The sequence below is a fragment of the Schistocerca serialis genome, chromosome 7 (assembly GCF_023864345.2).
Source record: "Schistocerca serialis cubense isolate TAMUIC-IGC-003099 chromosome 7, iqSchSeri2.2, whole genome shotgun sequence".
Taxonomy (NCBI): Eukaryota; Metazoa; Arthropoda; class Insecta; order Orthoptera; family Acrididae; genus Schistocerca; species Schistocerca serialis.
The window spans coordinates 543845031-543917119 of NC_064644.1; the positions used below are offsets into that span (position 1 = coordinate 543845031).

Here is a 72089-nt window from a genome sequence, read left to right on the forward strand (position 1 = left end):
GATACAAGAAAAGTTTTTATGTAAGAAAAATTTTTGCTAGTGATGCTGAGAAACGGTGTTCAAGGTGCCACATGATGACATTGTTGCTGAAATGTCTTCTCTTTACATTAATGCACAACTGACATGTACACAGTAATAATTGTCTACCACGCTTAAAACTACCAGATGTTTCACGAATAATGGTAGTAGCTTCAGCCAAATGGGCAACCAGCTCTTCTGGAGTGTCCATCGGTGTATCGCAAACTGAACGCTTCACCTTCCCCCACAAAAAGAAACCTGTAGGAGTGAACGCTGGAGAAGGTGTTGGCCAGGGCGCTGCCACCAAACCCCCCGTCCCCAGTGTCAGACCAGCAATTGGAGGAAACATTGTTAAGTTGAAACAAGTGAGCCTTCGGTCACTATTTTAGTCTTATTAACGAGGTTTCAACACTTCAAAGAGTGCCTTCATCAGAATTTAAATGTTTAAAGTGGCCTATAACATAATTACAAATTTATAGGAAAATAATTTTTTTAATATAAAAACGTAAGTACTAACTAACAATACAAGACAGAGCCACTACTTACAAGTCACGTATAAAATAAATAACGAGCCAGAAGGGCTTTAGTCACAAGTCTTTTCTTTAAAAATAAATATTGCACGAAGGTGAGCCACTATGGGCTCATATCTGTGAAGCCATATGTAGCAACGGACTGAGACGCCCGCGTTAACAACTGCGGGCAGGTGACCATGACACCAAGAGTGCCATCTGGTAGCCGGAAATATAAGTAGGCTACTTAACATTTAAAATATAGACAGCTGAATGCAAAAATTAACAGTATTTAGTACTTGAACTCACAGGTAAAGTTTTATATGACAACAGCAGACATGGTAACATTTTGCTTAGGTAAAAGCATATAAATAAAGTTTGAAAAGTGATTAACAGTACAAAAAGAAGCAGTACTTACACGTCACGTATAAAATAAATATAAAGCGAAACAGCTTTAGTCACTATTTAAAGTAAAATATGTGGAAGGCGAGCCACTAGGGGCTGCTCGCATATCTTTGCCTGCGAGTTCAAGTACTAAATACTGTTCATTTCAACATTCAGCTGTCTATATTTTAGATGTTGCGTAGCTTACTTATATTTACTGCTACCAGATGGCACTCTTGGTGTCATGTTCACCTTCCCGCAGTTGTTAACGCGGGCGCCTCAGTCCGTTGCTACCTGTGGCTTTACAGATATGAGCAGCCTATAGTGGTTCGCATTCATGTACTCTTTTCAAAAAAATGTTGTAACTAAAACCCTTCTGGTTTGTTATTTATTTTATATGTGAGATGTAAGTAGTGGCTCTGTCTTGTATTGTTAGTCAGTACTTACATTTTTATACAAAAAATTTTCTTTTCTTATCAATTTGAAATTATGTTATAGGTCACTTTAAACATTTAAATTCTGGTGAACGCACTCTTAGAAGTGTTGAAACCTGCTTAATAACACTAAAATTGTGACCGAGGGCTCATTTGTTTCACCTTTAGTTTATAAATGGTCACTGAATCAAGCAGCCATGTTTTAAAACTTTGACACGTCTGTAAGCTCTGACATCAACGCCAAATAAAATAATAATAAAAATAAAAATAATCATTGCCTGACTGCTAGTGGCACATTCCAGTAGTACCTTACGGAGACGGTGCGATAGTTTTTTCCACCAAGCGTGTTACGCAGAAGATAGGTCTAATCAGATGATCGTGAAATATGCTAGCCCATATTCGCTCTAAGAAAAAATAGCGACGCACCACGAAGGAAGTATGCGAATGAGTCAGTAATCCATACATGTTATGTACATGTACAAACAAATAAACGATTACAATTTCGAAAAACCTGCACGATTTATTCCAGAGAAAGAGCTTTACAAATTGAGCAAGTCAATAACCTTAGCTTATCTAAGTTATTTAGATTTGTCGTTTTCATGTAAGTGTATGTTGGACATTTTGAATTTGAATCAGCCATGGGGAAGAGCTCCAGCAACAATATTATAATAGGAATCTGATCTTGTTTCCCATTATGCTCCATATATTCCGCCGTGGTACTTCAATATAACCACAAAGTAAAAATATTTCAATAAATGATCTCATTTCAATTGAAGTCACATCAATGAGTCTATCGTATTTTGCAGCATATTGGTTTTTGAATGTAACAGTGATGTCGTAATATCATCATCAAAAAATGGCCATATCTTTTCGGAGGGCTTCGATTGTTGAGAATACAAACTTGTTGAGACCATTCATTATTGCACTGTGTAAGATCAGATTTCTTCCAGTAATACATCTTCTTCCTCTTTGCACCACCATGTACATCCTGTCTGCCTTCCCCTGTCTACGTTTCTGTTCTTGCTCCCACCCTTCCAATATGTTCACTTTCAGTAACTAGTTCTACTTCTCTTTCATATCTCAATTGACTTTTCACAGTAATGTAATAAACTGGCTTATATTCAAGTTGTGGATGTAAAACTAGTAGTTATAAATAAGTGTAATGCGTATTCAAGTCCTATGGTACACAGTGTGATAGCGTTCTTCTATTTTTCAAACTGCAGGGACATTAACACAACTTTTCATTCACAGATACAAATCAGTATGGCAAGTTTCTGATTGTTCTCTCCAGTTCAAACTCTTGACAATGGCTTACAGTAAGTATCAAGTGCTGATGGCATAATCACAACACACTACGATGTGCGGCTAGAAAAAAAACCGGACTGATGCTGGAAAAAACATTTATTTACAATTATTTACAATTTCATGTTATCTCCTTCAATGTATTCTCCTCCTCGGTCTCTACACCGCTCCATACGAATGTTCCACTGTTCATAGCAATGCTGCAGATCATTTTCGGTAAGTCCATACATTACTTCCGTCGCTTTTTCTTTTACTGCTTCAACAGTCTCAAATCTAGTTCCTTTCAAAGCTGACTTGACTTTAGGGAAAAGAAAAAAGTCACAGGGGGCCAAATCAGGTGAGTAGGGTGGATGATCTAAGATGGGAATGTTGTGTTTTGCCAAAAACGTCTTCACTGACAACGCACTGTGAGCTGGGGCATTGTCTTGGTGAAGGATCCATTACTTTTTTCTCCACAAATCGTTCCGTTTTCTCCGTACTCGCTCACGTAGGGTAGCCAGGACGCTAATGTAGTAATGCTGATTCACTGTTTGTCCCTTTGGTACCCAATCAATGTGCACAATCCCTTTGATGCCAAAAAAAAACAATCATCATTGCCTTGAATTTCGATTTTGACATTCGTGCTTTTCTTTGTCGTGGAGAACCAGGAGTTTTCCAATGCATCGATTGGCGTTTAGTTTCGGGATCGTAAGTAAAAAACCACGATTCATCGCAAGTAATAACATTTTGTAAGAAGGTGGGATCACTTTCAATGTTTTCCAGGATGTCAGAACAAATCATTCTTCGGCGTTCCTTCTGTTCAATTGTCAGACACTTTGGAACCATTTTTGAACACACTTTGTTCATGTTGAAACTTTCATGAAGAATCTGCCTAACACTTTCCTTGTCAACTCCTGTTAACTCAGACACTGCTCTGATTGTTAAACGGCGATCTTGTCGAACAAGTTTACCGATTTTTTCAATGTTTGCATCAGTTTTTGCTGACAATGGTCTGCCAGTGCGAGTGTCATCACTGGTGTCTTCGCGGCCATCTTTAAATCGTTTAAACCACTCAAACACTTGTGTTCGCGATAAACAATCATCGCCGTACACTTGTTGTAACATTACAAACGTATCACTTGCAGATTTTCCTAGTTTGAAACAAAATTTGATGTTAACACGCTGTTCTTTCTGTACACTCAACATTTTCCGACGCACAGACAAAACGTCAACTACTTAAAACAGACGCCACGGGCAGACTGAGTGCAGGAGGCAGATGAAACTCGAGCAGTAGGCGGAGCGAGAGTCACGTGACAGGCCACGCGACTTTCAGCCTTATTGCATTCGTTTTATTGTTTCACCAGTACTAGTCCGGTTTTTTTCTAGCCACACCTCGTATAGCGGTCTAAACAAAATAGTGTAAAGCGCCCTACATCTTGGAGGTCAATATTATATGAGCATAACATTCTTTATCCGTTCTACCTGCAAAGAATATACATCATGTCGCAGATATTCTATTCTGGAGCGCGTGGCATAAATGCATCCCCCGTGCAGGAAGCAGAAACCGCTCTGCGGAAATACGTGTCCCGGGCCGCGCGAGGAAATATCTATCGGTGACATCAGTCAGGGGTCGGTGTCTGCGTACACATGAATGTATTCATGAGATACACCATCGGAATTTATTGTCTCAATCCGGAAAGTTTTATTTATCCAATTTCCAAGGAAAGGCCAATTTACGTAACAAGTTTCGCCCCCTGTATAAAACGAATTTCTCGTATCGGAAAGGGTAACCAGGCGCCTATTTGACACCAGATCTGCCTCCAGTTTGCGGTTATCGGGTTACTGTTTGTAGCCTTTATCTCTCACCATCGCGATTCCGCTGCAGGGAATACTTCGAAATGTGGTAATGGGAAGAGGTCGGAAAGCGGAATTTAGTAGTATGCAAGTAGCGACAGGAGGACAATAGTCATTTCTTTTCTGTCATTCTTGAACAACGAATTATGTGGTCGGTGTGATATAATATCCGTCACGTCTGGCACTCTTCATAACGTATTTCATAACACATTTAATTTTTGTTTCTGCTCTTCCTGGTTTCCGCACTACGGCTTCATTTGTCATATTTGAAGAAGTCCTAAATTTTGTGTCAAGTGTTCTACTAACCTGTCCCTTCTTCTTGGTTTTGGTTGATTACTTTCATGGACCATTATTTTAATACTTCCCTATTTCATACTTTATATGTAAATAAACACTATTTTTATAACATTTTCTTCAGCAAAACACCATTTGTTTTCATTTTTGACTTTCACATGTTTCAGCCCCTCAGCTAGCTTCTTTTGTGTGAAAAAGACTACACTGCTTAATGCTGTTCGAGCTTACGCAAGTTAAATTAAAATAAAAAGTAATACAGCTGCTACTTGAAAACAACTGCTGCTTCCTCAGTTGTATTAAAAAACTGCTGTATTTCTCTCTCTCTCTCTCTCTCTCTCTCTCTCTCTCTCTCTCTCTCCTGACTGGTTTGATGTTGCCCGCCACGAATTCCCCTTCTTTGCCAACCTCTTCATCTCTGAGTAGCACTTGCAACCTACAATCTCATTTTTTTCTGGATGAACTCCAATCTCTGTCTTCCTCTACAGTTTTTGCCCTCTACAGCTCCCTCTAATACCATGGAAGTCACTCCCTCATGTGTTAACAGATGTCCTATCATCCTGTCCCTTCTCCTTGTCAGTGCTTTCCACATATTCCTTTGTCTCCGATGCTGCGCAGAACCTCCTCATTCCTTAGCTTCTCAGTCCACGTTATTTTCAACATTCGACTGAAGCACCAAATCTCAAATACTTCGATTGTCTTCTGTTCCAGTTTTCGCACAGTCCATGTTTCACTTCCATACAATGTTGTGCTCCAGTCGTACATTCTCAGAAATTTCTTGCGCAAATGATGGGCTATGTCTGATACTAGTAGACTTCTCTTGGTTAGAAATGCGTTTTTGCCAGGAGTAGTATGCTTTTGATGTCGTCCTTGCTCCGTCCGTCATTGGTTATTTTGCTACCCAGGTAGCAGAATTCCCTAACTTAATCTACTCAGTGACCATCAATCCTGATGCTAAGTTTCTCGCTGTTTTCATTTCTGCTGTTTCTCACTACTTCATCTTTCTTCGATTTACTCTCAGTTCATATTTGTACTCATTAAATTGTTCATTCCATTCAGCGTATCATGTAATTCTTCTTCACTTTCACCTAGGATAGCGATATCATCAGCCAATCGTATCAGTGATATCCTTTCGCCTTGAATTTCATTTTCACTCCTAAACCTTTCTTTATTTCCATCATATCTTCCTCGGTGTACAGATTGAACAGTAGCAGGAAAAGACTACATCCCTGTTTTACACCGATTTTAATCCGAGCACTTCGTTCTTGGTCGTCCACTCTTATCATTCCTTCTTGGCCATTGTACATATTGTATATTACCCTTCTCTCCCTATAGCTTACCCCTATTTTTCTCAGAATTTCGAACATCTTGCATGATTTCACATTTTCTAACGCTTTGTGAAGGTCGACAAATCCAATGAACGTGTTTTGATTTGTCTTTATTCTTGCTTCCATTATCGACCGCAACGTCAGAATTGCCTCTCTCGTGCCTGTACCTTTTCTTAAGCCACGCTGATCGTTATCTAGCACATTCTCAATTTTCTTTTCCATTCTTCTGTATATCATTCTTGTCAGCAACTTGGATGCATGAGCCGTTAAGCTGATTGTGCGATAATTCTCGCACTTATCAGCTCTTGCAGACTTCGGAATTGTGTGGACGATATTTTTCCGAAAGTCAGATTGTACGTCCCTAGGCAAATAAATTCTACACACCATCGTAAATAGTCGTTTCGCTGCCACTTCTCCCAGTTAGTTTAGAAATTCTGATAGAGCCATCAATCCATTCTGCCTCATTTGACCTTATGTCTTCCAAAGCTCTCTTAAATTCTAATACTGGATCCGTTATCTCTTCTAAATCGATTCCTGTTTGTTCTTCTGTCACATCAGACAAATCTTCCCCCACATAGAGGCCTCCAATGTACTCTTTACGCCTATCCGCTCTCTCTTCTGCATTCAATAGTGGGATACCCATTGCATTCTTAATGTTACCACCCTTACTTTTTGTGTCACCGAAGGTTGTTTTGACTTTCCTGTATGCTGAGTCAGTCCTTCCGACAGTCATGTCTTATTCGATTTTGAAGAATCTGCGCTGCAGAAAACACAAGTCCCTAAACCAAAACGAAACAATAATACAATATCCAAAAGCACAACAGACTGGATCCCAAATGCGGATCGTCACAAATATAAACTAACAAATAATAAAAGAAAAGACCCTACTCTTCACGGGGAGAGACCACAATCAAACAATTCTACAATGTCAAGACATACCGCGTCCACCTGCCCGAGATCGTCCAGCTAGAAGGGGCATCCGGCCGTGGCTGCCGTAGCAGCTCTGTACGCTTCCAAGAGGTGCACCGAGCGCGGTGGCGCAGTGGTTAGCACACTGGACTCGCATTCGTGAGGACGACGGTTCAATCCCGCGTCCGGCCATCCTGATTTAGGTTTTCCGTGATTTCCCTAAATCGCTTCAGGCAAATGCTGGGTTGGTTCCTTTGAAAGGGCACGGCCGACTTCCTTCCCCATCCTTCCCTAATCTGATGAGACCGATGACCTCGCAGTTTGGTCTCTTCCCCCGAAATCAACCCAGTCTAAGCGGTGCGTCGGACTGCCCTTTCCCAGCAGTACGCAGCCTTATAATGACCGTTTCGTGGATGTATCTGCCGGAACTATTTGCGATCACGTGCCTGTCGTATCAAAGTACACGTAGTTCCTGGCTAGCTGCGAGCTCTGGTGAAGCTGTTCTGCAGGCTCCGCGGACGGGTAGCGGTCCCCGGCGGCCTTTAATGGAGACTGGCCTTGTGTCGTGTTGTGACCGCCGGTAAGTATGTATGTTGACAACACAGACGACGTAGGTTTTCCTGGTGATTATACGCCCTGTGGTGCAGGCATTTCGTGTTGGTGGGATGCCGATGCAGTAGGCGCTACGATGTCTGAAGTGGGCGGCCACAGCAGATTTCTTCCATTTTTCATGCAGCCATTTCGACTTAGCTCCCTACTTATTTCCTTCCTCAGCGACTTGTATTTCTGTATTCCTGTATTTCCCTGAACATTTTTGTACTTCCTTCTTCCATTGATCAGCTACCTACCGGTAGTTTAATGGTTATTTGGCTCCAATGGTATATTATTAAGAAATAAGTTGCTACATCTATATATATAGAGTCATGTTTACAATACATTACAACGTGTCAAGCAGTTTTACAATGAATACTGCTACTTGAAACGTAAAAACAGGACTTCAGTCTATAAATTTGGATGTCTAATTAGTGTATAAAGATTGGGTAACGACGTATGAGTTTCACTTTCCTTATAAGTTGTCATTATTCCCAATTTCTTCCTTTATGTTAGATTGAGGTTCTTGAATACATCTGCGCCAGATTTCGGAATTACGCTCAGAACCCTAGACACGGAGGTAAAGTCTACATGGGTAATACTCTCTGGTGTCGTACCGTAATTGTGCAGATCATAGATCAGCTGAAACTTATTTTTATAGACGAAAACAGAACCGATTAAAGAGTAAATGTACTGGGAAGTAATTTTTAAAACTCCAAGATTCTTAAAAAACCTGCAAGATGTGTGATTATCGACTTTAGACAATATTCGTAATTCTCGCTTCTGCTGTATAAATACTTTATTTGCTCTCAGTGCACTGCACCAGTATCTGGCAGAAAATGAAAATTTGGTAAATAAGCCAACACACTTGTCTTTACAGCAACACGATGACGGATACTTGTAATGACAAAACATCCTGAAACGAGTCGCGTAAACAAACTTGTAAATCGCTAGCATGTAGCCACACTTACATATGGATATGCAGTTTGAATGTAAAATGACTCATTCCACATCAAAAATGGTTCAAATGGCCCTGAGCACTATGGGACTTAACTTCTGAGGTCATGAGTCCCCTAGAACTTAAAACTACTTAAACCTAACTAACCTAAGGACATCACACACATCCATGCCCGAGGCAGGATTCGAAGCTACGACCGTAGCGGTCGCGCGGTTCCAGACTGTAGCACATAGAACCGCTAGGCCACCACGGCCGGCTCATTCCATATCATTAACCGGATACATGATCCATGGTACAGGAAAATAACTAGTTATTAAATTTTACACTGAGTATTTCATCGCTGTGATCCATTTGTCTTGTTCAGTTTTCACCTGAACTGTCTCTGGTAAAATACACTAGTATGCTTTTATAGTCAGCACACATAACACTTTTTGAATCATTTTTTAAGACCATTTGTAGATCAGTTATGTAAGTTAAAAACAAGAGTGGGTCCAATATCGATCCTTGTAGGACCCCATTCTGAGGTTAGTTACATCGCTGTGACACTGTCTATACGACCTTCTCCTTTCTGTTATTAAAATAAGACTCAGTCTATGTAAGGGAGATATTATTGAAGTCATTCTGAAGGAACAGGCGTTGCCGCGATCGTTGGACTATAAAATACAAGAATTATAATCGCGAAACTCCAGTTTCAGAATTGATTGATGACAATGAAAATGTGTGCCAGGCTGGGACTCGAATCCGGATTTGCAGCTTTACGGAAGCTGCCGCCTTAACCGACCACATCTCCTGGACAGACCCAAACTTCCAGACGTCACCGCTTTCCGCTTTTGTCCACATTCTATACTAGCACACATATTATGAATCCTGTACAGAGAGAGTCATATGTTTAAAGTCGGGGCCTTGTTTATAGGAATGAAATAATACATAGCAGTGTCTCCATTGGTTCGATCTACTTTTCGGTATCCTTCAGTCAGGCAGCCACGTTTAGGAGTGAAATAAGTCTGCAATAAGAGGTGGTTTACTTACCTCCGGTCGTATGGATCAGCGTTAAATGCTTTGGGAAATATGCCCTGAGTGGAAAAAAAGACGGATTTGGCGTAGTAGTTCACATTCTGCTAGAAACACCATCACAGCCAGTAGAATGACAACTTTTCAGTTACTAATGGATTTGGTAGTCGTCCTATCAGCTGCATTTTTAAAACTGATGCCTGAAGGTGATGCATGCAGCACAGTTTTACTCCAACTCTTAAGTCATTCTTGTTCAGACTATCTTACACCACCAAATCGTTCTAAATCTTTCTGCTAGTCCGCAGTTTCCTTGCGGATTACCTAATTTTCTTTATTATTTCTTACATTATAAGCACACACTCAGAATTTCTCCTTGCGTCCCTTTCTTTTTTCCTCAATGCACCCCGATGTTCATCCAGCATCCCTCAGTTTTTGTTTTCGTTCTTCAATGCACTCATCAGTTCATGCGTAGTTTGAAAGGGTGCTAATAATACTTTTCTAGGAACCGGACAACAAGTTTCTTGTTTTTTCTATGCGGACACAAAATCAATTCACCTTGTAACTCCCATAGATTTACGGATTTCTGAATATATCTCACCGACATGTGCTGATTTACTTGAACTAAAATTAATGACCGCTGTAACAAGCTCTTACAGCCCTACCTTCTCCTCTTCAATCAGTCAGTGAAAGACCTTATCTGTCTTACGGACTTTCAAAGTTCTCTTGTCATCATGATAGCCATTTTGTACGGAACATCTCCACTTTTCACTTCCTCATAATATTATATAATCTTGCCATATGCATAATAATACAGGGTGACAATTATTGAACTATATGAAAGAATATCATTATAACTTCCGAACGGTTTGCGCTAGGACGTTCAAACTGCACGGCTGGCCGCGGGGCATGATGGGAATTAGTATGCGCAAGCGCATGTTGTTGTCTGCCATTTACACGAGAAAATGTCACTGTACAGCGTGTCTGAGCGTGTAGCGCTTGTGATGGCCTATTATGCGAGAAATAACAGCCCAACAGCGGATCAAAGGAAGTCTGCGACAGAGTTCAAGATGAAGACAAGTGGTGCAAGTGTGCAAACAATCAAATATTTAATTCGCAAGTTTGAGAGAACGGGTAGTGTTCCCGATGATAGTGTTGGCAATGTCAGTCATCCAAAAAGGGTGAAAACTCCTGAAAATATCGAGAAGACACGCATTGTGTTTCAAACCAGCCCCAGAAAATCGATCAGACGATCTGCACAACAGGTAGGAATCAACGAGGAGACAAAGCGACAAATTTTTGTTGAAGACCTGCATCTCTTCCCATAAAAAATTGAAACTCATCAACCACTAAGCCCCATGGCCACGGAACAGCGGTTGTGTTTCGCCAACACTTGCTCACAGAATTGACGAACAGGACTTTGATGTGAATATGGTTTGGTTTAGCGACGAAGGCCACTTTCGTTTGGATGGGTTCATCAATAACACAATAGGCACATTTGGGGGACTGAGAATCCGAATTTCGCGATCGAGAAGTCTCTTCACCCTCAACGGGTGACTGTGTGATGTGCAGTGTCCAGTCACGGAATAATCGGTGCGTTATTCCTTCATGACACGGGAACTATCGACCAGTATATGAAGGTTCTAGAAGATGATTTCATCCTCATTATCGAAAATGATCCCGATTTCGACCAGATGTGGTTCATGCAAGACGGAGCTCGACCCCATCGAAGCAGGAGAGTGTTTAATGTCCTGGAGGAACACTTTGGGGACCTCATTCTGGCTCTGGGGTACCCAGAGGCCACTGGCATAGACCTCGATTGGCTGCCATGTTCTCCGGATCTGAACACATGCGACTCCTTTTTGTGGGGCTATGTTAAAGACAAGGTGTAAGGCAATAACCCCAAAACCATTGCTGAATTGAAAACAGCCATTCGATGTTCCGACGCTTCAGCTGTTCATGCGGAATTTCGTTATTCGTCTGCACCACAGAATCGCCAATGGTGGCAGGCTTATCAAATTTGTTACACGAGGGTTGGAACTTAAATAGTGGCAACTATTTATTCACAACCGATATAAAAGAATTACATGTTTGCACCTGTTACTGATCTTCAAAGTAGTCACCAACGTTGTGTAGAACCTGTTGCCAGCGATGTGGAAGATGTTAGCAGAGCCTGTTCTGTTAATGGTGCGAATGTAGCGGTCTACTGCTTGTGAAATCTCTGGAACAGTTCAGAAGCGAATGCTACGAAGCCAAAACTGAAACGCCAGTCCAACGAATAGCGTCATTATAGGTCGGCGCGAAAGTCGAAAGTGCGTCAGAGCCGCAGTATGTTGAAAGTTATGGTGATTTTCGTGTACGACTGTGATGGTGTTATCCTAACGCATTACGTTCCTCCACGGCAGACCGTCAATGCACTGTTCGTTTTTGGAGCATCACCTGCGACCAGCTTTGCGAAAGAAGCAGCCACACTTTCTGCACAACCCACCCATCATTTTGTACGACAATGCACGGGGGCATACAGCGCAAGCTGTGGCTGCTCTGTTCAGTCAATGCGACTGGGAAGTACTGTACCATCCACCACACTCCCCGGACTTAAGACCTTGTGACTTTGATTTGATTCCGAAGATGAAGGAACTACTTCGTGGCATTCGATTCAGAACTGCTCCAGAGATTCGACAAGCAGTAGACCACTCCATTCGCTCCATCAACAGAACAGGCTCTGCTAACGGTATACCACGCCTTCCACATCGCTGGCAACGGATTCCACACAACGCTGGTGACTACTTTGAAGGACAGTAACAGGTGGAAACATGTAACTCTTTTGTATCGGTTGCGAATAAATAATTGCCACTATTTAAATTCAAACCCTCGTAATATGTAGTGACGTTTACATGTTGAATAAAGTGTCTGCCCGCCGTAGTTTGCAACTAATTTACTTTTTTTCCATATAGTTCAATGATTGTCACCCTGTATATGATACTGATTCCCTGCATTTTCTGTTGACTTCATAAGGCGATCCATGCTGCCGGTTTCTTTTCATGTCCTCTGTGTTCTAGTATTTTCTTCCTTCACCAATAAGCCAGTGTCTTTTAATTAGCTGCAAATGACTTTTATGCGTCACCTGTTGCTATATTTATAGTAGTCTTCTACTGAACTATCCTCAGTAGTTTTACTTATAGCAATAGATTCTGATTCAGGGAAATCACCAGTGTCCTTTACTTTATCTCCTTTTCTTTACCCTTTTCGGCGGCTGCCTATTATTCATCATTAGTAGTTTCAGATTTGAATCAATAATACTTATGGGTGTTTGTTACTGCTGTAACTGATTTCAGTGTGTTTCCCTAAAAATATGGTTGTCCCACAGATATCTTTCGTTTCTCTGTGCCGACTTCTACCGCGATCTTTTGAAGAGGATGTTTACTACGACCGTTTAAATTGGATCACAGTACTCTACAAAGGTTCCTGTCTTTGCGGATGACATAGACATAGCTATAAAAAAATTTAGACTCTCGGGTCAGATAAATATGATCAACGATTACGCATTACTTGCTAAAGTAATTTTTGTACTGACTATTGTTCAGGTACATACTTTGATTACTAACCGTGAAGGTAAAAACAAGGGGTGTAGTCAAGATGTCAGAAACTTTAAACCCACACCCGCCATCTTAGCTGCCAGAAAACATTACTTTCACAGCGATCAGTCGTCTTTTCCTTCCACGGTTCATTAAAGAAAAACTAGATTTCGGCTAGTAACTATCCATTATCAGCGCTGCGTTTTAATACACGTCCTATTACGTCAATGTATTAAAACTCTGAAACGCTGCATTGCATTGATAGTGGCTATTTACCAGCTGAAATTTAGATTTGCTTTAATAAAGCCTGAAAGGAAAGGACGGCTGGTTGCTGTTCTCCATCATTTTGAGAGTAAATTTAGATCACGATGGACCTTGATGGTTATTACCGTGTACCTTCCATACACAGGGTGAACTTTAATAAAACCGTCTGCCTGTTATCTGAATAGTAACGCATTTGCGTATCACGCAGAGTACCCGGATCCGGTTCCCGGCCGGGTTGGAGATTTTCTCCTCTCGCGGACTGGGTGTTGTATTTTCCTCTTCGTCATCTCATCGTCACCGACACACAAGTCGCCTATTGTGGCGTCACCTGAAAGAAGACATGCAACCCGGCTGCCGAGCTTCCGCGAACGGGGCAATGCGACACGGTCATTTCATTTCATTAATAAAACAAAACTGACAAATTGCACCGACGGATTCCTGACTGGAAATGGAGGAAAAAATGTCCTACGAACACGTGTCCGGAAATGCATCGCTGACACGGCAGATGGCGCCGACGAACGACGGTTCCTCTGACCACGTGCCGCAAATTCCTTATGCGTTGCAGGCTGTGTGACTGACGCAGCGTACTGCAAACAGCAGAATGGTCCGGTATCCATGTCGGGAACAAGCCGAGATGGTGTTTGTGCTCGGCCAAGACGCAGCACGGCTGTACCAAAACAAGTACCTTCACAGACACCAAACTCATCATACAACATTTTGAGCCCTTTTTGGGCGATTGTGTGATCACGAATCCTATCAGACAGACGAACGAGCAAGGAGGATGCGGACTGTGCACACCAGATTTGGAGGATGAGGTTGTACAGGATTCTGAGACGAACCCTAGTACAACTTCCAGGCAAGTGGCCCGTCGCCGTGGTGTAACCCAAAGTACGATTATGTGTCTCCTGTCAACTGCAATCCCATCGACGCCCCTTTGAAGCCGGCCGGTGTGGCCGAGCGGTTCTAGGCGCTTCAGTCTGGAACCGCGTGACCGCTACGGTCGCAGGTTCGAATCCTGCCTCGGGCATGGATGTGTGTGATGTCCTTAGGTTGGTTGGTTGGTTGTTTGGGGAAGGAGACCAGACAGCGTGGTCATCGGTCTCATCGGATTAGGGAAGGATGGGGAAGGATGTCGGCCGTGCCCTTTCAGAGGAACCATCCCGGCATTTGCCTGGAGTGATTTAGGGAAATCACGGAAAACCTAAATCAGGATGGCCGGACGCGGGATTGAACCGTCGTCCTCCCGAATGCGAGTCCAGTGTCTAACCAGTCCTTAGGTTACTTAGGTTTAAGTAGTTCTATGTTCTAGGGGACTGATGACCACAGATGTTAAGTCCCATAACACATCTTCACAGCACCTTTTTCTTCCATTTGCAATCAGGAATCCGTCCCTACAGTTCGTCGGTTTTATTAATATTCAGCATACACACATAATATTTATTGTCATGCTCACTTACGTTCATGATTGTACATCAAAAGTCCATTCTACCCTGAATGATGGGTGAATGACGAGATGAAAGAGGTAGTTGCATGGTATCCTAGTATTATTGGTTCATCACAAAGCTCACTGTATGACTACGTCCTTCGAAAGCCTCAAAATCGGATTCGAAAGAGGCATTAAGCATGTTGTTGTTGAAAAATTGAGACAGAGATCCTGGCCACAAATATTCCGGGAAATGAAACATATACACTAGTGATAGAAGGACAGGTATTAGCAGTAATGTCTTCACTATACGTTCATTGGACATTTTGCTCTCCCAAACAAAGATACTACAATTTAGTGTCAAAACCAAGTGGGAAATACATGCTATTAATAAAATCTTTACGTAAAAAAGTGTTTAAGAAGCATGTACAGGTTACAGAGGTTAGGCTATCATTACTAAAAAACTGATTTACACACTTGGTGAAGCAAAATATGCATCATACAGGGACTACGTTGCCGAGACCTTTCTTTTATTCACAATGCGGTACTTTGCTCTAACTAATATAGGAGGCATTAGTTGAAATTCTCGTTTACACCATCAGAACTGTCTCTTGGTGACATTTATTGAAATGCAAATTCCTGGAATGTGCTTTCAAAAATGAATTTATCGTTTTTGCTATTATTGGCCACACACCGAATGACATTTAATAGGTAAGATTTCAAAGCGTGAAGATGTGTAAACTACAATGACAATGATGCACTGACAGTCTAATAAAACAAGAATTCAGTGCTGCATCAAGGTATACTGCCATGCAGTTCTGTTCCTTCGACATTTCAAGAATCTTTCACTTTGTTGACATCCATAAGTCATGACAGCATGCCTCCCTTACTTCTTTCCTCGGTGCAGACAATCTGAGCTAACAAAGAAAACATAGATAATTTTTCGCAAACATGAACATTAAACATGTTACGCTCGTATTTGAAAGTTGAGCACTTGACGAGTAAGCATCAGTATTAGTAAGCAAACAAGCATTGTTTTTGGAGTTCCCGCTTCATCAGCTATAGACGCAAATACGCCGGGGTGAAGAAGTCATGTGACAGCAATACGAACATGTACAGATGGTATCGCGTACACGAAGTACAAAAGGGCAGTGCCTTGGCGGAGCTATCTTTTGCGCCCAGGTCACTCATGTGAACTGGTTTCCAACGTGACTCTTGCCGCATGGCGGGAATTAACAGACTCTGAACGCGGAACTTTGAACGCGGTATGGTAGTTGGAACTAGATGCATGAGATATCCACAGTGTGAAGTGTGTGCCGAGAATACCAAATTTCAGGCATTATCTCTCATCACCGACAACGCAGTGGCCGACGCCCTTCACTTAACGACCGAGAACAGCAGCTTCTACGTACTTCTGAGTAACACTGCCTGAAATGACCACAAAAAACAATGTGGGACATACAACTAACGTATCCGTTTGGATTGTGCGGCGAGATCTGGCGTTATTAGGCTATGGCAGCAGAGAACCGACACGGGTGCCACTGCTAAGAGCACGTCACCTGCAGTGTCTCTCCTGCGTTCTTGATCGTATCAAAATTCCAATGGCTCTGAGCACTATGGGACTTAACATCTGAGGTCATCAGTCCCCTAGACTTTGAACTACTTAAACCTAACTAACCTAAGGACATCACGCACATCGATGCCCGAGGCAGGATTCGAACCTGCGACCGTAGCAGCAGCGCGGTTCCGGACTGAAGCGCCTAGAACCGCTCGGCCAGTGATCGTATAGGTTGGACTAGATGACTTGGTAAGAACTGATGTTAGGGTTCGAGTATGACGCAGCCCCACGACGCCACGGACCCTTTAACAAGGCACTGTGCAATCTGATGGCAGCTCCATAATAATGTGGGCTGTGTTTACTTAGTCCAACCGAACCGATAGTTGACAGGAAAACGTTATGTTCGGCTATTCGAATACCATTTGGAGCCATTCATCGACGTCATGTTCCCAAACATCAATGGAATTTTTATGGATGACAATCTGCCATGTCGCAAGGGCACAATTGTTGGCAATTGGTTTGAAGAACTTTCTGGACAGTTCGAGCGAATGGTTTGACCACCCAGTTCGCTCAACACGAATCTCATCGGACATTTATGAGGCACAATCGAGAGGTCAGTTCGCACACAAAATCCTGCTCCGACAACACTTTCGCGATTATGGAAAGGGGGCTTCCAGCGACTTGTTGAGTGCATGCTACGTCGGGATGCTGCGCTACGCCGGGCAAAAAAAGGTCCGACGCGGTGTTGGAGATATCCTGTGACTTTTATCACCTCAGTGCACAGTAAAAGAGAATTTAAATGTATTCTGTATGCAGCCACTTCAAATAATATACTTCTTGGTTTTTTAAAATGTATAAACGATAAGGAAGTCACATTTACGAGAGCAAATGTATCGCATTATTGGATCAAAAATACATCAAAGACAAGAAATACCGTTTGAAAATGCCTTCCTGACACTATGTTAATAGTGCAAGCATTCCAATATTTACTATTCAATACCACTGTTGCGTGCACACGAGAGATATTCCGAAAAGATGGCTCTGAGCACTATGGGACTTAACTTCTGAGGTCATCAGTCCCCTAGAACTCAGAACTACTTAAACCTAACTAAACTAAGGACATCACACACATCCATGCCCGAGGCAGGACTCGAACCTGCGACCGTAGCGGTCGCGCGGTTCCAGACTGAGGCGCCTAGAGCCTCTGGGCCACTCCGGCCGGTCTTTTCCGAACAGAAAGCAATCGTAAATAGTTCCCTCCGTGTTGCTAACAGCACACATCTATCGACATTGCATGTGTCACTGAGAAAATGTCTTAGCATAGTATTGTGCACTACATGCTAGACGCTGTACTGCGTTCTCTAGATTGTATGCTGCTGCTCGTTTGTTAAATCCTGATTTGATACAAATTCGTATCCTGAACATTTTCTGGATTGAGGTGTTCCCGTACAGACAATACTAATACCCGTGAATTCCTACAGAAACGATATCTGGCCGAAGCTTTAAGATTCAAAATGGTTCAAATGGCTCTGAGCAGTATGAGACTTAACAGCTATGGTCATCAGTCCCCTAGAACTTAGAACTACTTAAACCTAACTAACCTAAGGACATCACACAACACCCAGTCATCACGAGGCAGAGAAAATCTCTGACCCCACCGGGAATCGAACCCGGGAACCCGGGCGCGGGAAGCGAGAACGCTACCGCACGACCACGAGCTGCGGACAAGCTTTAAGGAAATATGACAAAAGAACGGAAGTAACTTACTTTGCTGAACGCTCTAAGAATGGGCATATGTAAAGTTAATTAATTAAATTGCGTTAGCCAAATCTGTGATAAATGTATGAATTCACATGAATAAGGTGTAACCAACCGATACTGCAGCCAAGTTGCGTGCATTGGGTGTGCGTTAGCATAATCTTATGTGAGACTGCTACGCGTTAAAGAATCTCGCTTTATGTAAGAAACGTACTGCCAAATCCGTCAACAACTACAGCGCATGACTTACCTTCAATTCGGTGAAGCACGCAGAGAAAATGACGAAGCGTGCTGCTCACCCTAATTACTGAACTACGTAACACTAGTTGCAATGATAATTCAGGAAAATTGCTATCTTTGCTCAGGGCAAAGCGCGCATTACGTGGAATAACTTAAGACGTACTGCAAAGCGCACATCTGCCGTAAATACACCAGAATTTGGAAATGATGGCAAGGTATGATGAATGTTTCAGTGTAAAAACATGTACCACGGCTCACACAATATATATGTACATAGCAAGTGGTACGAAAAGCCACAACACGTGGGATGTTTGAACTTAAAAAAATCTACAGACCTCAGAAAGAATGTAAGGGAGCTCATTAATGGGACTGTGATGAGTTTATGTACTCTGATATACTATGAAGTAATAGATACTCGATTCTGTACCGGGTTTCGAAAAACACCCACACATGATTGAGTACCTCAATACAGAAAGGACTGACTACACTTCCTAAAAATACTGCGAATATCGTCACCACGACAACTCTTATAATACGAACCCCAAAATGTGCACATTTTAATAGCACAACTTCTGCGATTGAAGAGCAAACTTTGACTCCACTGCTGTACTTAAATCTTATACAACTGTAAAGCGTCTTACCACATCTGCACATCGCAAGCTGCAGTGCCCAATTATACCCCACACGTTTCTCGCTTTGTCTAAACAAACACGTCGTTCTCTACCCGGCCACATACTGCGCGCGTTACTCAATGGCTTGCAGATACCGGATTTTCAGTTCCCACTTAACTGAACTTGTTAAAGACAGTTACTCGTATACCTTAAGAGATCGACAGTTCGGTACAGAACACCTCTTTGCGCAATGCTTGCCATTTAAAAACACGCGAAAGTAAATCGATATTGAAAGTTGCGGGTGTGACAGCCATCTTTCAAGCTGCGACGAAATTGATTAAGTCGGTGGCATTGGGAGAAAGATTTTACGCTTCGCCGAAAAACTGAGTACGAGATCTGGTACCAATGAAAACAAGATATACTTGTTTTGTAAATAAAACCGCTCTTTCCCGCTGCCACTTAATTTATTTATCCCAGACGCGTTTTACCTTTTTCTTATTCTAAGGCATCATCAGTAGGATTGTTTGCTGAGCTGCGTTTCCTCTCATTTGGTCTGGAAATCGCATACCAATTTATTACTAACACACAGGCACAACTGACCTTCTTCACACTGTTCACCATGTTTCTCTTTCTTTTTTGTGGTGTACTATTGTTATTTTGCCACTCGATATAACTATTTCGTCGGACACTGCTTTTAACAACGTAAATATTGCAACTCCATTACGTGTTTGCTGCGGAGGATGGCCACGCAAACAAACTTGTGGAAACAAGATGGATGCTTTAAATTTGTGTGCTCACCAAATATGTCAACTAGTGGTGATCGTCTTATGTCAGGACGCATGTGTGTGTCAAACCACATCTGTATTCGTTGCTGTCAGTGTTAAAAACAATTATGGGTGTGTGGTTACACAAAGGGCTCCGCCATCTTCGCTTGCGTCGTAAGCTGCTCGTGCGCTCATGGAATTTGAAGAAAATTGACGCTGAGTAAGGACACAGTTCAAGGAATAAAAATGTCCTACAACAATTCACGACGTCAAATAGTTCCCTAGCAATGCGAACAGCTTTTTTACTTTAGTGTCACAATAGTAGTGTACTAAACATTTGTAAATAATTTACGCATAACTTTACTGAGAAGAAACCAGTACGTACAGCATGGTTATAATCAAACTTTCCCTGTTTACTATATGGGTGCCCAATTTCATAGGAGTGATGTTCAAACACCGCACTGCGAGATTTGCGTTGTCATGACGTCCCGTTAGGCGTCGGTACTGGTACACCGACGTAGAGTTGAAACACAAGCATCAGTGTGAATCACAGCAGTAAACAGTCAACATAGGTCTGAATAAGGTGGGTAGGGCTTTACTCGTAACGCTGTTTTATCAAAACAGCAGCAACAATGCTACTGCTCTTCGTGAGTGTCGACACATCAAAGGAATAGGGATATGTCCCCAGGGTCGAAGAACATGCTACGGAAGTTAAAAAGGAACTGGCGAGGTGAAAATTGCCACTGGCAGAGGCCGACGTCAAATGTGCCACAGATTGTTGAGGAAGTTACTGTTGCCGTGTCTGAGAATATTGGACGCAGTGTGCGATGTTCACGCAGTGCACAAGCCGTGTCACGACAGCTGAACATTCCGTGGTCTACAGTTCGAAAAGTGCTGCGAACAATTGTGAAATCGTAGTTCTTGTGCGGTTCCAGGCAGTCGTGGATGCAGACGGTTGTCAAACTGAGCAACTTTTGCAAACTGGAATGTAAACATGGTGAGCTATTATCAAATGTTAGCATCTCGTGTAGAAATTAAAAAGTTTCTTTGCACGGTTTATTCTTTATTTCTCTTCCACTTTTCCCTACAACTGTTTCCAGAAAGTATAATTGTCCTACGGTCACCCGACGGCCTTCTCAAGTAGCGGAAGTTTAATAATAACCACCCTCCAAATCGAATCTATTGTCTCTACTCAGTTAAGTCATATGATACATCTCTGTATCGTTAGACATCAACATGTATTGAAAGTTGTGTGATAGTTACAAGACTGCAACCAATATTGAAAGGCAAATCCCTTTATTAACAATCTTGCTTTTTCTATGGCGCTAGAAATTAGGACCTTCACTGTTAAATATTTTATTTTTGAGAATAATTATTATTCTCTTAATATTTAGTCTCCATTCGATGGTCTTTATTGTTTTATTCTCCGTTTTCTTTCTTTGTCCTTTTTCCTGTTGATTTCGGCGTCCTAGGGATTCCCTTTTGTGGTGTCACCGCCAGACACCACACTTGCTAGGTGGTAGCTTTAAATCGGCCGCGGTCCACTAGTACATGTCGGACCCGCGTGTCGCCACTGTCAGGGAGTCTCACTTGTATCGCCACAATCTCCAGATGTACCAAAAGGATGGATTAAAGTTAAGTATTCCAGAAGCTACGTACTTTTCTTTATAGCATTAATTACGTATCCTGTTTCAGACCTCACGCAATCCTGCTTTAACTTAGCGCGTGCCTTTCGGCTTCCTCGCATTGTGTCTAGGCTGTCTTGTCTAGACACAACACCTTTTACGAACTTTAGTTGTGTGACCAATACCGTATGATGTTGCAGATGATCCAGCTTCCTCTGGTGCTGTTACTCTGCGACTGGCAGTTGCATAGTAAACAGGGCAGAGGATATTGGATTACATGAGTCATTAACTGGATATACTTGTGGTGGCATAAGCCTTGATCACAGAATTGCAGTGCCCGATGTGGATACCTTATATTTTGAAAAATCAGTAGGAAACAAAGCAAAACAAAAAACAATGTAAACAGCTGAGTGAAGACAAAAGAAAAAGAGAACAATATTTAGACAATGGAGAATAGAACAACAATTGGTAACGAAATCCATGGTTTTATTACAGTAGATCTAGATTTAGACTATCATATAGTCTACTTCAGCGCCAAAAAAATACAAGACAGGAGAATCAGGAACAAATGTAAGATAGTTAACAGCGTATTTTAGATGCAAACATAAATACCACAAAATTCCATACCATATAACAACAGGTGACGTTAGTCCAAAGTGTCATGTAGTAAACAATAATAGTTGATGTAGAGAATACGAGAGTCTAATATCAACTGAAGCCGTTGCTTACACGACTGAGCAGGAAGAAAATGTAACGACAGCGACGTGTGGTGCACTGTTTTGAGACGCCAGTGAATAGTTAAATAGAAGGGAAACTATGTAATTTTTTTAAATATTTCTAAAAATGTACTGAACAATAAAGTCACAGATAATCGTTAAATGATAGACATCAAATCACATTTGTGGAGCCATAATTATAGCCCGCTAAATAAGAGTTAATTACAGAGTAATCGTAATTATTTTGCCATACAAGCAAATGGGAGGAGATCCATTTAAAATTCCATAGTGTAGAGAAAAGTTCAGTATTAAAATAATATGTCAAACTAATTAAAATATAGAGGAATGACAATAGTACAAGAAATATGGTGTGCCCTCTCTGGGTATAAACTAAAATCGTACAGATCGTAAACGTACATTGGCGACATCTCTGGGCTTATAATATAAACATGTGGAATAAAACAGAATTACAATGTCTAAAGGTATGCAGCTAGTCAGCGACGCATTAAAATTAGCAAACAAGTGAAATAAAGGAATTTATCAGAGTTATGGGAAATAATATATGTTCAAAGCAACTCGGATTAAGTGATGACGTAGTTATATTAAAACATGCGCCCTCACTGGTGTAATGTGAGTCACCATACCTTGCTAAGGAATGAGATAACCATACTTAGTGTAACTTTCTTGACGTCATGTCCCCAGAAACAAATAAAAATATGAAAATAGCATAATAACTTAAGAGAACATCCGTATAAAGTGTAATGTACTCGCTCGTAACACCCCAGGGACATGATATATATTACCGATATACGCCACGCTATGGCGTAAATCGGCGGTAAAATTTCGGGCAGTGGGACACAACTTATTTTGGACTATAAATCAACAGTTTGACAATTTCAGCTAACGTTAAATGTATTGCATAGGAAAATATGGTACTCATTAATTAGGCAAAAACAGTAACGAAGTAAATAATAAAACCTTACACCTGTTAATCGGCCAAATAAGTGACCTGGATACGGACTTGTATGGGGTTGGGTCTGATTACCCCCTTCTTTTTACAACATGTTTTAACCATTAATTGAGTTTTATTGTTCAGTACATTTTTAATTTTTAACGAAAAGTTACATAGATTCACTATTATTTAACTATTCACCGGTGCCTCAATACAGGGAACTACATGTCTCTCTTGTCACATTTTCGTCCTGTTCAACCATGAATGCAAGGGGTTAAATTCCTGTATGCTCTGAATCAACCAAAACTGATACTTGAGACTAATGTCACCTACTGTTATATGGTACTTACGATACGTCGTTAACTATCTTACATTTGTTCCTGATATCATGTTTTGTAATTTTTTGCAGTGAAGATGACTATGTAATAGTTTAAATCTAGATCTGCTGTATCAAAACGACGAACTTCGTGATCGATTGCTGTTCTTTCCTCCATTGTCTATATTCAGTGATCGCTGCGCACAACGGAATCATAAGGACTCCAATGTAATTAGAACAGTATTTATTCTCCGTAATAACACAGTTTTTGCTGTGTTTTGCTCGCGGTGCATGACTGCATTAGTTAATCAAAATATCTGTGATTGCACAAACATTTACACAGTAAAAGAAAAAAAACTTTATTTGTTCAGTGCGACGTGTTACAGTTTTTCAGGAAAATGCATAACGTCACAAATAAATAGATGAAAAAAATCCACAGGCTCATTACCACAGTGATATCATTAAAGTACTCGGAGCCATTCGTCTCTTTCAGTTTCTTCTGTTTCCTTACACAGCACTGCGTGTGTTGGAAATTATACCTGCGAACAGAGGCTTCTGGGCACTCTGTTGGCATACAGTCATTTGGTCGAGCTGGTAGCTGGCTCTGCCACTAGAGACTGTTGTCACGGATGGTGTAGTCGTAGAGATCGTCCACGCTGGTGTAGGAGTGGTAATGGGGAGTGACAGGGGACACGGTGGAGGTCAGCGGATCGTCGCCGAGGTCGAGGCCGTGGTCGTGGTCGTGGTGGAGGCTGCTGATGAGCGCCAGCAGGTCGAAGTCGCAGGTGCGTCGGTAGTGGTCGCAGCCCCGGTCGGACTTGCCGTGGCGCTCCGCAGCGTGGAACTCCCGTTCCGGCAGCTCGCCCGTGTCCTCCACCGTGGACGACGGCCTGCAACAGCGGCCCTCGCACCAGTGTTTGTCCACGGTACCTGCATGGACTACCGTCTACAACTCAGGCTGTTCTAACGCTGACCCACGGGACAATCATGCCGCTGCCCTCCTCCCCCCCCCCCCCCCCCCAGTCACGTCACCCCAATCGTGTAGGCTACCCGCAATATGGTCCTACTGCACCCTTTATATGGTCCTACTGCACCCTTTCTAGACATTCGCCAATCATTTGGCCATCTCCGCACGCGAGTGAAATGGACGCTACGGCCCGGTGCTGCTGAGACATTGTAGGCCCCTAAATGCCTGCTGTCCTACTGTTCTGTCACCCTACTCCCAGCAAAAGGAAATTTTTTTGAAACCGTCATCAACAATAGACTAACCAAGGACGCGGAAAAGCCAAACTCCTACATGAGTGGCAAGCAGGTTTCCACGAAAACCATTCCTCAGTTGATCCCGTAATGTGACTATGCAGCGGAGTAACAAGAGGACTCAGTATACTCCAGTGTACCTGCGGTTCCTGGACATAGAAAGGGTTTTTGATAAAGTGTGGCACAAGGGTTCGTACTGCCAAGTACTCACAATGGGCATAGCACCGAAGATGACACCTCTAATCTCGAACACACTTGGCAACCTACCATCGGCAACGTTTGTAAAGGAAGCCGCATCATGTATTTTCAGTCCAGTGGAAGGGGTACCACAGGGATCAATCATCTAAATGGTTCAAATGGCTCTGAGCACTATGGACTCAACTTCTGAGGTCATTAGTCCCCTAGAACTTAGAACTAATTAAACCTAACTAACCTAAGGACATCACACACATCCTTGTCCGAGGCAGGATTCGAACCTGCTACCGTAGCGGTCTCGCGGTTCCAGACCGCAGCGCCTAGAACCGCACGGCCACTTCGCTCGGCATCAATCATCTCTCTACTGCTATGCACACTCTATAAGTCCGACATATCGCTACCAAACAGATGGGACGTGAGACTTGAACTCTACGCAGACGACACTGCGTACTGGTGACATGAGCAAATAACAAAACACATCAGTCAGCAGACCCATGAGTATACGGACAAACTAGAATGAATGCCTGTCAAATGGAAAATCAAATTCAATGCTTCCATAACGCAGCTAATCATCGTCAGCCACTTTAATACTACAGAAAACAAAAAACAGTAACCCGCTGATGCAGCAGTAACATTATGGGGTCAAACAATAAAAGTCAAAGACATGGGCAAATATTTGTTGCTCACACTGGACATACTCCTCTGTTGGAACCTACACATTAAAGACATCACATCCAATCCCAGAGCATCCTAAATCTACGAAAAACATTAGAAGGACGAAGTACAGGAGCTAAACTGACACAAAAATATAAACGCACAAAACCATTATCCGTCCTGTTATGGAATATGCGATCCCAGTCCGGATAGCAAACCGGAATATTCTCAAAAATTAATGGCAACAGGAAGAAAAACACTTAGAACTGCTGTCAGGATGAACCCTGGAACTACAAGTAACATGATATACCAGAACACCTTTACAAAACCATAAGCTGAAAATAGCTTCAACTCATAGCTAGGATAGGAGCGAATTGTTTCAACGACAGAACTACGAACACAAAATCTCTAGAAGAAACACACACTAAATTCACATTCCCAAATAGAAAAAACCATATCCGCCTAAAATAATCAAAACACGCATCAAGGCAACCAACACCCGAACCACAGCAACTAATACTGATACAGACACAAATGAAAACAATATAGAACAGCTACTAGGAGCACCTACATAAGAAAGAAACATAAGAAGATGACAACTGAAACAAACTTGAGAAGGATACAAAGGAACTGTAAATTAATAGACCCTCGCTGAAGTTTTAGGAAGGTTTCCCATTAGCACTAGAGGTAATGCCAGGTTCATACAATCCTCCAACACAAATCGCATAGAGCGAGAAAGAACATTAGATGAGAAGCAAATAAGAGAAGACTGGAAAATCGAAGCAGAACAGTAAAAAAAAAAAGAATAATTTTCACTGAACACATAAAAAAAGTTCCAAGCAAATAACGTAAGTTACCATAAGATCCAAAAGGATCTTACGTTCTCTATGTGTCCGCTTTCTCCCATACGGGGTTGGAATGAAAGATGAAAGAAAAATAAAAGTAAAAAAAAAGTATTTTAAACATAGCTGCACAACAGCAACGGTTCCACGTAATAAAATTATAAACAGCCGACCAGTTGCAAAAAAAAAAAAAAAAAAAAAAAAAAAAAAAAAAAAAAAGTTACAAACTATGGCCGTGCCTGCCGCCCAGCTGACATAGCACGGGTCTGGAACAGTCTCTATGTGACCCACTGAAAGACCACAAACTTCCTTCCTGACCCTCCTTCGGTCAACAATACGAGAGCTGTACTGAAAGCAATCTAGGCGCAGATCATGCATTTGATTCTGCGGGAGGTCACAGAGTGATTTCGGACGTTTTTCCGAATACTCTTCATCCTCAACGTCTCTACTGCAGGACTAGGTGTGAGACTGCTGCCCACGTCACCATTCCATAGTGTTTTGTTGCTGATCAGAATGTAGATTACGTCCGTAGCGATCGTCCACCACCCCTCTCCTATCCCCAGTTTTAACAGGACACAGACGCCTAAGATTGTCACAGTAATAGCAGTAGACACATAAGTATTTCAATGTAATAATACAAATGAACAATTTCTTTACTTTAGTGATTAACAAATCGCTGTAACTATGGCAGAAAAATCTATTAATTTTGTTTTACCTGAACATGTTTCGGCAGTTTCTGTGTTACTTCAGTGGTGTCTTTGTTTATTTTCTTTCTGATGTGATACTATCAGTTAGGTACGTTGGTAGTTTCGTGTCTATGGAAGAAACGTTACTCTTCCTACGGGTTTATGAATATAGTTTATTTAGTTATTTTCCCGAGAGCTACAGCAACGACTCTTACTTTTTTAAACGTAAATTCTATCATGTAGCTATTGGATTGATATCAACTGTGTACGAAAAACTTCGAACCAAAGTTCCATAAATTTTAGTTCGGCTGCTAGAAATGTGCACATCTTTATGTGGGTGTAACATGCTGTACACACAGTAGTCGGTGTCAAGAAGTGCCAACCTTGTTCGACATGCTGTTTGAAATCATCTGGAGTTTTTGCTTCGGTAACGTAAGCAGGATTCTTTAGATATCTCCACAGAAAGAAGCCTACTGGTATTAAACTGAACGACCATGTGGCCCTTTCCTGAGAACCACAATGCCCTAACTGTCTTTCAAGAAATATGTTGTTCAGTTCTTGCAGAACATCACGCACAGAATGGACAATTTCGAGGAGAACACCTAAATTGTCAACCGTAAAAGCTCGATACATCTCATGTGGCAGAGTACCTGCGAAGTAGTGTGGACCATTGATTTCATTTCCAATGAAACCATACCCCGCAGTAATGAACCAACCGCTTTGATGATCGACATATCGTACCCATCTAGGATTTTCTCTGGATCTAGTTATGCCAATTATGACCGATCACTGTACCATAATATGTAAACAGCGTTCGTCAGATCACATACACTTTGTAAGGTATCCAGAGTGGACTTATTCACAACCTCCCGAATAAAACCGCTCACAGAACTCCTAAGGCAGTGACAGGTGGTACGTGTGAAACTTTTGACCGAGCACCCTTCGCCAGACAGATGTAAGAGTGATGTCAATGACCTCCCGTAAGCTCACGTTAGGATCGTAATAATATACACTCCTGGAAATGGAAAAAAGAACACATTGACACCGGTGTGTCAGACCCACCATACTTGCTCCGGACACTGCGAGAGGGCTGTACAAGCAATGATCACACGCACGGCACAGCGGACACACCAGGAACCGCGGTGTTGGCCGTCGAATGGCGCTAGCTGCGCAGCATTTGTGCACCGCCGCCGTCAGTGTCAGCCAGTTTGCCGTGGCATACGGATCTCCATCGCAGTCTTTAACACTGGTAGCATGCCGCGACAACGTGGACGTGAACCGTATGTGCAGTTGACGGACTTCGAGCGAGGGCGTATAGTGGGCATGCGGGAGGCCGGGTGGACGTACCGCTGAATTGCTCAACACGTGGGGCGTGAGGTCTCCACAGTACATCGATGTTGTCCCCAGTGGTCGGCGGAAGGTGCACGTGCCCGTCGACCTGGGACCGGACCGCAGCGACGCACGGATGCACGCCAAGACCGTAGGATCCTACGCAGTGCCGTAGGGGACCGCACCGCCACTTCCCAGCAAATTAGGGACACTGTTGCTCCTGGGGTATCGGCGAGGACCATTCGCAACCGTCTCCATGAAGCTGGGCTACGGTCCTGCACACCGTTAGGCCGTCTTCCGCTCACGCCCCAACATCGTGCAGCCCGCCTCCAGTGGTGTCGCGACAGGCGTGAATGGAGGGACGAATGGAGACGTGTCGTCTTCAGCGATGAGAGTCGCTTCTGCCTTGGTGCCAATGATGGTCGTATGCGTGTTTGGCGCCGTGCAGGTGAGCGCCACAATCAGGACTGCATACGACCGAGGCACACAGGGCCAACATCCGTCATCATGGTGTGGGGAGCGATCTCCTACACTGGCCGTACACCACTGGTGATCGTCGAGGGGACACTGAATAGTGCACGGTACATCCAAACCGTCATCGAACCCATCGTTCTACCATTCCTAGACCGGCAAGGGAACTTGCTGTTCCAACAGGACAATCCACGTCCGCATGTATCCCGTGCCACCCAACGTGCTCTAGAAGGTGTAAGTCAACTACCCTGGCCAGCAAGATCTCCGGATCTGTCCCCCATTGAGCATGTTTGGGACTGGATGAAGCGTCGTCTCACGCGGTCTGCACGTCCAGCACGAACGCTGGTCCAACTGAGGCGCCAGGTGGAAATGGCATGGCAAGCCGTTCCACAGGACTACATCCAGCATCTCTACGATCGTCTCCATGGGAGAATAGCAGCCTGCATTGCTGCGAAAGGTGGATATACACTGTACTAGTGCCGACATTGTGCATGCTCTGTTGCCTGTGTCTATGTGCCTGTGGTTCTGTCAGTGTGATCATGTGATGTATCTGACCCCAGGAATGTGTCAATAAAGTTTCCCCTTCCTGGGACAATGAATTCACGGTGTTCTTATTTCAATTTCCAGGAGTGTATATTGCAGCTGAAACAAACGCTTCCTTTTGCTGATCTTCCTCTATTACCGCAGCACCTTCTCAAACTATTTGTTTGTCAAAGTCGTCGTTCATCACGTAAGAACGCAACGGCTCTTGGAGCCCTTCGGCCACGATATTTCGCGGCTCAAGCCATGGGTGCTTCATTGATGTCATTTCGGCATCCGCCGAGTATCAGCAATGTGGCAGTGTACTCACTGGATGTATAGAGCATGTTATTTCCATGTCAATATCCGTTTGTTTGTGCATCCCCACGTTGTATGCAGTGAAGGACGCATTTAACATTCTAGCCGAACAAAACTTCAAACAGCACATCGAGGAAACTTGCCGCTTGGTCAATTCAGCAAATTTCGGTACAGCATTTTGCATCCGTCCCTAAGACTTCGAACATTTATAACCGTCCACCTAATTTTAGATAGCAGAGCCGCGCGGGATTAGCCGATCGGTTTAAGGCGCTGCAGTCATGGACTGTGCGGCTGGTCCCGGCGGAGGTTCGAGTCCTCCCTCGGGCATGGGTGTGTGTGTGTTTGTCCTTAGGATAATTTAGGTTAAGTAGTGTGTAAGCTTAGGGACTGATGACCTTAGCAGTTAAGTCCCATAAGATTTCACACACATTTGAACATTTTTTTTTAGATAGCAGACAGAAGTTTTATTTAAACTGATTTGTTCACAGTTCGTTTAAATAAATCAGCTATGTGACATAAAACGCAGTTCGCTATTTAAAAAATTATAACTCGCTGCTTCAATTGTCTGAAATATACTGGTAACTAAATGAGCGATGTTCATAGCTCCGCAGGAAGAGTAACGTTTCTTACACTTAGCTGTCTGAATAAATACTCCTTCCAATTATCAGTTTGTAAAAGAAACTCATTATCTTAAACACACTGTATGTAAAAATATAAATGGTTCTGATAAACTGTCCCTTGGAGGGGGTGGTGACTCCTCTGACGTCCTCCTTGAATTCGCGCCTGAAGCGACCTGTGTTTCCATATCGCAAGGGGAGCGAAGGGGGACATAACAGTTGCTAAATTACTTCTTGCAGTACGTCAGTGAGCTTGTAAGTTTGATATCAAGATATACACATCGATTCTCGTTCGCCTGCAATACAAAAAGCTTGTTACAATTGTAAAACGCAACAAACTTGAAATAAATATTGTAATACTGTCTTCACTGACAAAAAATCTAATTTGCTGACATTCATCGCGATAGATGGTTATATACGGACCGAATGTGATGATGGAGGCTGTTGTGCGTCAATACAGTGCTTTGTTTAAGAGAGGAAGGACAAATGTTTATCTTTATGATCGAAGTGACACATCATCTGTAGTCAGCTACGTGCTGGTAGGAAAATGTTGACAAAATAATTGGTGAAAATCAATGCTTCGTGATATATTAACTGACGGACAAGTTTCCGCAAGTGTCTCGGAGTGTTTCGCAGATCATCAGTAAACAGTTAGGGTATGAGAAGTTGTATGCTCGTTGCTTTCTCAGATTTTGCTCTGAGAATCACGAAACTCATAAGCTGTCTTTTTTTCTGAACTTACGATGCGGAAGGAAAGGCCTACTGAATGTAGCATTTGCTGGGCTCAGGCAGCGACGAAATAGCGCTCAGTTATACTCTGTTACATCGCCTCGCTCAACAAGGAGAGAAGAAAGCAGTTTTGAAGGCATTAAGAAAATTGATAAGAGGAGTTCGTGTATGAGCGACGCGGTGTTCGTATTACGGTTTCTGCGATTTAGCACAATGCCATCCGCCCTACAGACCACATTGACTCCAAGTGGTTTCTAACTCCTGATGCACTTGACAAAGTACACAGCGCAACAGAATTAAAGGATCACTTTTCGAAACCCTGTAATTGACTTCCTCTGTAATGCAGGTTTCATATTTGGTTCAAATCTGCCGATAGCCTTTCTCTGTACTGGGACAGTAGCATGGCGCCCTGCGACCACACCCTCGGATGCGGCGACGCTTGGAACTGCTCAGAAGTTCATCAGAAGTATAAGGTGGGTTAATGGTGTCACATTATCACCAAATTGCACCACAGTTCTACCCAACGCCACCGTGGATGTGTCATATGATGGGACGATCGTCACATGCCCTCCTACCCACATTTCATACCTTCTTTTAATACTTACGGTCCGCAGCTCGTGGTCGTGCGGCAGCGTTCTCGCTTCCCGCGCCCGAGTTCCCGGGTTCGATTCCCGGCGGGGTCAGGGATTTTCTCTGCCTCGTGATTACTGGGTGTTGTGTGATGTCCTTAGTTAGTAGTTCTAAGTTCTAGGGGACTGATGACCATACATGTTAAGTCCCATAGTGTTCAGAGCCATTTGAACCATTTGAATTTGATACTTCCGTTACGGGGGGGGGGGGGGGGGGTATGAACGGTGACACCCAGCGTTAAAACGCAGTTTTATTGTGGGTGGACAAGAAAAAGATCTTAAACACACCGCCCCTCAAAATCGACAGATAAAAACCTCAGAGCGTGGCTTAAATGGTGTCAATAAAACCAGCCCTTTGCTTGGGGCGTTGATTTCTGCACAATTCGCGGTCGGAAACGTTGAAACCTTTGACACTACTGACACCTGTGGACTTTCAACCCCCCTTTAAAGATACTGTGGGACTGCATCCCCATTGAACGTAATCGTACCCCTTTGGATTGCAGCGCGACAGCAATTTTTGCTCTCGTGTATAGGCTGGAACCACTAGGGACCGGTGAAAATCATTCGAACTGGGGTGTCTTAAAGAGACACTTTGCTGTTCACACCACACTACGTGATTAAAAGTATACGGACTCCTGGCTGATAATGACTTACAAGTTCATGGTGCCCTCCAAGGGTAATGCTGGAAATCAATGTGGTGTTGGCCCATCCTTAGCTTTGATGATAGGGGACTCTCGCAGGCATACGTTCAATCAGGTGCTGGAAGGTTTCTTGGGGAATGGCAGCCCATTCTTCACGGAGTGCTGCACTGAGGAGAGAGATCGATGTCGGTCGATGAGGCCTGGCACGAAGTTCCAAAACATCCCAGAGGTGTTCTTTAGGATTCGGGTCAGGACTCTGTGCAGGCCAGTCCATTACAGGGATGTTATTGTCGTGTACCCACTCCGCCACAGACCGTGCATTATGAACAGGTGCTCGATCGTGCTGAAAGATGCAGTCGCCTTTCTCCAATTGTTCTTCAACAGTGGGAACCAAGAAGGCGCTTAAAACAGCAATTTAGGCCTGCGCTGTGATAGTACCACGCAAAACAACAAGGGTTGCAAGCCCCCTCCATGAAAAACACGACCACACCATAACACCACCGTCTCCGAATTTTACTGTTGGCACTACACAAGTGGCAGATGACGTTCACAGGGAATTTGCCATACCCACACCCTGCCATCCGGTATCCAAATTGTGTACCGTGATTCGTCACTCCACACAATGTTTTTCCACAGTTCAGTCGTCCATTGTTTACTCTTTGTTTACTCTCCTTACAGCAAGTGAGGCGTCGTTTCTCATTGATGGGTGTAATGTGTGGCTTATTAGCTTATGAGCAGCCGCTCGACCATGAAACCCAAGTTTTCTCACCTCGCCCCTAACTGTCATAATACTTGCAATGGATACTGATGCAGTTTGGAAATCGTTTGTGATGGTCTGGATAGGTGTCCGCCTATTACACTTTACGACCCTCTTCAACTGCCGGCGATCTCTGTCAGTCAACAGACGAGGCCGGCCTGTACGCTTTTGTGCTGTAGGCGTCCCTTCACGTTCCCACTTCACTGTCACATCGGAAACAGTGGACCTATGTGTATTTAGGAGTGTGGAAATCTCGGGCACTGATGTATGATACAAGTGACACGCAATCACCTGACCACGTTCGAAGTCCGTGAGTTCCGCGCAGCGCCCCATTCCACTCTCTCACGATGTCTAATGACTACTGAAGTCACCGACATAGAGTACCTGGCAGTAGGTGGCAGCAAAATGCACCTAATATGAAAAACGTATGTTTTTGGGGGTGTCCGGATACTTTTGATCTCACAGTGTATGTCAATGTCGCATCCCTCTTTCCCTTGGGGCGATGATTGCTGCTTCATATCACGTTCAATTTTCGTCGAATGATTAGGGCCGGTTCCTAGTAGTTCCCGCCTGTTCATGATAGCTAAAATAATGGTCCCGCTGCAGTTCAGAGGGATGGGACCACGTTCAGTGGGGCCAGAACCCCATCTTCAGAGAGGTCCGGTGGTGTTAACAGCGTCAAAGGTTGCCAAGAACGCCATTCTGTTGCTTATAGCACTAAGAACTGTCGTTTTCGATCGTGAAATCTGTATGAATGCCTCCGCGAGGAATGGGGTGGTTACATTGACACCGTATATGCCACCTTCGCAGGCCTTCTCGTGTCGATTCTGAGCGGTGGTGTGTCTGAAATCGTTTCCTAGGCAAAGTCGTAAGAGAACCGCTAGATTTGAATGTTGTGCGTCGCCGTTCACACCTCCATCGCAGAGGGTCAAAAAATGGCTCTGAGTACTATGGGACTTAACTTCTGAGGTCATCAGTCGCCTAGAATTTAGAACTACTCAAACCTAACTAACCTAAGGACATCACACACATCCATGCCCGAGGCAGGATTCGAACCTGCGACCGAAGCGGCTGCGCGGTTCCAGACTAAAGCGCCTAGAACCGCTCGGCCACCCTGGCCGGCGCAGAGGGTCAAAAAAAGGAGTGAAATGTGGGTAAAAGGAGGTGTCACGATCTCGCCATCGTGTGACACGTTCACTGTGACGCTGGGTTGTAATGTGTTGCAATTTCCTGACATCATTAACACACATCAAACTTTACATGAACTTCTGAGCTGTGGCCTTTTTTTCGCGTTTTTGGGCACCTTATTATTCCAAGCGTCTGCAAGGACGACGTAGCAAGGCACCCTGCTCTTGCTTTTACAGAGGAAGGTTCGAGGAACCTTTAAGCAAAATTTCAAACTTCTGCGTCCCAACGAGGAACAACTACGAGCTTTTGCAAAAGTAGCCCTTTAATTCTGTTGTATAGTGTAGCCTGGTTCACAGCGCTTTCACTCCAACGGAGAATTTTAAGATGGTCATTTTCTGGGGTCTCATATAGCAGAACTTTATCGTGAGGGAATTTGTCAACTCTTTAACAGATATGGTAATTGCTTAAATCTAAATATTATTACGAACGTATGTGACAAAAAGGCGTAGTTTTGGGACTCTTACAATATATTTGCTTTCACTATTCCAGTATTTTGCTTATAGCCTACTTTACATCAGACCGAGCGAGGTGGCGCAGTGGTTAGCACACTGGACTCGCATTCGGGAGGACGACGGTTCAATCCCGTCTCCCGCCATTCTCATTTAGGTTTTCCGTGATTTCCCTAAATCGTTTCAGGCAAATGCCGGGATGGTTCCTTTGAAAGGGCACGGCCGATTTCCTTCCCAATCCTTCCCTGACCCGAGCTTGCGCTCCGTCTCTAATGACCTCGTTGTCGACGGGACGTTAAACACTAACCACCACCACCACTTTACATCAGCTAACGAATATGCCACGTGCATTACACTTCACAAGCGCAGACAATGGGATGAATACGAGAGTTGCCCAGAAAGTAAAGCACCACATTTTTTTCTTCAACAGTTCCTTATTGCACATAATGAGAATTACATACTCGAAAGAATGGTGTTTTATCTACACGCCCTATTTTTTCACGTAATCTGCATCCCGTTCTATGGCCTTCCTCTGGTTCCAAACAAGGGCGTGTGTGCCCTGTCTGTAGCAATCCTTGTCCTGGTGGCGGAGCCAGTGCTTCACTGTGTGAATGACCTCCTCTTAGTCCTCAAAATGTCTTCCACGAATGGCATCCTTTAATGGCCCACATAAGTGGAAGTCCGAGGCGGCTAGGCCAGGGCTGTCGGGTGTGACAGCCGTGGATGGTCTCCCCGACCGCTGCATATCGTGGAGCTCCGCCGAAGCGCCTTTTGAAGACCGCACCCTCCGTACCCAGCGGCTAACTGTACTTCTGTGCCGCGCGGAGTGGCCGCGCGGTTAGAGGCGCCATGTCACTGACTGGGTGGTCCCTTCCGCCGCAGTTTCGAGTCCTCCCTCGGGCATGGGTGTGTGTGTGTGTGTGTGTGTTGTTCTTCTTAGTGTAAGTTAGTTTAAGTTAGTTTAAATAATGTGTAAGTCTAGGGACAGATGACCTCAGCAGTTTGGTCCCTTAGAAATTCTCACACATTTGAACATATTTTTTTTTGTACTTCTGTCGACAATGGTTGCTCCATAGACTTTGCACAAGCGTTTTTGAATATTCCCCTCAGTTTCTTTCTCTGCAGTCAGAAATTCAATGACGCCACGTTGTTTGTAACGTACCTCACCTATAGACACCATTTTGAAACTGTCCTGCAGCTACGTTGTCTGTCGGAAGTGACAAAACTTGGGGCGTTCACTCAGGAGACTTCAAATAATACGTAACGTTTCGTATTCGTAGCATTGCTTTCGGGTGAGAAAAAAATGCGGTGCATTACTTTCTGGGCAACCCTCGTATAATGAGATGTACTCAGAAGAAGGTCATTCGGTTGTGACTCGATATATTCATTCAACAAGAACCATGGCTGGGGAACGAAAGTAACAGGAGAGGTAACGATACTTACGTCAGCAGAATGTGGAGGATGTCTTCGGCGAGCCCGCCAACCCTGGTGAATGGCTTTTCCGCAGCCTCGCAAATGGCCCTCAGAAGACAGTTGCGGCCATCAATGCCCAGTCTGTAAGGAAAAAAACAATACCTTTTGTACACCATTCGCACGAAGCCTTTGCTTGTGTGACACATTATGCGGCCTGAATATAACCAAAACTCCCAAACCTCTATGAGGGTGGCTTCTAAGCTACACGATCCAGTTACATTAACGTGATAACCATCTATGTGCGATATCAACAAGTAGTGTTCATTCACAAACGTCCGGTGCGAGACTAATAGTGGAAGGTTTATAAAACTCGTCGGGTGGGGGATGCGGGAAACACTGCTGTCGTTGTCGTAATGCGGGAACGGAGCAATTTATCTCACGTCCGAAATGATATGATCTTTCGGGCCAAGGGTGGAAGCATTTCCTAAACTGTTCGCGTGCCGCCGTGGTTACAGTATAAAGTTGACGGCAAAATGGCGCTATCGAAGACCGACGCGGAGATGCCTGAGGGGGCGGACGTGCAACTGTGCAGTTGACCGCCCATATCCACCAAGGGGCTATCAACAGAGTCCGTTCAATGATCGTTCAGCGCACACTGCTTCGTATGGGCCTCTGCAGAAAGAGTCTGGTTCCTTCATCTACGCTGACTGCTGCTCATCGACGGCGAAGACCGGAATTTTTAGACCACTATCCCAGCTGGATGATCGCTGCCCAGTGACAGGTGGTCTTTTTTATGCTCCAACTGACAGAAAGGACAGTTGCTGGCGGAGCTGCAATATGCAAAAAATTCTTAGAAAGCAAATACCCCGCAACAATCTTCGGAAGCGTCCAGGCCGGAGGAGAGGGTGTTTTGTGTGGGTAATGATTTCGTGGCATTCTATAGATGTTATCGTCATTCTGGGAGGGACAATGGATCAACGCAAGTATGCATCTCTTCTTGGGGAGATGCAGTATGCAGTTTGTCTTTTTTCTCAGTGCGGCGGCATCTAACAACAGGACAATGCAATGTGCCACGCACATCTCTGTGTACGTGCATGGTTCGAAGAGCACTCCGACGAGTTTAACGTACTCTCCTGGCCACCAGATGATCCTGACTTGAACCCAATTGAGAATCTATGGGACCACCTCGACCGGGCTGTTCGCGCCTTGGATCCTCAACCGAGAAACCTAGTGCAGCAGGCCATGGCAATGAAGTCGTCATGGCTCCACATCCGTTTGGTATCTTCCAGAACCTCACTGACACTCTTGTTTCACGTCCACGCTGCAAAAAGTGGTTATTCAGGCATCTGACAGGCGGTTACATAAATGCGACTGCACCGTATAGGAACGTATTTCTGCCCAATACCTTATCCATTTCATTACTTTTTTCTTGATATGTTTTTATAGTATGAATTAAAAATAGGAAGCAACTGAGCAATTGTCTGCGAGCTGCCCACCTACTTAAAAACAGAGGAGAGGTGTTTTGCAGACATATTCACGCTAGCCGATGTTCTCACCGTTGACGTGGCACTATAACTAATGTTACAACTCATAACCAAACTGTACGATTCCAATATTACGGTGCTTTGTTTATAGCGTGTTGAGATCCATAAACAAATCACAGTACTCAACCGCAGTTCAAATAAAAAAATCTAAAAGAGACCGCCTCCACTACGCTTGTTCGCCCTCTTTTTGAATACTGCTGCGCAGTGTAGGATCCTTACCAGCTAGGAGTACATCAAAAAACTTCAAAGAAGGGCTGCACGTTTTGTATCGTCGCGAAATAGGGGAGAGAGTGTCACTGAAATGATACAGGATTTGGGATGGACACCATTAGAACAAAAGCGTTTATCGTTGCGGAGGTATCTTCTCACGAAATGTCAGTCACCAACTTTCTCCTCGGAATGCGAAAATATCTTGTTGACGACGACCTACATAGGGAGAAACAACCTCCATGATAAAATGACGAAAATAAGAGCCCGCACGGAAAGATATAGGTGTTCGTTCAAATGGTTCAAATTGCTCTGAGCACTTTGGAACTTAACATCTGAGGTCATCAGTCACCTAGGACTTAGAACTACTTAACTAACCTAAGGACATCAGACACATCCATGCCAAAGACAGGACTGGAACCTGCGACCACAGCGGTCGCGCGGTTCCAGAGTGAAGCGCCTAAAGCCGTTCGGCCACATCGGCCGGCATAGGTGTTCGTTCTTTGCACATTATATGAGATTGAAATAATAGAGAATTATGAGGGTGGATCGATGAACCTTCTGCCAGGCACTTAAATGTGATTTGCAGAGTATCCTTGTAGATGTAAAATGTTCCGTTCGACATCATTCCAGGGCGTTTTGACTTTATGGCGCGTCGCAGTTACTGCAAAGAGTCGTGATAGTTCTGCGTATTGATTGTAGTTCCACGCTGGAGGAACTCGACGAGCAGAGAGCACCTGCAATCGAAGAAAATCATCATGACCTTACACGAACTTGCGTGAACAGAGTTGGAGTTCTTTGGTGGGAGGGGGGGGGGCGGCGGGAGGAGGAGGGAGAGATGTGGGAAGTTTCCATGTTTCCACTGTTGGATTTGCCGTTTGCCCTCGGGCTGTCGGACGGATTCATCCTATTGCACGATTACGCCTGCCTCCACTCTGACAATCGGACGAAGGATATGCTTCAGCGATTTTCTCATCTTTGGCGACCTGAAGAAAGACATGCGTGGACGTAGGTTCCAGTCAGACGAAGAAGTGAAAGAGTGGGCGCGGTTGTGGATCCGTCAACGCCAGACTGCGTTTTACGAAACGGGAATCGATCGTCTTTTCTCCCAGTGAGATAAATGTCTTAACGTGTGTGATGCTTACTTCTGAATGGAACCATTCCATGGTCCAGCGTGATGGGTATTCGGTTTTCAATTGACTGTCCCCCATTCTACGAAATGCTCAGCAAGATGAGACGCTCATTAAAATCTACAGCGCGGTAAAACAGTTCCCGGTATAGTCCCATCACCTCGATACTGCGCGTCCACACACCACTGCCCTTATGGAGTATGAGATTCGGCATCTCGATTGGCAGTTCTTCCACCACCGACTCTACAGCTTCGACCTCGCACCCAGCGACAAACAATGGGTAACTGAACAACGATTTGATGGTGACGAGGAACGCAAGACCACTGTTGTCAGCTGGTTCAATAGCTGCTGGTAAACCTTTCGGAATGTGAGGTCGTGGTCCAAGAATTCTGTTCCTGACGTTTCGTCCAAGACTGCGTTGGGCATCTTCAGAGGCGTTCCCCCGCTGGGTCTTGCCGACTAACCGGTCGGACGTCCGAGAGCGACATAAATACTGTAGGAAATATAGCGGGGTCAAAATAACACGTGAACAGACAGAATCCTTGTCAGAGATAAAACTTAACCATCAATTGTCTTCTTGTGAGAGATGAAAATGTCCAGCGATTCTGCGGAGCTATTGCCCAAATGTCGCTAAGTTTCGTTGCCTCCTCTTTCCTATAAAAATTACCCTGATGCTTCTAAATTTCAAGGGCGTCTCTATTAGTAGTGGACAATAATTTGACGTTGTAGATAAAATTTCTGTTTCAGAAAACTTCACTTCGTAGTTTCCTGACTAAAGAGTATGCTCTGCTACAGCTGATTTCTCTGTTTATCCTAGCGGGCAAAGATTTTTGTGCTGTTTTAGCCGTGTATTTATGCTCCTCTTGGTACAAACCTTACTATACGTACACGGAATTTTGTATTCGCCACATATCGACAGAGGAGATCAGTCGGCTAGACTCAGCGGAGGAGCGCTTCTGAGGATTTCCAGCGCAGTCCTGGACGAAACGTCAAAAACAGAAGAGTTTCTTGGACCACGACCTCGCATCCCGAAAGGTTTACCAGCAGCTATGGCATCCGGTCGTGAAAGCCTTCATTATATGAACTGGTTCAATACTCAGGTGGAGATTATCTACATTATGCGATCAAATGTATCCGGAACTCAATTTAAAATGACTTCAAAGTTCGTGGCGCCCTCCATCGGTAATGCTGGAATTCAGTATGGTGTCGGCTAACCGTTAGCTTTGATGACAGCTTCCACTCTCGCAGGCATACGTTCAATCAGGTGCTGAAAGGTTTCTTGAGGAATGGCAGCCCATTCTTCACGGAGTACTGCACTGAAGAGAGGTGTCGATGTCGGTCGGTGAGGCTTGGCACAAAGTCAGCGTTCCAAAACATCCCAAAGGTGTCTGTAAGATTCGGGTCAGGACTCTGTGCAGGCCAATCCATTACAGGGATGTTACTGTCGTGTAACCACTCCGCCACAGGCCGTTCATTATGAACAGGTGCTCGATCGTGTTGAAAGATGCAATCGCCATCCGCGATTTGCTCTTCAACGGTGAGAAGCAAGATGGTGCTTAAAACATCAATTAAGTCCTGTGCTGTGATAGTGCCACGCAAAACAACGAGGGGTGCAAGCCCCCACCATGAAAAACACGACCACACCATAACACCAGCGCCTCAGAATTTTACTGTTGGCATTACACACGCTGGCAGATGACGTTCACCGCACATTCGCCATACCCACACCCTGCCATCGGATCGCCACATTGTGTACCGTGATTCGTAACTCCACACAACGTTTTTCCACCAATCGTCCAATTCGCTCCTTACACCAAGCGAGGCGTCGTTTGCCATTTACTGGCGTGATGTGGAGCTTACGACCATGAACTCCGCACGTGTTCTCACCTCCTGCCTAACTGTCATAGTACTTATAGTGGATCACGATGCGGTTTAGATAGATGTCTGGTATTACACATTACGCCCCTCCTCAGGTGTCGGCGGTCTCTGTCACTCAACAGACGAGGTTGGCCTGTACGCTTTTGTGCTGTACGTGAGTTCCGCGGAGCGCCGCATTCTGCTCTCTCACAATGTCTAATGACTACTGAGGCCGCTGATATGGAGTACCTGGCAACAGGTGGCAGCACAATGCACATAATAAGAAAAACGTATGTTTTGGGGGTGTCCGGATACTTTTGATCACATAGTGTATGCGGAGAGTATGAAGAAGTCAGTGGTTCGTAATGTAGGGGTGCTTAGGAGTGAAAGGCTATGGCTCGCAAAAACTTGTAGGAGACTAAAATCGCCAGTAACACCTTTTTCTAACGAATGTGCACGTAAGATGATTTTTCTAAACGGGGACAAAATGCAGGAAACGATCCCCGAGAGGTTAAGGAGCAAAACAGGTAATGTCGACATTTGGGCGGAAATGTATTCCAAGACCGGTGCACCCATTTGAAGATGGAGAAAAAAGTATTTCACAATGCAGGTTTCAACGACTGAAAGCACATACGAGAACACACCAGAGAAGTGGGAATGACCTGTCTGTACTGGTTTTTTAGCTCCACACTCAGGAGGGCAGATATGTTGTTCACGACGGCTGTACGCTTGCAAGCGGCACCAGGATTCATCCGTTTCAGTGCTGTTCGTGTCTCACTGTAGTACGGCCGTGTGTTGTATAGTGCAGTGCTGAGAGACGATGGTGCGGTGTACCAACCACGAACAGACTAACATGGTCTTTATACTCTGTCCAGTCACATTACTGTGACCAAGAGCGAAAAACCGGAACACCCATCTTTTGCAATTTTGACTGCTGCGATACGTGCTGGAAGAGAGTCAATGAAGTTCTTGAAGGTACCTATAGGGATATGGAGCCATGCTGACACCACTGCACTACCTTTCTCAGTTGAGAAAAACTGCCCGATCGAGGTTTTACCGCAGATTCTCCACTGGTATTGAATCTGGGGAGTTTGGTGGCTTGCTCTTTGAACAACTCATGTACACTGAGAGAACAAAATTCGTTGCAATATTGAGCCGTGGTAAAAATTGCTGTTTTGTTAGTGTGAAGCAGTCGCCCTCCGTTTCAGGCGGTGGCGCCGCTGTGGCAATCGCAGCTTTGGTGTCTCCCTCTGGTGGGAAAGGGGAAAGGTTGCCCACGTGCATTAAAGGGGCACTATGAGCTCACCAGTCGGTCAGTCTGGGTCAGCCTCTCGTCCCCAGCTTGCTACTCTGTCTCTCGTCCGCATTTGTTAGACAGTTAGTGTCTGGCTGTCGTTCAGAATGCTAGTATGTCTGTCGTTCGGGTCAACCTTTAAAGCCGGCAAAATGAGAGTCTTCCACTCTGCCAGTAAGAGAACTCAGCTAGTGGTCGCCCGGTTGGGGCTTAGTTCTTGCATCTGAGTCTGCGCGTTAGGCCGCCAGTTTGCTCGAGTTTGCTCAGGCAATGGTCATTGGTAGTTGGATCGATCGGTTGATCGGTCGCGCACTGAGACACAAGATGACTTGTCCGTCTTGAGCGTCGGCGCATGTGAGGTCGCCACGTGAGTTCAGTGGGCCGCGCCGTATAGCGAGGGGTAGTGACTTCGCGGTCAACACGAGAGCAACAGGAGTCAACACACGACATCGGTCTGGCCGGTGCGAGCTGCGACGCCGTGAGACGGGAGATCGGCGCGCCTTCCTGCGTCCGTTGAAGCGGCTGGCAGCGCACGGTTCGGGGAGCGATCTGGGGGTGCTGCGCCAGGTCTTCTCGAGAAATCGCTGTTTATTAGATGTTAAGTGATTGGTGATATGTTGTTTGATGTAGTCTTGTTCAATTCTACTTCTTACTTGGTGAGGTCAGCAGCCGTTTTGCTTTGTGATCGTCCCACCATTCTTCTTCATTTGCCCACCCGCGGGTAGGTGGTTGTTTATAAATTGGGTGGTCCGTTTTTCCCCTGTGGAGTAGGTGCGGGTTTGAGCAACCTGCCGTTGGGGTTGTTCGGTAATCTCTCTATCAATCTACCGTACGTTAGTAGCTGCCTCTGTCATGATTGTCGGATTTGGTGTGTTAACGAATTTATTGCTTGGAGTGTTGCTAGTGCCTGAAATATGTTTTGATCTTTGGAAGATTTGATATTATTGCGTATGATCTTGAGAGGCGGTATCTGTGTACTGTAGAACATCTTAACTACTCTTTGGCCAACCTTGTAGAATTTTATATAAGATTGCATTTTTTAGTATATAAAGTTGCCCCCCTTTCACCGTAAGACTTTTCTTGGAAGTTAAAATCAAGTTGCACCTTCGGTGGCAAGGTTAATATTTTAATTGTTAGTGTTTTGTACCATTTCCATCTCTCCTACGGGGAGAGGGGATGGGGGGGGGGGGTGCATAGTTTGTGTGCTTGTGAAAATTGTTACAATTCTTAGTTTAAAGTTATCTGATGTCTTGCAGATTTGCACCAGTGTAGTCTTTCAGACGCTGTTGTGAGCGGTCTTAACTACGGCCGTGTCAAAAGGGAGCGGCAAGGTTCTCTGCCCGAAAGCTCATACAGTCAAAACTTGTTTCTTTCTGCATCTGAATAAATTGTAACTTTGATATTTAGAGGGTGCTTTCTGATCATAATTTTAAATCTGTTTCTTTAAAAAAATGCTTTTAGGCACTATTAAAGTGAATAAAATTCCCATTTGTTAAAAGAAATTTGGTTATGATTTCGTCAGTTACTCCCTGGCAACTACTTACATAGCGTGATTAAATGTGTTAATGTTCTTGATGAATCGCTAGTAAATAAAATAAATTCTTAAGAATATTCTTTTAAAATAAATCACGGTTCAAATATCCTGCTGGTAGATGCCGTCATGCCAAGGAGAAGCTAACAGGATGTACGGATGGACATGGTCGCCAACAACAGATGTACGCCTGTGTTGATCCATTGTGCCTTGCAGAATAACGAGATCACCCAGGGAATGGCACGAAGTCATTCCCACAACAAAACGCTTCCTCCTCCCTTGATTTCAGACCGTACACTACGTACACGTCAACGGCCGTCTGTCCGATGGAGAATAAAACCTGGTTCATCCGAGAAGGCCACCTGTGGCCACTCAGTGGACGTCCATCTGCAGCACTGGTGTGCAATATCCAGCTTTCGCCGCCGATGAACAGCAGCCAGTACGAGTGCGTGAGCCAGGCACCTGCTGCGGAGGCCCATACATAGCAACGTTCGCTGAAGGGTCGTTGAGGAGACACTGTTATTAGTCCCATGATTCACTGTGCGTTCAGTTGCTCAGCAGTTGCAAGCCAATTCGCCAGTACATACCTCTGCAGCCGTCCTTCACCACTGTCATCTTTGGCCCGAGGTGCACCTCAGTTCCCTCGGTGCCGATTTTGGGTAGCGCCTTTTTGACATGCACGGTATACTCTAAGGAAGCACGTGAACAGTTTACAAACTTAGGTGTTTCGGAAATGCTACCACCCTTGGCCGGAAAGCCAATGATCATGACCTTTTGGACGTGAGACCAATCGCTCCATTCCCGCATTACAAACGATTGCACTGTTTTTCCACGTCCACCACCACCACTTTCCCCGACACATACTCTATACTGCTAATGTTGCCACCTGAACTTTGTGAGTGGTTTTGGACATTGACGTCGAACATTAATGTGCGTATGGACAGGCAAGTGGGAACGGAGGGGTGGGAAGTGGCACGACTGTACGAGGAAAAGTATCCCGATAGCAACTGGATCATAAAGTGTTTCCAACAGTGTTTCGTCATTTGTGTGAGACGGGAATTGGTAACCATGAAAGGCGGATGCGATCGGTATAAGTACACTACTGGCCATTAAAATTGCTACACCAAGAAGAGATGCAGTTGATGAACGTGTATTCATTGGACAAATATATTATACTAGAACTGACATTTGATTACATTTTCATGCAGTTTGGGTGCATAGATCCTGAGAAATCGGTACCCAGAACAACCACCTCTGGCCGTAATAACGGCCTTGATACGCCTGGGCATTGCGTCAGACAGAGCTTGGATGGCGTGTACAGGTACAGCTGCCCACGCAGCTTCAACACGACACCACAGTTCATCAAGAGCAGTGACTGGAGTATTGTGACGAGCCAGTTGCTCGGCCACCATTGACCAGACGTTTTCAATTGGTGAGAGGTCTGGAGAATGTGCTGGCCAGGGCAGCAGTCCAATATTTTCTGTATCCAGAAAGTCCTGTATATGACCTGAAACATGCGGTCGTGCATTATCCTGCTGAAATGTAGGGTTTTGCAGGGATCAAACGAAGGGTACAGCCACGGGTCGTAACACATCTGAAATGTAACGTCCATTGTTCAAAGTGCCGTGAATGCGAACAAGAGGTGATCGAGACGTGTAACCATGGCACCCCATACCATCACGCCGGGTGATACGCCAGTATGGCGATGACGAATACACGCTTCCAGTGTGCATTCACCGCGATGTTGCCAAACACGAATGCGACCATCATGATGATGTAAACAGAACCTGGATTCATCCGAAAAAATGACGTTTTGCCATTCGTGCACCCAGGTTCGTCGTTGAGTACACTATCGCAGGCGCTCCTGTCTGTGATGCACCGTCAAGGGTAACGGCAGCCATGTTCTCCGAGATCATAGTCCATGCCGCTACAAACGTCGTCGAACTGTTCGTGCAGACGGTTGTCGTCTTGCAAACGTCCCCATCTGTTGACTCATGGATCGAGACGTGGCTGCACGATCCGTTACAACCATGCGGATAACCTGCCTGTCATCTCGACTGCTAGTGAAACGAGGCCGTTGAGATCTAGCACGGCGTTCCGTATTCTCTCCTGAACCCACCGATTCCATATTCTGCTAACAGTCATTGGACCTTCACCAACGCGAGCAGCAGTGTCGCGATACGATAAACCGCAATCGCGGTAGGCTACAATCCGACCTTTATCAAAGTCGGAAACGTGATGGTACGCATTTCTCTTCCTTACACGAGGCATCACAACAACATTTCACCAGGCAACGCTGGTCAACTGCTGTTTGTGTATGAGAAATCGATTGGAAACTTTCCTCATGTCAGCAAGTTGTAGGTGTCGCCACAGGCCCTAACCTTGTGTGAATGCTCTGAAAAGCTAATCATTTTCTTATCACAGCAAGTTCTTCCTGTCGGTTAAATTTCGCGTCTGTAGCACGTCATCTTCGTGGTGTAGCAATTTTAATGGCCAGTAGTGTACATGTACCGACGGTTTTCTCGCTGATTCGTTGCACAGATCATCACATCACAATACTGTCATGTGTTCTATTCACAGCTGAGGGTACATTTGTGAGGTGTGGTTTCGTCAGCGTTCACGACACCCACCCGTGAGTTAGGAAAAATTCTCATGGCATGGTGGTAGTCAACCATGAGCCCTTATGTGTGGGTGGTAATAAGTGGCGACCCCGTCATGGTACTGGTAACCCTTCCACAACCCCTCACGGGCGAGGCATATCTGCACTCCCTATCACTGACTCTTCCTCCCCCGCTGGAAGACTCGCGTTTGGTAATGCGAGGAATAATGTGGCTACTACGTTCTGGTGTTCCAGCTCACTTTCGTTTTTCCATCCCGAGGCATCTCGGCAACGTACAGCCTGGCCAAGGGATCGGACAAGTTGGCTCATTGTCATGGCCGACCCGGTCGCTGGACCCCAACTTTTTATATTTCTACCTACGAGAGCAGCTGAAGGCAGTCGTGTATGCGGAGCCCACGCTCAACGTCCAGACAAGGGAACAAAGTTTCCATGCTGCCCCTGATCCCATTCCGTTGCAGGATGGTACGTTTGAACCTGAGCGTCAGTCGTTGACTTGTCGTGTTCGCACATACTTAGAGTCTGGTGGGGACCACATGGAACATCTTCGCTAACAGATGTCTCATTTCAGCATTTTTTGCACCACATTGTACCCTACAGGCATGGCACATTAATAAATACTCTGTAGCGTATATGCCATGCGTTTCTGCCCACATGTCTGTATGACCTATTTGTCGCTTATCCTCTCAGGCATCGAAATTGTTTCCCGCAGTTTGCCCCCATTTAGCAAACCCACCCTATATATATGACAAGCTCTGTATGGCCTGCAGAGGTTTTTTTCAAATTTTATTTAATCGAATTTTTACGTTGTTCACAAATTGCAACACCTTCTAAGCTTTCCACCCTAGTTGAGGCCATATAAGCATGGGCTTTCAAAAAGCGATTTTGATGACTGTACTCCAAAGTTTTTGTTAATCATGCCTTTTGCGTTCTTGTGGAGATATTTCCATAGCAACTTTCATCCTCTAACAAATATTTCTTCATATCTAACCGAGCTGAGAAATATCAGTTTTCATAAATATTTTTTACTGTAACGGAATATTTTCTTGAAACACGTATTTTTTCTTTTTTTATGTCCAACCGAGAAGTCAAATGTCAATTGTCATAGACGTAACCTTAAAAATCATTCAGCAGTTCTTTAGTAATTATTTAGTTTCCAAAAACTCTCACCTACTATTTTACAACCTTATTTGTTGAATTTTCAAAAATCTTGGAACACGTACTTTTTATTTTCTGACAAGGAAACCTAATACCAGTTTTTCCTTAATAGCGACATACTTTCAAAAAGCCTTTCATCACCTATTTCAACCCCTTAGGAGTGGAATTGGCGATAATCCATTCTTAAACGATCTGTAGAATATAAGATCAACACCCTCTGCAAATTTCAAGTTTCTATTCTTGTTCGGGCTGGGCGATCAGCCCTTAGGGGCTGAAATCCCAAAAATAGTGAAACACATACTTTTTCAGCTCCAACCGAAAAGAGAAACACCAATTTTCAAACATTTCGCTTTAAAAATGCTGTCGCAACGAATTATTTTCATAAAACGTTTCACCTCCTATTTCACCCCCTTAGGGTTTGAATTTCCAAAAACTGTGACATGCGTATATTTTATTTCCACTGAAGAAGCCAAATACAAATTTTCATAGATCTAGCTTCTAAAATGCTTGCACAATGAAATATTTTCATAAAAACTTTTATCCCACTTTCACCCCTACATGGGTTGAATTTCGATAAGCAGTGAAATACGTATTCTTTTATTTCTAACTGAGAAGTCAAATTCAAAATTTCATAGATTCGGCTTTATAAATGCTTTCATAATAAAATATTTTCAGAAAAAAAACCTCCTCCCATATTTCACTCCCTTAAGGATTCAGTTCCCAAAAACACTGAAACACATATTTTTAATTTGTAACCGAGAAGTCAAATACCAATGTTCATATATCTAGCTTCAAAAATACTTTAATAGTTCCTTATAATATGTTTTTAAAATATTTTTCATCCACTATTTCAATTCCCTTAGGGCTGAATCTCTAAAAATTGTAGAACATGTATTTATTTATTTCTATCCGAGAAACCAAATACCAATTTTCATAGGTCTAGCTTCAAAATTGTCTTAATAGCAACATTTTTCAAAAAAACTCTTCATCCCCTATTTTATCGCCTTAGGGTTGGAATTTCGAAAAATCTCTTCTTAAACGATGCGTAGAAGATCAACACCCTCCTCAGATTTCAAGTTTCTATCGTTAGTGATTTGGGCTGGCGGATGATGAGACAGTCAGTCAGTCATTCAGTCAGGACATTTGCACAGAAGAAGATTACTACACGCCCGTTAGTTTTCGATTACTGCTCGGACTTCCTTAGATCATCTTTCTTTTTTGAAATCTGTTATTAACTATAGGAGCTGTTGTGTAGATGCACCACATTTAGCTGGTGTTTCTACACGAAGAGCTTTGCTGCGTATCATACCTGGTAAGGAAATCACTGAGGGTAGTGTAGATGCTCCACCTGGAATTTCTGCGCGCCAGCAGACTGTAAGGCTGCAGGTACACGCTGCCGTTGACGGGTACATTGTACGTGTACTTCATCACCAAACCCAACGTCATCGCGTTCCGTGGTATGGGAATGGGCGTGCCGAAACCAATCAGCAGCTGAAACAAAAGGTAGCGCACAGATGCAGCTAACAATGTCTTTATGGGAATTTTTTTCAGTAGGTAGGGGTGGGGGTGAGGTTTCATCCGTTATCTGACTGATGCTGTCAGCAACGAATTCCTCTGGGGTGCCGACCTATACATTCCAGAGTAAACTCGCACGTCCTCAACTATTTCTTGCATATATTCCAGACTCTGCATTCCCCTACAGTTTGCAGGTCACTGATATTTTAGCATATTGCTTGTCATGCTGTCCCTTCTTCTTGTCAGAGTCTTTCACATGTTCCTTTCTTCGCCAGTTGTTCCGAGAACCTTCTCACTACATGTCTTATCAGTCCACCTAATTTTCAAAAACATTCTGCTGCGCCTATTCTTTTCCGATTTTTCCACAATACATGAGCGACTTTCACACAGTGCAATGCCCCAAATGCAAGTTCTCAGAAATTCCTTCCTCAAATTAAAGTCGACGTTTGGTACTATCAGACTTCTTTAGACGAGGAATGCCTTCTTATTTCTTGCTAGCCAGCTTTTATAACCTCTTTGCTTCGTCTGTCATGTGTTACTTTCTTTCCAAGGTAGCAGAATCTTTTTCACTTCCTCTATTTCGTGGTCTCCAATTTTGATGTAAGTTTATCGCTAATCGCATTTCCACCACTTCTTTCTCTGTTTCTTTGGTTTATTCTCAGTCCATATTTCATATTCATTACACAGCTCACCCCACAGAGCACGTCCTGTAACTCATCCTCAGTTTCAGTGAGGACAGTAATGTTATTAGCGTATCGTGTCGTTGATATTCTGTAACTCAGAGTTTAGATTCTCCTCCACGACCTTTCCCTATATTCCCTCAGTTTCTCTTTCCATGTACAAGTTGAATTTTAGGTAAGATGACATGCATCTTTAGCTATTAGTCCCATTTCTTTTGCCGCCCTGGTTCTCGTAAATACTCCATTTTAATCGTGTTTCTCTATTTCTGATACTTTACCTCTCCAAAAGCCACCCTGATCGACATCTGACTGATCCTCAGTTTCCTTTATCTTTACTGTGTGTACTATTCTTGTCACCACTTTGTATACATGAACTGTTAACGTGATTGTGCGATAGTTATCACATTTGTCTGACCTCAGTATCTTCAAGAATCTGAGTATGATAATTTCCTGAAAGACTGATAGTATGTCCCCAATCTCACAGTTTCTCCCAGCCGACGTAAATAGTCGTTTGGTTGTCATTACCGCCCATGGTTTTAGAAATTTGCATGATTGTAAGTCTTCAAAAGTTCTTCAGAAGTCTAACTCTAAAACTTTATCCACAGTGTCTCCTAAATCGACTCATATTTCTTCTTGTATTACGTCACCAGGCAGTTTCTCCCTCCGAGCTGACCTCTTCGACGTACTCTTGGATTCTGACGTGATATGGTTCGGCAAATCTGAAAACCACGCAGGATAATCCAGCGTCTGCATGGATGTCTACACTTTGGATTGCATGCTAAGCACAAGTGATGTGGCGAACATGCAGGCTGGCACAGTATCTGCAGGTCAGCCACATTGGCTTCTATACTTAGCATAAGTTGCCTACTTTTGTCACCTGGGATTTCCCACCAATAGGACAGTTGCCCGTCTTTGAGGGTTTTTTTTTTTTATTTTGCTCCAGTTTGCACTTGCGACAATATTGGACTCCTAACATAAGTGAGCTGTGGCCTCGTAGGCATAGAAAACCTCAGTAGGATCAGTGAGCTAGATCAAGCAATTTTTTGAATTTTCCTCCAATTTTCTAATTGAATACCATTATATAAATAGGGCAACTGGCCAATGATCTGAGATGGGTGGGGGAACCCATACAACACAGTTGCGTTAATTTGTATTTCCTTCCGTGTTTTTAGATTTCCTGACTTTTATATGTAGGCAATTGACGAATGATTTAAGAGGGGTGGGGTAGAAATCTACCAACAATCCAACAATATATGTCGAAATCGTCGATAACGCCACCAGAAATTTGGCAACAATGCAAAGTGGGGCAGGATGCACACGGCTACACATCTCTTTGAATTTCCCACCGTTTAGGACAGTTGGTGTAGTCAGCTGTGTCGTCAGAGGGGTGGGGGTGAGTGGTATGTTAGTCATTAAAAGCTGCAACATCGTGAAGACTACTTGGTTGCCTTTGCGGTACAGCTGGCCCGTAGCTTGTAGCGTGGATTTTCCACTACACTGCTCGTGTAGCACAAGGAACCCAATCGCACTAATTTCATGCACTTCGTAGTGACCAATTTTGATGTTAAGTTTACCGCTAATTTCATTTCTGCTACTCCTCATTATTTTCACCTTTGTATGGTTTATGCTCAATCAATACTCTGTACTCTTTAGAAGTTTATGAATAAAGAGGATAGCAATGTCACTTTCGAATCTTGCCACTGGAATCCTATTTTTTATTTCACTGTTGAACCTTCATTCTATGGCCGTTATTGCTTCTTAGATGTATAGATTGAACAGTAGGAGCGAGAGACGTCGTTTTTAATCCGAGCTCTTTGTTCACGATCATCCATTCCCATTGTACCATGTTGATTCGTGTACATATTGCATTTTATCTGTCTTTCGATATGCCTTACTTTTATTTTTCTCAGAATGTCGAAAATCTTGACCATTTTACATTGCCGAACACCTTTTCTAAGCCGACAAATTCAATCACCGTGTGTTTTATTTTTCTTAAGTCTTGCTGTCATTAGCAAACGCAACGTTACTAGGAGAGGAACTCCGGGGTATGGTGCAGCGCCTGGTTGTGTGGGACATTGCCGAAGGTCTCTGAAATAAAATAAATAAGTAGAGAGCCCCACCTGGACGATGCCACTCTGCATGGGAAAGACGAGGCTGCGGCGAAATCTCTCCGCCACGGCAGGCCTCAGAGGTGACTCGGGGGCAGCCGCGGCCCCCAAAAGACTCAGCGCCAGGAGCGCCGCTGCCAGCTTGGCCATCGGGTTGGCGGGAAGACTCCTGTCTGTACCTTAAAAAAAGAGAAAAGCATGAAGCGCGTGACGGCATGTGTAGGCTGTTATACACTGAGGTGAAAAAAGTCAAGGGATGTTTCCTAATACAGTGTCGGGCCTCCTATTGCACGGCGCAGTGCAGCAACTCGACGTGGCATAGACTCGACTAGTCTTTGGAAACCCCTGCAGAAATACTGAACCTTGGTGCCTCTATAGCTGTTCACAATTGTGAAAGTGTTGCCGGTGCAGAATTTTGTGCACGAAATGAGCTGTCGATTATGTCCCACAAATATTCGATGAGATTCATGTCGGGCGATCTGGCTGGCCAAACCATTCTCTCGAATTGTCCAGAATGTTCTCCAAACCAATTTGTGGTCTGGTGATATAGCACATAATCATCCATCGTTGGTTGGGAACATGATGTCCATGAATGGCTAAAAATAGTCTCCAAGAAGCCGAAGAACCAGAGGACCTGTAACCTCCCCCTCACTTATCGACCTTAATGACAGTGAAAAATTAAACCATGTGTACCTAATGGAAATTTGGGAAAACCAATCGTCACCGAAGTTAATCTGTCGGTAAAGAGGGAGGAAAGGGTTACATCTAAATGAAAGGAAAAATGCAAATGAAACTGGTGGAAATTAATTTTGAAAAGGAGTAAAGTTAATAAAGAAAGTAAATGTGCGGTCGTTACGTTAACAATTAACTGGCGTTAATTAGATATTTGAGATTTGGTGAAAATTACGGTCGCCAGTCCTATGGACAACTACTATAATAACTGAAAAAGACAGGTTATTGCACATATAATTAGCACTAAAAGCGTGGCAACTGAAGGTTGACACGTTGAAACGTCCCCTTAGAAAAATTGTACAAGACTGTGCTTAAACTGACACACAATATTTTTAGCGCAACGCAATCTGACTTTCAGTAATCCCTAGAAAAGAATTGCGCTGATTATCATTAACCTATACGTTTCACAAATCACTTACCTCACAAAAATCTTCGTTACTTGAACTACTGCAATACAGCGAGCGCCACTACTGCCAGCTAAATAAAAGATTCAAACTACTGAAGGCACTAACTACTGATAGGCATAGTTAGCAAATGAAAGATTTTGATAGAGAACAAACAATGTATTTACCTTAATAGTGTTCAAAACTGATAATATATATATAGCAATTCATGACATCCATTCTTACAAATGTACTGTTTCTGATCATCCGCTCTCAAAAATGCGCCATCTCACTTCCCCACATCCACCACTGCTGGCGGCTCACCTCCAACTGCGCAACGCTACGCGCTGTTAACAGCCAACAGCCCAACACTACAATAGCCAACAACAATGCAAACCAGCCACAGACTGCACACAGCACAGCCAGTGATTTTCATACAGAGCGCTACGTGGCGTTACCAACATAAAAACCTAAACAGCCTACTTACAACGTGTTGTGTGAAAACTGAATGTTTGTCAGAAGAAATAAATTTCGCTACACTCTGACTTAATTTAGGAAAAGAATTAACAAAACCGGAAAACTGAAAGTTAATTTAGTGACTGAAATTAATAGCGAACTTTGTTTCTGAAGCATTGCGAAATTCAGTAAAATAAGGTTTGTCTTGGGCTACCTCAACAATCGTTTCAAAAGCTACTTGAATCTACGCAATTTAGAAATAAGAGATTTAACTTTGAACTTGAATTAAATGATTCTGAACAATTAACAATAGTAAAATTTAGTACATACCAAGATGAACTGCAGTCACAGGAAAGCTAAAATACGGTAACAAAACTCGCACTCTTAATTTGTGCTTGTGTAATCTTGAAACACGTATGTAACGCAGCAGCGATGGCGAGGCATTGTAGCATCTGTGACCAGAGAGTATGCGCTTGACCGCGCGAGTGTTGCGAGCGGTTCTCAGTCAGTAGTAGTCTTTGCGAGTTAGTTGTCGCTATGCAGAGTAGCAGTCAGTCAGTCGTTGCGAGTCTGTAGCTCTGTCTAGTTGAGAGCAGTACTCAGTCTGTAGTCGTCATGCAGAGCGGTCGGTCAGTAGTAGCAGCCCAGTGCGGTTGTGTGATGTAGGCGGTCGGCAACAATGGTCAAGATGAGGAATAAGGTATACTGTTAATTAATATAATCATTAGATAATGAAAAATTTTATTTATTGTAATTATTCTCCAACAAGTCTCCCAATAATAATTTTTTATTTCAAAAGCATTTTATCAAAAGTTTAATTTTTTTGAACTAAAGATCTCGTTGCACTTCCCATTTCATTCCACTTCTTTTTGAAGAAAAATTTCACTAGAATTACAAAAAAAAGGAGAATATTATTATTTGCAATGTAGTTCCTCCAAGTGGTGCGCAACAACAAGAGCAGATATGTGACATCCATTTATTCTGAGGTAAGACTTTAATTCTGATTGTTTTTACACAGGGCCAAAAACCGATATTTCGGTTTAATTGAATTTTCTTGTCACTGAATGGACTTTAATTTTTTGAAGGATTTATAATTGAGTCAGATTGCGAATTTCACATTTGTTGCCATTGTCAGTACATTTGATTGTAGGCAGGTTACGCATAGAGCCATGTCCATCAGCATTTCTAATTAGTATCGTTATTTTTTTCTTTTAAAATTTTTGTGGGGAGGTTACACTTGGCTCCCATTTCTATTTAGTATTGCTATATTTTCATTCTTTTAAAAATTGTGGTGGGGAGGTTACACTTGGCGACACCCAGTCCAGGATCGTATTTCGTTGAGAGTCTTTTGAGCGACAGTCAGATATCTGCTCTTATTTGCTTAGATAATTAGGATTTGGCGCAACGCTTTTAATAATATTGTGACTTTCTTTCTACAGGTCAACGGCAATTTGCTGCTTTGTTGTATTTGTGTGTTGCTTTTGCATTGTGCTTATTTGTTTTGTGAAAAATTTTGACTATTGTAAAAATGCCGCGAAAGACTGTGAATAGTGTATCGCGAAGTATTGTGAATGAAATTACCGACTTAAACAACGTGACCGATAGTAATTGTGATACGCAACGTAATGATGACAATCCTGCGTTCACTAACAATCAGTGCATTCCAACCACTAATGATGACTTTCACCTTAATGATGAACAAATGAACTCAATTGTCTCGTCTGTTAACTTGACGACAATTGATGACGCAGAATGCTCTATGGTAATGAGCGCTGTAGAGCTTAACACACCCGATTTGGAAAATTCAAGTAATGTACAGTCAAATCTGTCTAATGAAAATGAACAGATCACACAAAGTAGGACAGATGTATTTAATTCCGAAACAATGACTGATAGTATACATTTGACTGACAAACCTTTTTGTAAATTTCAGAATAACCAAATGGTTGCAGAAAACGAGACAATTCCAGATCCACCACTAAACAGTACAGATAATATAAACGCTAATTTTGACTTGGTACGAATTATGACAAGTTTGATACAACAGCAAAGTGAGAAAATGGACAACAATTTCAAACAACTTAGGGAAGATAACAAACAAGATAACGAAAATCTCAAACAACAACTCAATGAACAGGTCAAACAACTTAGGGAAGATAACATACACTTAAATGAAAAACTTGACAATAATGACGAAAATTTCAAACAACTTAGTGAACAAATTACAGCCGTTGCCGCGCAGTGCCATGACACTAAGGAACAGTTGCGCGTGGAAATTGAGGCTTGTTCACAAAAAAATAGCGAAGAAATAAAGTCGGTTGCGCAAGAATTAAGGGAAATGCAAACAGCCGCGACAGATACACTCAGAGACGAAATTAGCGGAGTCGCCAAACAGTGCTCTGAAAAAGCTACACAATTACGGGACGAGTTTAGAGCAATGACGGTAGAACTTTCGCGCACTATGGACGCAAAGATAGACGCGAAATTCGAACAGCAGAACACTCAGATTAACGAGCGCTTTAATCAGCACATACAGAACAGTGATACGCGTTTCCGCAGATTTATTCAGGATCAAAACAAAGTAAAACGACAAGTCATGGAAACAATCACTGCACAAAGACAAGAGGACAAACGTAAAATATTCGCGAAAGCGAAGACGTATGTAGACAATAATATTACTACAGTGTCCGACAAAATTAATACCATAGAACAATTGAACGCGGAATTACGGGATGAAATTTCTGATCTTAAAGCAAAAACAGATACACACACAGTAAATATTCAAACAGTGACAGATAGATTCGAACAACTAGATCTAACACAGGATTGCGATGTCATCAAAGCTGATGTTAAAAAACTGAGCGAAACTACGCGCAAGTTGCAAAAACAGATTAATGCGTCTGATTCTAAAACCGATGATCAGGTTAAAATACTGACTGAAAAATGTGATGAATTGGCCAGTCGTATTGATGTTATCGAAAATACTAATGACAATAAATCAGACGATACTGCACCGGTTTCTTTTATCCAAACACCTGAATTTCAAAATTTACAACAGACAATTAATGAAATCGATTCATCTAACAACACGTTACGTCGGAAGTTATCAAATTTACAACAAGAAGTAACACAGATGAAAAACATGTCAGTTAATAACATACCACAACAGACGCCACTTTATGAACATGTGTCAGACTCACGCAGCGCGTATAATTTGGGTAATCTACAGAGAGTACGGGACTTAGATTCCGATCAACCGCAGTTCAATAGATTCTCTTACGATCCTGAACCTGTTCCATCACACAGAGATGACAATTTCGACTACAAACATTTTCTGTCAGTGAGAAAGTTTAAAGTTTTTAAAAACGATAGAACGCAGATTCACCCACTGGATTGGATTCAACAGTTTAGTTTTGCTCTTCCACCGACTTGGCCTGTAACACATAAACTTGAATTTATTTGCAGTTTTTTGGAAGGCGAACCGGCAACTCGTATGAGACCGATCGCGAGACAGTGTTACTCGGTAGAGGAATTTCAGAATGCTTTTCTGTCAGCGTACTGGTCGAAGACGACACAGCGCGGAATTAAAGACCAACTAATTAGTTTGCCAAACTATGAAAACTCAAATTTTCCCAGTGTAACGCAATTTTTTGAGCATATGGTACAACAAAACCAGTACCTAAGTGAACCGTACAGTGAATCCGCACTTATACAACTATGCATCTCTAAATTACCACGGTCATTACGAGTGTCACTTCTAACGGGCCAGCAAAAAGAAAACATTTCAGCATTCAGAGATCTTTTACAGCTCTTGGAAGTACAGCAATCTGATTATTCTTTTGTAAACAAAAACTTTTTGAGTAACAACCAAGGTCAACAACAGTACTACAATTATGATCAGGGACGTAATTCCAATCGGAAAGATAACAGACGTTTTAGGAACGACAATTACCAAAACTTTAATAACAGGCAAAATTCTAATTATCAATACCGTCAAAATTTTCAGCAACAGGAACAACACTTTAGTAACAATAGAGGTGTTTCACAACAACAACATCAAAACCAGCCGGTTAACATACCTAACCAACAATGGAATACACAAGGTCAACCAGGCTTTAATGTTTCGCCACGTGGACGTATAGCCCCTGGTCCAACAAATAGTAACGTACGTCAGCAAGGAAACAACTACGTACAAAGAAGACAGTATTTCAATTCCTATCGTAATGCACCGTATAGGAATGACTATTACGACAGACGTAAAAATAATGAGGACAATTTTCAGCGAACATCTAACAACAGTCGGTCATACCAACAGCAAAATCATACGCAAGAACATATTCTCATGAATGAACCTGACAGTAGGTACCATCCAGAGCGTAACACGCCTGGAAGAAGTAATAGGACAGTTCAAATAGTCGAAATGCCACAGAATCCTCCTAATAATAATAACACGTCAGATAGAATCTGACTAAATACTGCACAGGACGCATCTTCTAATAACACAAGCACTACCTTAGACACGCAAAATGTTGTTCACGAAAATGTAATTACTTTTGACGACATCAGAGACACTCTTTTACAGGAAAGACCAGTTATTCAGAAAACCATTTCACATCCTGTTATCGAAATTAAAATTGGTTCATCGAAATTCTCAGCAGTAATTGATTCCGGATCACCTATATCAGTAATTAATGAGGAGACTTTCAACGAGTGCAACAAAGAGAATACTTATCCGACGTTACCATTAGGCAAAACAAAAGTGAAAGGAGCAGTATCGAGTAAAGGTGTAGACGTTAAATTACAGACGCATTTATCATTTTGTATTGGAGGTCATACTTTTCACTCTAATTTTTGGATTGTTCCTTTATTGACAACAGACGTTATTTTAGGTACGAATTTTCTGGTACAACACGACGCAGTTATCGATTTTCAGAATTCTTATTTAATGTTAAAGGATGAAAATGTACAACTTGCTTTAGAATTTCAGCACTCATTATCTGCGGAAGAACAAACAATTAACCGCACAGAGGTCATTTCCGCAACACGTGACATAGACTGTAATCCCACATTGTTCACGGATACGTATGTACACAACTATAATACTCCAGACGAAGCTGACTTCGACGTAATGCAATTGATTTCTGATAAGGTTAAAGAGAGCAGTGCAACTACAGACGACGAGCGAACGCAATTACACAAAATTCTTTTACAGCAAGCTCCAGTTTTTGACAACATTCCTGGTACTATGTCCGGCTTTATGTATGAATTTCAAGTCAAACCGCACGACACATTTAAAGCAAAGCATTATCCCATTCCATATATTCACAGAGAACAAGTTAAAAAAGAATTGCAGGATATGCTCGACCAAGGAATTATTGAACCAGCAGTTAGTCCGTACATAAACCCGCTACATATTGTTAAGAAAAAAGATGGCTCACTTCGCCTTGTACTTGATTCACGTCATATTAATGACATTATTATTAATGAAACAGATCGACCACAGACACTAGAGGAACTTTTACAGAAATTTCACGGCACTGCTATTTATTCCACATTAGATTTGAAATCGGGATTTTGGCAAATTCAACTTCATCCGAATTGTAGAAAATATACAGCTTTTCTCTGTTTCGGCGACTGTTATCAATTTTGCAAATTACCGTTCGGCTTAACTATTTCTTCTGCAGCTTTTATTCGCGGTTTGAACACTATACTTCCGACAGAACTTAAAGACAGAATTACGACGTATGTAGACGACATTCTTATAGCAGAAGCTAATTGGTCTGAACACAATCTGGTTCTTGAACAACTGTTACAAACTTTTTATGCACAAGGACTTACAGTTAATCTTAGTAAATCGCACTTTGGCAAAACTTCTATAAAATTTCTTGGACACGTAATTTCAGCAGAAGGCATTGCGCCTGATCCAGAAAAACTTCAAGCTCTACGTGACATTACTGTTCCTACGACGAAGAAGCAATTACGCAGTTTTTTAGGCTTAATTAACTTTTTTCGTAAATTTATTCATCACTCCGCTTTAGACACGCCTAGACTATGCCAATTAACAGGTAAAAACACTATTTGGTCATGGGATAAGCAAGCACATTCTGAATTTGTGAACCTGAAACATGCTTTGTTGAATGCTCCACTTTTATCGCACCCCGATCTTACTAGAAATTTTTCCATTGCCACCGACAGTTCTAACACCGCTTTAGGCGTACATATTTTCCAGGAAATTGAAGAAGATGGTTCAACAGTTATTAAAAACATCGCATTTGCAAGCCGCATTCTGTCACCTGCTGAACGAAATTATTCCGTTACAGAATTGGAAACATTATGTGTTGTATGGGCTTTTACGAGATTTAGGCATTTTCTTTATGGCAGACATACCACCGTCTACACAGACCACAGAGCAATACAATTTTTGCTTTCAGCTAAATTTACTCACGACAGATTAAGTAGATGGAAACTTTATTTGCAAGAATTTAATTTTACGATTGTTCACATTCCCGGCACACAAAATGTTATAGCAGACGCACTATCGCGTTCTCTCGGCAACAATCAGCAAGACGTAGCAACCCACTTCTGCAAAGCAAATTTCAGTGTCATGTACATTCAGCAAGTTGCATTTGAAAATTTTATTTCATCGTCATTACAGGACATAGCACAAGAACAAAACAAAGACAATGTGTGGAAAGAAATTAAACACCTTTGGCAAGATAGGAAAAATGTTACGATTAGGAACCACTACACTGTACGCAATGACATTCTGTTTCGCCGCTCTCATCCTGACAGCAACATTTGGTTATTATGCATTCCTGACGAACTGGTTAACAAACTAATTTGGTACACTCATTTAAGTTACGCACATTACGGAGCACGAAAATGTTTTCTTATACTGAGACAGAACTGTTATTTTACTAACATGGAAAAACGTATACGACGAGTTCTAGCGTCTTGTAAAATTTGCCAGAAAGCTAAATCAGACACCACTTCACATATTCCTCCTTTATATCCCATTATACCTGTGAAATTAAGACACATGGCCGCAGTAGATATTTTTGGTCCGATTCCGAGAACTAACAGAGGTTTTTGCTACATTTTTGTCGCTGTTGAGCTCACTTCAAAATTTGTTACTTTCACTCCGTTACGCAAAGCTACTGCTAAAACTGTTTCGAAAGCATTTGTAAAACATTTTCTATTTCATGTAGGGCATGTAATGAAAGTAATTTCCGACAATGGATCACAATTTCGTAGTAGTGTATGGACACGCATGTTACGAGCTAGAAACATTTCTCCGATCTATATATCCAAGTACCACGCTTCTTCGAACCCTTGTGAAAGATTAATGAAGGAAATTGGTAAGCTGTGCAGAATATACTGCCACAAAAGACATATTGATTGGGATACACACATACTCTCATTCCAAGATGTAATTAATTCCATTCCAAATGAATCCACTATGCTATCTCCGACTGTTATACTGAAAAACGTTGAACCACCGAACAAAATTAAAGAATTAATAGAATTCCCCAAAAATCGTCGCCTACGACACCACGAAATAATTGACATTGCGCTGAACAACATCAAACGTGCCGCAGAGCGCCGGAGAAGACAGCAAAAACAGGTTTGTACACGCCGCGACTTTCACGTTGGACAGAAGATATTAGTACGTACACACTATTTATCCAGCAAATTAAAAGGTAAGTGCAGTAAATTTGAACTTCTATACGCAGGTCCGTATCGGATTCGCAGCATCCCTCACCCCAATGTTGTACACGTCGAAACTTTGAGAACCAGAAAATCGAAAGGCAATCACCATATCTCAAACATTAAACCGTTTATTGAGTGAAACCACTGTATGATTCAACACACTATGATGCCATTTACTAATGCAATTAATTCACCTGACTAATTATTGATGATTATCGTATTTTTTTCTTGGCAAGTGCCCGGCAAGGTAAGGTTAGCAGGTCGCTTTTCTTGTCGTCACACATCAGACCGTGCATATTTTTCCAGATGAATTTACACATTTACGACTATTTCTGCAATTATATTTATGTGACTACTTATTGATGATTATCGTATTTTTTTTCTTGGCAAGTGCCCGGCAAGGTAAGGTTAGCAGGTCGCTTTTCTTGTCGTTACACATCAGACCGTGCACATTTTCCATTTTTTTGTGTATATGACTGTACTCCAGTTTTGTTTGTATGCACTATGAAATAGTTAAGATATAACACACACCAGTCGACTTTGACTTTTTTTTTTGCCTTATGACATCTCAACATCGTGACTGTTTCACATTTTTTTTTGCTACTGCATTGTATTATTCTGTGTACATTTTTTCGCATCCGAACACTGTCAATGTCTTGGACATATTACGTTTTCTGTCATGTTATGCTGTATGGTTAATTGTGTCACCATAAACCAGTCATTATTTAGTGGGTATATGATTTAAATGCAAGACATTAATCTTTGTTCATCAATTTCAGAAAGGAATGATGATTCTAAGAAATAAATTTAACATAAATGGGAATTTCACCTACGGAATAAACGAAAGGAGATGCAATAACTTTATGAGGAAGAGTAAAGGGATCAGGATTAACAAACATTAACAAGAATATACTATACTCATCGAAGAATAGCAGTCTTAACTAATTTTTTCTTTCAGAATACAAGGTGATTGATGCAGGCTGTCAGAGAGAACTACACATCTTAGTTTTAGTGATGAAATATGCTAGAGATAAGGAATAGTTATGTAATGAGTAATGAAGTGATTTTTTGCAGATGATAGTGAATACTGATGAATAATGATGAAGGAAATGGTATTATGAATAATGAAGTTTTTCTTTACAGGTGATGATAATGGTGAAGTTATGATGATATGGATAATGATTTTTTGCAGATGATAGTGAATACTGATGAATAATGATGAAGGAAATGGTATTATGAATAATGAAGTTTTTCTTTACAGGTGATGATAATGGTGAAGTTATGATGATATGGATAATGAAGTTTTTTTTTTCTTTATGCCACGTAGTTATTTAAGTATTTGTTGCGGTTTGCTTTGACAGCAGGTGTTACATTGCATAGTAGGATGACGGAAAGTTTTGGAAAGGACAGCTATGGAACACATTTTATACACATTTCACTACTTGTTAATTCGAAGTTCACTACTTTTCAGCATAGTGTGCGTTTCTTCTTTCAGGTCAATAATCCGTTTTTGTATTTTTTCCAGGAGAAGTTTTTCATGACACTTACTAAACCTGTTACTTATTATACCTGTTCTAGTACTTGCATTTTTATATTTTTTACCCATTTGTGTTTATCATTTATAAATGTGATCACATGTATTGCCTTGTTACATAATCTTGCTACAGCTGACTCATGACGAATGACGTTACCTATCCTCATTTGCAGCAATAGGTCAAAAGCGAAAAGTATTATGCCTCAGCAATTAATTATCGATCCCAACGCAATGCATTGCTACCAAAAAAAATGTATTACCAGTCCCACATAATGTCACTAGTTTATGATAATTCTGAATAATACTGATCAACTCTGAATAGCATGTCACTCGAGTAATGACCTCTTAATGAGACTATATTCAAAATAATGCTTTGTCACTAGCTAATAACTGCCACTGTTTATTGTAATGCCTGTGATTACTAATGATTTGACTGTAATTAACTGATTTTTAATAATGACTTTGTAATGATCTGAATAATACTGAATGATGAACTATGTTTTATTCTATTCAATACTTGATGGCCACTGAGTGCCAATAATTAATGTCAATCAACGAAATTGTTATTAATTATGCCATTGATTAGCTCTTGTTTCCAGTGTTGATACTTTGTAATTTGAAATGAATGTGACTGTTTCATAATGCTTTGTAATTAGGAAAAGACTAATGATTCTTAATAGATTGGAATGACACATAATTAATTAACTATGGTACTGTTTAATAATGCTTTGTAATTAATTAAGGCTACAAATGATTAATTAATTAACTGTAATTAGACAAATGATTAATTAACGACAAATGATTAATTAACTGTAATTATACAAATGATTAATTAACTGTAATTAGACAAATGATTAATTAAAGACAAATGATTAATTAACTGTAATTAGGAGAAGGTTAATGATTCTTGATTATACTCTGTAACTGAAAAGAATGCGATTATTTCATAATGCTTTGTAACCAGGAAAAGAAGGCTACTGATTCTATGTAAAACAATTAATGAACATTTTTCTGTAATACTACATACTTGGTACAGAAATGTTCAATAACTGGGCTATGAATGCCACGAACTATCAATGAAGACTGTAATTGTCAATATTATGTGACTTGATGTCCTTCACCTCATAAGCTGACTACCCTGAATTACTGCAATGTCCATTTGTCCTGTTTATCCCAGTGATCATGGAGCACTATATTTGGTTTTGCACTAATTCTACGTTGGTGTGCCTTGTAAGAGTGTGGTGTTGACACGACATGCTGTCCACCACCATGAGCGATGAAGACATTATTATGGTCCCACTGTTTGGTGTACCTAATGTACTGCCAAAATGAAAACATGGAACATTACTACGACAGTTCAGTGTCTTGGCTACACTGATAAATTCTGATGGGAAAAGAACTTCAAGTTGTGTCACTTGGTGTTGTACTACTGTGGAAAGATATGGACTTTCAGAGCAGCTGTGTGCAATCTAAAGTGCTACAACCATGATGCAATCCTTCCCTTTCCTATCCTGATTCTTGTCACATAAAGAAAAATTTTTTTTTTGGTAACATCATTTATGTTCATAGGTTATACATTTTTCGATTCGCTAAACTCCAGTGTGAGTACACTTATGTCACTGGTCGATATGATGTTTGCCATTATGTTTATTTGTTGTGAAAATACTAAAGACATTTTTCAGTGCATGTGCACTTTGGACATGATGTTTGCCATTATGTTTATTTGTTGTGAAAATACTAAAGACATTTTTCAGTGCATGTGCACTTTGGACATGAATTTTTTTTTTTTTTTGCCATTATGTTTATTTGTTGTGACAATGCTAAAGACATTTTTCAGTGCATGTACACTTGTCAACATAATATTTTTTGCCAGTCTGTTTATTTGTTCTGAATATGCTAAAGAATTTTTTCAGTGCCTGTGCACTTTGTTATCTGTCAAATAATTTGTATATACTTTTCTGATTTGCTACTATGTTTTGTACTCACATTTTGTCCTTGTCTGATATATTTTGTACTTAGTGCGTGTGCACAACATTTAAATATTCTGTAAGTTGTAGGATTTTGTTAATTAAAGAAAAATTTTGCCGCGCTTGGCAAGTCCAAATGACTCACCATCGCTGCCAAATTTTTGCCCCCCGAGTGGAGGGTTATGAAACACGTATGTAACGCAGCAGCGATGGCGAGGCATTGTAGCATCTGTGACCAGAGAGTATGCGCTTGACCGCGCGAGTGTTGCGAGCGGTTCTCAGTCAGTAGTAGTCTTTGCGAGTTAGTTGTCGCTATGCAGAGTAGCAGTCAGTCAGTCGTTGCGAGTCTGTAGCTCTGTCTAGTTGAGAGCAGTACTCAGTCTGTAGTCGTCATGCAGAGCGGTCGGTCAGTAGTAGCAGCCCAGTGCGGTTGTGTGATGTAGGCGGTCGGCAACAATGGTCAAGATGAGGAATAAGGTATACTGTTAATTAATATAATCATTAGATAATGAAAAATTTTATTTATTGTAATTATTCTCCAACAAGTCTCCCAATAATAATTTTTTATTTCAAAAGCATTTTATCAAAAGTTTAATTTTTTTGAACTAAAGATCTCGTTGCACTTCCCATTTCATTCCACTTCTTTTTGAAGAAAAATTTCACTAGAATTACAAAAAAAAGGAGAATATTATTATTTGCAATGTAGTTCCTCCAAGTGGTGCGCAACAACAAGAGCAGATATGTGACATCCATTTATTCTGAGGTAAGACTTTAATTCTGATTGTTTTTACACAGGGCCAAAAACCGATATTTCGGTTTAATTGAATTTTCTTGTCACTGAATGGACTTTAATTTTTTGAAGGATTTATAATTGAGTCAGATTGCGAATTTCACATTTGTTGCCATTGTCAGTACATTTGATTGTAGGCAGGTTACGCATAGAGCCATGTCCATCAGCATTTCTAATTAGTATCGTTATTTTTTTCTTTTAAAATTTTTGTGGGGAGGTTACACTTGGCTCCCATTTCTATTTAGTATTGCTATATTTTCATTCTTTTAAAAATTGTGGTGGGGAGGTTACAATCTAAATATTGTAGCCAGCTATGAATACCTTAACTGAACTTTGAAATTAAAGCAGTGAAATCGAATGATATTCCTTTAATGCTGGCGTTTGAATTTCAACGACACTGGAGTTCATTTCGGGAAAGGAAGGGACCATGCTTGGTAATGCAATTGGGACAATGAGCAACAAAGGTTCATGCTAAGTTGCTGTAATTTAGTTAGGCAAACTGAACAATATTAAAAGCTGAGGTCTCCCATACAGTTCTAAAACTTGACGTGCTTCCAGTCTTCCTTGTTGGTTGATTGAAGGTTAGAAGTCGTCGGTCGAGGAGGTGGCGACAGTCACTCATTGTCGGCCGTCGCTGTTGCAGAAACTGGATGTTGGCGTGCCTTCTTCTCGACAAAGACACCAGGCGAAACAGGCTCTTGTTGTGCACCAGCTAATGCTTCCCGTCCGCGACACCGTGTCAGAAAACTATCATCCCAAGTCGAACGCAATTACATGCTGCCAAACCCCGAAAGCGCGGCAACTCGAGGGAGCGTCACACAACACACCTGCTCTACCGCCATACTCCAGCCCGTTTCTCTCTGCTCTCGCTCCATGCGGCAGAGACCCAGCGTAAAAATACAAATAGTATTTACAAAACAAACCAATTATACATCGACATATCGACATCGATATATATATATATATATATATATATATATATATATATATATATATATATATATACAAATAGTAAAACAATTACAATATATAAAGACACAGAAATGTCATATCTTCAGGTAACAAAATAAGGAAAAATCTATAGTACAATAGATGGAAATAGAAGGATATGCATTTCCGGCGTTACAGACCAATTCCATTCCATCTAAAAACAGCCCACACAACTATGCAGCCACGACTAGTTTTCGTACTGCCGTGTTGATAACTTCTATCCATGGCGTCGTGGTGTCTGTGCCACACTAGAACCCTACCATCAGCTCTTACCAACTAAAATCTGGACTTATCCGACCAGGCCACGGTTTTCACTCGTCTAATTATAGATAGATATTGACACCCAGGAGAGGCGCTGCAGGCGAAGTGGTGCTGTTAGCAAAGGCACTCGCGTCGATCGTTTGCCGCCATAGCCCATTAACGCCAAATTTCGCCAGACGAACACCGATTTCTGCGATTATTTCACGTAGTGCTGATTGTCTGTTAGCACTGATAATCTACGCATACGCCACTGCTCTCTGCCGTTAAGTAAAGACCGTCGGCCTCTACGTTGAACGTGATGAGAGGTAATGCCTGAAATTTTGTATTCTCGACTCACTCTTGGCTCTGTACACCTCGAGATATTGAACTCCCGAACGATTTCCGAAATGAGAGGACCCATGCCTTTAACTCCAACTACCATTCCGAGTTCAAAATTTGTTATTCCCGTTGTGTGGTCAAACCACGTCGGAAACCATTTCACATGAACCACCTGAGTACAAATGACAGCTCCGACAATGCACCGCCCTTTTATATCTTGTGTACACGATATGGCCGCCATCTGTATACACTATGTGATCAAAAGTGCCCTCCACCGGTAATGCTGAAATTTAACATAGTGTTGGCCCACTTTTAGCCTTGATGACAGCTTCCAATCTCTCAGGCACACGCTCAATTAGGTGCTGGATGGTTTCTTCGGGAATGACAGCCCATTCTTCACTGAGTGCTGCACTGAGGAGAGGTATCGATGTCGGTCGGTGAGGCCTGGCACGAAGTTGGCGTTCCGAAACATCCCGAAGGTCTTCTATAGGAGTCAGGTCAGGACTCTGTGAGGGCCAGTCCGTTACAGGTTAGTTATTGTCGTTTAACCACTTCTCACAGACCGTGTATTATGAACAGGTGATCGATCGTGTTGAAAGATGCGATCCCCGAACTGCTCTTCAACAGTGGAAAGCAAGAAGGCGCTTAAAACATCAGTATAGGCCTGTGCTGTGATAGTGTCGCGCAAAACAACAAGTGCAAGTTCCTCCACGAAAGACACGACCACACCATAATACCATCGCCCCCGAATTTTACTGTTGCCACTACACACGCTGGCAGATGTTAACCGGGCATTCGCCATACCCACACCCAGCCATTGGATCGCCACATTGTGATTCATCACTCCACACTACGTTTTTCCACTGTTCAGTCGTCCAATGTTTACGCTCCTTACACCAAGCGAGGCGTCGTTTGCCAGTTACTGGCGTGATGTATGGCTTATGAGCAGCTGCTCGACCATGAAATCCAAGTTCTCTAACCTCCCGCCTAACTGTCATAGTACTTGCAGTGAATCCTGATGCAGTTTGGATAGATGTCTGCCTATTACACATTACCACCCTCTTCAATTGTCGGCGGTCTCTGTCAGTCAACAGACGAGGTCGGTATGTACGCTTTTGTGCTGCACGTGTCCTTTCACGTTTCCACTTCACTATCACATCGGAAACAGTGGACATAGGGATCTTTAGGAGTGTGGATATCTCACGTACAGACGTATGACACGAGTGACACCCCATCACCAGACCACGTTCGAAGTCCGTGAGTTCCGCGGAGCGCCGCATTCTGCTCTCTCACGATGACTACTGAGGTCGCTGATATGGAGTACCTGGCAGTAGGTGGCAGCACAATGCACCTAATATGAAAAACGTATGTCTTTGGGGGTGTCACATAGTGTATGAGAATTTCACCATCCCGTGACTTTTTTCAACTCCGTGCAGTTTGAGTCACAAACGACGGCGTCGAGTTTAGGCTTGTTCTGTGTACCTACGTCGCGCATTCTCCGACAGCCAATGAGCTTTCAGGAGCGTTCTGAACGCTCTGCTGTGGATGTCGAAGCCAGTGCGATCGTTACATGTAATAGTAGCGAATTACGTAGTGAATTTTTACGCCTTTTGTTGCAATTTGTCGTCGCTGATGGTAATGGTAAGAGCCAAATTGTACATATGCAAGCGAGAGACATAATTTGCAGGAGACACGCTTTTTTCGAGCACAAAGCACGTATACGAGAATACTGCGACTGTTACTTGGAACTGGAAACATTGTAATCGTCAGCCGTGTCGTGACCTGCATGGACCGGCATCGTTTGTGAATAGGACAATAGTGACACCAAGGTTAATCTGGTCGGAGTGGCTGAGCGGTTATAGGCGCTTCAGTCTGGAACCGCGCGACTGCTACGGTCGCAGGTTCGAATCCTGCCTGGGGCATGGATATGTGTGATGTCCTTAGGTTTGTTAGGTTTAAGCAGTTCTAAGTTCTAGGGGACTGATGACCTCAGATGTTAAGTCCCATAGTGCTCAGAACCATTTGAACACCAAGGTTAGTATCCAGACACTCATGGATGAGGCATGACTGAAATCTAGGGCAGCAAAGCAAAAGCATAAATACTGGACTGAATATTCAAATTTTCAATTGTTCTCATGCAAACTAAATCCGCGAGTAACGCCCCAATTCGATTCCAGCACCACTACGAAGATGCGTGAAATAGATATTAGTAACTCTGGCGGAGAAAAATAGCTGAAGTTGTTACAAATGAACAGAGCTCCAGGTCTTAATGCAATATCTATCAGATTCTACACCGAATTTGAGGCTGAGTTACTCCCTCTTTTAAACACAATACACTGAAGATGCGTGAACTACAAAGAGTGCCCAGTGCTTGGAAGAAAGTACAGGTCATACCCGCCTACAAGAAGGGTACCAGCAGTGATTCACAAAACTACCCTGCATTGGCCTTGGCATCCGTTGGTTCTAGAATCTTAGAACCGTTCTGAGATCAAAGGAAATGAGGTACGTCAAACAAAATGACCCCTTCCATACCGACCAGCATGGATTCAGGAAACATCAATCCTGCGAAACCCAACTTGCGTTTTGCTCACATGGTATCACGCCAGTGTGAAAATTCCAGGGTTTCTTTACTTCCGGAAAGTGTTTCACTCAATACCACACACTCGCTTATGGGTATCACGCGAGATTTGTAACTGGGTTGAGGATTTCTATATAGGGAAGATGCAGCGTATTTTCTTGGATGGAGAGTATCAACTGATATAGAACTGACTTCACGTGTGCCCCAAGGGACAGTGTTGGGATCTTCGCTGTTCATGATGTTCATTAATGACCTTGTGGACTGTGTCCAAACTCAAACATTTTGCAGGTGATTCAGTTCCGTATAATGAAGTATCGTCCGAAAAAACTGCACATATATTCAGCCAGATCTTGATAAGATTACAAACTGGGGCAAAGACTAGCAACTTGCTTTAAATCCTAAGAAATGTAAAATTGTCTCCGCCGGCCGGAGTGGCCGTGCGGTTCTAGGCGCTACAGTCTGGAACCGAGCGACCGCTACGGTCGCAGGTTCGAATCCTGCCTCGGGCGTGGATGTGTGTGATGTCCTTAGGTTAGTTAGGTTTAATTAGTTCTAAGTTCTAGGCGACTGATGACCTCAGAAGTTAAGTCGCACAGTGCTAAGAGCCATTTTTTAAAATTGTCTTCTTCACAAAGTGAAAAGACGTAGTGCTATATGACTGCAATATCATTGCGTCACTGTTGGAATCTGTCAACCAATCAAATACCTTAGTGACCCAGTTTGCAGGGATACCAAATGGAACAACCAGATAATCTCAGTGACAGGTGAAGTAGAAAGCAGAACGTCGTTCATTGGTAGAATACTAGGAAATTCGAATCAAAGGATATTACAAATCATTCATGTGACCCAACCTAGAATATTGGTCGAGTGTGTGGGACCCATAACACATAGGATTAACAGACGATACTGAACGTATACCGGGACGATTACGTGGATGGTCACGGGTTTCTCTGGCCCGGGAAAAGTGTCATAGAGATACTGATAAAAACTGATCTTTCAGGTGCTTTGAAAGATTACTTAGAGAGTTTTTAGAACCAGCTGTAAGTGATGACTCGAGAAGTACAGTGCAACCCCCTACTATTGCTGCCACTTCGCACATAACCGGTTGAGTTATTATTCTACCCGTGCTCCACACGTATACGGAACTGGGGAGGCCCTAGTAACTGATACAATGCCACGTACCCTCTACCAAGTACCTCAGAGTCGTTTGCAGAGTACAGATGTATACAGATGTATAGGTGTAGATGTTTCCAGCGACAGTTGTTAGTGACTCAAACATTTTCGACGTTACATTTCTATTAACAGGTACTATAAAGTAGGAAGGTTTGCAGGAGAGAAGTGTTTCCAGACAGCAGATATAGAGAAAATAAAGCTGCGGTGTCACTGAGTTGTATGTCAAAAATGGTTCAAATGGCTCTGAGCACTATGGGACTTAACATCTGTCATCAGTCCCTAGAACTTAGAACTACTCAAACCTAACTAACCTAAGGACGTCACATACATCGATGCCCGAGGCAGGATTCGAACCTGCGACCGTAGCGGTCGCGCGGTTCCAGACCGAAGCGCCTAGAACCGCTCGGCCACAACGGCCGGCGAGTTAGATGTCATTACAATGTTGCTCATTGAATTTGCAACAAGGATAGCAAATAATAAAATTTTTCTTATTCTGAGTATTCAGTATGGCAGGACGCAAAACAACATTAAATATGTGAATGATATGAGTGTACACAGAGTGCGAAGTTTCTTACACGGAGGTGTCACCTCTGGCAGCAGTAACGGCTCTAGGCTGGATGGAGAGGAATTGAGCTTGGACTGTATGCTGCTTGAACTACTGCTACTTGTTGACAGAGCTTCTTTACTATCAGCACCATCTGGATGCTTCCCCACAACGCCAGCTTTTCTGAACATCGTAGACGGCCTTAATCGTAGTGGCTGGCGAGTGGTGGCTTGCCATCTCTCAGCAACGCTTGACCAGATATATTCAGTGGTTTAGAGATTTGGAGAACGCGGTGACCAGGGCAACAGTGGAACACTCTCCGTATCGAGGTATGTCAGGATAGCAAGGCCAACATGATGCCTTTTCATTATCCTCCTCAGCAGTAAGGACAGAGGTATAAGTGTACTGTATACAACCGGAAATTTAAACGAACCTCCTCGGACTGCAAGGTTAAAATTATGGAGCACGAGAAACAGTCACCTTTCTGGATGGACGCTACCAACATATCCCCCCCCCCCCCTCCAATGACATGAGGAACGTTGGTCTACCTGGAAATTGTTAAACAGACTGGATCTGGCAGATCCACAATGATTATGTTAAAATGGAGCTTCCGTAACCCATCTAGACTCTGTGAATGTGGCGAAAATCAAACCACAGTCCTCTTTCTGAACTGCCGCAAGTTCCCTTTGAGATTCACAGTGGAGGAATTCATGACAGCGGCACCTAATGCCCATGATTTTGCGCAGATCTGGGCAGACAGTATTTGATATTTGTTATATGTTTTGCATTTAAGTACCATTGCATAATGCAGTTTATATTTTTATCACTGTTTGCTTCTGACACGAATAAATAATACTATCTCGTCGAAAGATAGCACCACAGAGCCGCCGGCCTTTACATGACAGAAATGTAACGGTAAATATTGAAATTACCCCTATGAGAACCAGAGGC

At 42.7% G+C, this 72089-nt stretch overlaps 1 protein-coding gene and 2 non-coding genes across 3 annotated transcripts; 1 reads left to right on the top strand and 2 right to left on the bottom strand.

The window, feature by feature from the left end:
- Nucleotides 1–15033: 15033 nt before the first annotated feature.
- On the bottom strand, nucleotides 15034–15176 carry LOC126413598 (U4atac minor spliceosomal RNA). Its single transcript, XR_007575383.1, has one exon. It is a non-coding gene; the product is annotated as a U4atac minor spliceosomal RNA (small nuclear RNA).
- Nucleotides 15177–23874: 8698 nt separating this feature from the next.
- On the bottom strand, nucleotides 23875–51852 carry LOC126413234 (uncharacterized). Its single transcript, XM_050083133.1, has 5 exons — nucleotides 51715–51852; nucleotides 48709–48890; nucleotides 36092–36202; nucleotides 24097–24257; nucleotides 23875–23906 (listed from the first exon to the last, which is right to left on the bottom strand). The coding sequence occupies exons 1-5, from the start codon at nucleotides 51850–51852 to the stop codon at nucleotides 23875–23877; spliced, it is 624 nt and encodes a 207-aa protein (XP_049939090.1).
- Nucleotides 34722–34794, top strand: Trnaa-cgc (transfer RNA alanine (anticodon CGC)). Its single transcript has one exon. It is a non-coding gene; the product is annotated as a tRNA-Ala (tRNA).
- Nucleotides 51853–72089: the final 20237 nt, after the last annotated feature.

What these genes read in the sequence shown, in the direction of transcription:
- LOC126413234 (XM_050083133.1), bottom strand. Translation starts at nt 51,852, where the DNA reads ATGGCCAAGCTGGCAGCGGCGCTCCTGGCGCTGAGTCTTTTGGGGGCC. An exon ending in ATCCTCCACATTCTGCTGAC is followed by an intron (nt 24,258 to 36,091) that starts GTAAGTATCGTT and finishes CCGCTGTTGCAG; the next exon opens with GCCGTCGTCCACGGTGGAGG. An exon ending in CCACCACGACCACGACCACG is followed by an intron (nt 23,907 to 24,096) that starts GCCTCGACCTCG and finishes CTCTGTTCGCAG; the next exon opens with GTATAATTTCCAACACACGC.